At 32.4% G+C, this 72,089-nt stretch overlaps 2 protein-coding genes across 2 annotated transcripts; one reads left to right on the top strand and one right to left on the bottom strand.

Annotated features, from left to right (window-relative positions):
• The first annotated feature begins 20,254 nt into the window (after positions 1-20,254).
• On the top strand, positions 20,255-70,800 carry LOC143256296 (putative RNA-binding protein EEED8.10). Its single transcript, XM_076513353.1, has 16 exons — positions 20,255-20,295; positions 22,466-22,563; positions 23,298-23,338; positions 26,089-26,164; positions 27,887-27,943; positions 28,514-28,624; positions 31,285-31,333; positions 32,137-32,180; positions 36,731-36,810; positions 37,195-37,300; positions 39,351-39,438; positions 41,417-41,563; positions 61,816-61,923; positions 63,453-63,503; positions 66,839-67,006; positions 68,432-70,800. Exons 1-15 carry the CDS (start codon positions 20,256-20,258, stop codon positions 66,901-66,903), a joined length of 1,161 nt encoding a protein of 386 aa, XP_076369468.1. The 5' UTR covers position 20,255; the 3' UTR covers positions 66,904-67,006; positions 68,432-70,800.
• LOC143254904 (E3 SUMO-protein ligase ZBED1-like) lies at positions 42,815-44,911 on the bottom strand. Its single transcript, XM_076509815.1, has 2 exons — positions 43,165-44,911; positions 42,815-43,020 (listed from the first exon to the last, which is right to left on the bottom strand). Exons 1-2 carry the CDS (start codon positions 44,909-44,911, stop codon positions 42,815-42,817), a joined length of 1,953 nt encoding a protein of 650 aa, XP_076365930.1.
• Positions 70,801-72,089: the final 1,289 nt, after the last annotated feature.

Here is a 72,089-nt window from a genome sequence, read left to right as displayed (position 1 = left end):
ATTGTTAGCTGAGGTGATATACACAGTCCATTAACATCAGTAAGATTGTTAGCTGAGGTGATATACACAGTCCATTAACATCAGTAAGATTGTTAGCTGAGGTGATATACACAGTCCATTAACATCAGTAAGATTGTTAGCTGAGGTGATATACACAGTCCATTAACATCAGTAAGATTGTTAGCTGAGGTGATATACACAGTCCATTAACATCAGTAAGATTGTTAGCTGAGGTGATATACACAGTCCATTAACATCAGTAAGATTGTTAGCTGAGGTGATATACACAGTCCATTAACATCAGTTAAGATTGTTAGCTGAGGTGATATACACAGTCCATTAACATCAGTAAGATTGTTAGCTGAGGTGATATACACAGTCCATTAACATCAGTAAGATTGTTAGCTGAGGTGATATACACAGTCCATTAACATCAGTAAGATTGTTAGCTGAGGTGATATACACAGTCCATTAACATCAGTAAGATTGTTAGCTGAGGTGATATACACAGTCCATTAACATCAGTAAGATTGTTAGCTGAGGTGATATACACAGTCCATTAACATCAGTAAGATTGTTAGCTGAGGTGATATACACAGTCCATTAACATCAGTTATATTGTTAGCTGAGGTGATATACACAGTCCATTAACATCAGTAAGATTGTTAGCTGAGGTGATATACACAGTCCATTAACATCAGTAAGATTGTTAGCTGAGGTGATATACACAGTCCATTAACATCAGTAAGATTGTTAGCTGAGGTGATATACACAGTCCATTAACATCAGTAAGATTGTTAGCTGAGGTGATATACACAGTCCATTAACATCAGTAAGATTGTTAGCTGAGGTGATATACACAGTCCATTAACATCAGTAAGATTGTTAGCTGAGGTGATATACACAGTCCATTAACATCAGTAAGATTGTTAGCTGAGGTGATATACACAGTCCATTAACATCAGTAAGATTGTTAGCTGAGGTGATATACACAGTCCATTAACATCAGTAAGATTGTTAGCTGAGGTGATATACACAGTCCATTAACATCAGTAAGATTGTTAGCTGAGGTGATATACACAGTCCATTAACATCAGTAAGATTGTTAGCTGTGGTGATATACACAGTCCATTAACATCAGTAAGATTGTTAGCTGAGGTGATATACACAGTCCATTAACATCAGTAAGATTGTTAGCTGAGGTGATATACACAGTCCATTAACATCAGTAAGATTGTTAGCTGAGGTGATATACACAGTCCATTAACATCAGTAAGATTGTTAGCTGAGGTGATATACACAGTCCATTAACATCAGTAAGATTGTTAGCTGAGGTGATATACACAGTCCATTAACATCAGTAAGATTGTTAGCTGAGGTGATATACACAGTCCATTAACATCAGTAAGATTGTTAGCTGAGGTGATATACACAGTCCATTAACATCAGTAAGATTGTTAGCTGAGGTGATATACACAGTCCATTAACATCAGTAAGATTGTTAGCTGAGGTGATATACACAGTCCATTAACATCAGTAAGATTGTTAGCTGAGGTGATATACACAGTCCATTAACATCAGTAAGATTGTTAGCTGAGGTGATATACACAGTCCATTAACATCAGTAAGATTGTTAGCTGAGGTGATATACACAGTCCATTAACATCAGTAAGATTGTTAGCTGAGGTGATATACACAGTCCATTAACATCAGTAAGATTGTTAGCTGAGGTGATATACACAGTCCATTAACATCAGTAAGATTGTTAGCTGAGGTGATATACACAGTCCATTAACATCAGTAAGATTGTTAGCTGAGGTGATATACACAGTCCATTAACATCAGTAAGATTGTTAGCTGAGGTGATATACACAGTCCATTAACATCAGTAAGATTGTTAGCTGAGGTGATATACACAGTCCATTAACATCAGTAAGATTGTTAGCTGAGGTGATATACACAGTCCATTAACATCAGTAAGATTGTTAGCTGAGGTGATATACACAGTCCATTAACATCAGTAAGATTGTTAGCTGAGGTGATATACACAGTCCATTAACATCAGTAAGATTGTTAGCTGAGGTGATATACACAGTCCATTAACATCAGTAAGATTGTTAGCTGAGGTGATATACACAGTCCATTAACATCAGTAAGATTGTTAGCTGAGGTGATATACACAGTCCATTAACATCAGTAAGATTGTTAGCTGAGGTGATATACACAGTCCATTAACATCAGTAAGATTGTTAGCTGAGGTGATATACACAGTCCATTAACATCAGTAAGATTGTTAGCTGAGGTGATATACACAGTCCATTAACATCAGTAAGATTGTTAGCTGAGGTGATATACACAGTCCATTAACATCAGTAAGATTGTTAGCTGAGGTGATATACACAGTCCATTAACATCAGTAAGATTGTTAGCTGAGGTGATATACACAGTCCATTAACATCAGTAAGATTGTTAGCTGAGGTGATATACACAGTCCATTAACATCAGTAAGATTGTTAGCTGAGGTGATATACACAGTCCATTAACATCAGTAAGATTGTTAGCTGAGGTGATATACACAGTCCATTAACATCAGTAAGATTGTTAGCTGAGGTGATATACACAGTCCATTAACATCAGTAAGATTGTTAGCTGAGGTGATATACACAGTCCATTAACATCAGTAAGATTGTTAGCTGAGGTGATATACACAGTCCATTAACATCAGTAAGATTGTTAGCTGAGGTGATATACACAGTCCATTAACATCAGTAAGATTGTTAGCTGAGGTGATATACACAGTCCATTAACATCAGTAAGATTGTTAGCTGAGGTGATATACACAGTCCATTAACATCAGTAAGATTGTTAGCTGAGGTGATATACACAGTCCATTAACATCAGTAAGATTGTTAGCTGAGGTGATATACACAGTCCATTAACATCAGTAAGATTGTTAGCTGAGGTGATATACACAGTCCATTAACATCAGTAAGATTGTTAGCTGAGGTGATATACACAGTCCATTAACATCAGTAAGATTGTTAGCTGAGGTGATATACACAGTCCATTAACATCAGTAAGATTGTTAGCTGAGGTGATATACACAGTCCATTAACATCAGTAAGATTGTTAGCTGAGGTGATATACACAGTCCATTAACATCAGTAAGATTGTTAGCTGAGGTGATATACACAGTCCATTAACATCAGTAAGATTGTTAGCTGAGGTGATATACACAGTCCATTAACATCAGTAAGATTGTTAGCTGAGGTGATATACACAGTCCATTAACATCAGTAAGATTGTTAGCTGAGGTGATATACACAGTCCATTAACATCAGTAAGATTGTTAGCTGAGGTGATATACACAGTCCATTAACATCAGTAAGATTGTTAGCTGAGGTGATATACACAGTCCATTAACATCAGTAAGATTGTTAGCTGAGGTGATATACACAGTCCATTAACATCAGTAAGATTGTTAGCTGAGGTGATATACACAGTCCATTAACATCAGTAAGATTGTTAGCTGAGGTGATATACACAGTCCATTAACATCAGTAAGATTGTTAGCTGAGGTGATATACACAGTCCATTAACATCAGTAAGATTGTTAGCTGAGGTGATATACACAGTCCATTAACATCAGTAAGATTGTTAGCTGAGGTGATATACACAGTCCATTAACATCAGTAAGATTGTTAGCTGAGGTGATATACACAGTCCATTAACATCAGTAAGATTGTTAGCTGAGGTGATATACACAGTCCATTAACATCAGTAAGATTGTTAGCTGAGGTGATATACACAGTCCATTAACATCAGTAAGATTGTTAGCTGAGGTGATATACACAGTCCATTAACATCAGTAAGATTGTTAGCTGAGGTGATATACACAGTCCATTAACATCAGTAAGATTGTTAGCTGAGGTGATATACACAGTCCATTAACATCAGTAAGATTGTTAGCTGAGGTGATATACACAGTCCATTAACATCAGTAAGATTGTTAGCTGAGGTGATATACACAGTCCATTAACATCAGTAAGATTGTTAGCTGAGGTGATATACACAGTCCATTAACATCAGTAAGATTGTTAGCTGAGGTGATATACACAGTCCATTAACATCAGTAAGATTGTTAGCTGAGGTGATATACACAGTCCATTAACATCAGTAAGATTGTTAGCTGAGGTGATATACACAGTCCATTAACATCAGTAAGATTGTTAGCTGAGGTGATATACACAGTCCATTAACATCAGTAAGATTGTTAGCTGAGGTGATATACACAGTCCATTAACATCAGTAAGATTGTTAGCTGAGGTGATATACACAGTCCATTAACATCAGTAAGATTGTTAGCTGAGGTGATATACACAGTCCATTAACATCAGTAAGATTGTTAGCTGAGGTGATATACACAGTCCATTAACATCAGTAAGATTGTTAGCTGAGGTGATATACACAGTCCATTAACATCAGTAAGATTGTTAGCTGAGGTGATATACACAGTCCATTAACATCAGTAAGATTGTTAGCTGAGGTGATATACACAGTCCATTAACATCAGTAAGATTGTTAGCTGAGGTGATATACACAGTCCATTAACATCAGTAAGATTGTTAGCTGAGGTGATATACACAGTCCATTAACATCAGTAAGATTGTTAGCTGAGGTGATATACACAGTCCATTAACATCAGTAAGATTGTTAGCTGAGGTGATATACACAGTCCATTAACATCAGTAAGATTGTTAGCTGAGGTGATATACACAGTCCATTAACATCAGTAAGATTGTTAGCTGAGGTGATATACACAGTCCATTAACATCAGTAAGATTGTTAGCTGAGGTGATATACACAGTCCATTAACATCAGTAAGATTGTTAGCTGAGGTGATATACACAGTCCATTAACATCAGTAAGATTGTTAGCTGAGGTGATATACACAGTCCATTAACATCAGTAAGATTGTTAGCTGAGGTGATATACACAGTCCATTAACATCAGTAAGATTGTTAGCTGAGGTGATATACACAGTCCATTAACATCAGTAAGATTGTTAGCTGAGGTGATATACACAGTCCATTAACATCAGTAAGATTGTTAGCTGAGGTGATATACACAGTCCATTAACATCAGTAAGATTGTTAGCTGAGGTGATATACACAGTCCATTAACATCAGTAAGATTGTTAGCTGAGGTGATATACACAGTCCATTAACATCAGTAAGATTGTTAGCTGAGGTGATATACACAGTCCATTAACATCAGTAAGATTGTTAGCTGAGGTGATATACACAGTCCATTAACATCAGTAAGATTGTTAGCTGAGGTGATATACACAGTCCATTAACATCAGTAAGATTGTTAGCTGAGGTGATATACACAGTCCATTAACATCAGTAAGATTGTTAGCTGAGGTGATATACACAGTCCATTAACATCAGTAAGATTGTTAGCTGAGGTGATATACACAGTCCATTAACATCAGTAAGATTGTTAGCTGAGGTGATATACACAGTCCATTAACATCAGTAAGATTGTTAGCTGAGGTGATATACACAGTCCATTAACATCAGTAAGATTGTTAGCTGAGGTGATATACACAGTCCATTAACATCAGTAAGATTGTTAGCTGAGGTGATATACACAGTCCATTAACATCAGTAAGATTGTTAGCTGAGGTGATATACACAGTCCATTAACATCAGTAAGATTGTTAGCTGAGGTGATATACACAGTCCATTAACATCAGTAAGATTGTTAGCTGAGGTGATATACACAGTCCATTAACATCAGTAAGATTGTTAGCTGAGGTGATATACACAGTCCATTAACATCAGTAAGATTGTTAGCTGAGGTGATATACACAGTCCATTAACATCAGTAAGATTGTTAGCTGAGGTGATATACACAGTCCATTAACATCAGTAAGATTGTTAGCTGAGGTGATATACACAGTCCATTAACATCAGTAAGATTGTTAGCTGAGGTGATATACACAGTCCATTAACATCAGTAAGATTGTTAGCTGAGGTGATATACACAGTCCATTAACATCAGTAAGATTGTTAGCTGAGGTGATATACACAGTCCATTAACATCAGTAAGATTGTTAGCTGAGGTGATATACACAGTCCATTAACATCAGTAAGATTGTTAGCTGAGGTGATATACACAGTCCATTAACATCAGTAAGATTGTTAGCTGAGGTGATATACACAGTCCATTAACATCAGTAAGATTGTTAGCTGAGGTGATATACACAGTCCATTAACATCAGTAAGATTGTTAGCTGAAGCTGAGGTGATATACACAGTCCATTAACATCAGTAAGATTGTTAGCTGAGGTGATATACACAGTCCATTAACATCAGTAAGATTGTTAGCTGAGGTGATATACACAGTCCATTAACATCAGTAAGATTGTTAGCTGAGGTGATATACACAGTCCATTAACATCAGTAAGATTGTTAGCTGAGGTGATATACACAGTCCATTAACATCAGTAAGATTGTTAGCTGAGGTGATATACACAGTCCATTAACATCAGTAAGATTGTTAGCTGAGGTGATATACACAGTCCATTAACATCAGTAAGATTGTTAGCTGAGGTGATATACACAGTCCATTAACATCAGTAAGATTGTTAGCTGAGGTGATATACACAGTCCATTAACATCAGTAAGATTGTTAGCTGAGGTGATATACACAGTCCATTAACATCAGTAAGATTGTTAGCTGAGGTGATATACACAGTCCATTAACATCAGTAAGATTGTTAGCTGAGGTGATATACACAGTCCATTAACATCAGTAAGATTGTTAGCTGAGGTGATATACACAGTCCATTAACATCAGTAAGATTGTTAGCTGAGGTGATATACACAGTCCATTAACATCAGTAAGATTGTTAGCTGAGGTGATATACACAGTCCATTAACATCAGTAAGATTGTTAGCTGAGGTGATATACACAGTCCATTAACATCAGTAAGATTGTTAGCTGAGGTGATATACACAGTCCATTAACATCAGTAAGATTGTTAGCTGAGGTGATATACACAGTCCATTAACATCAGTAAGATTGTTAGCTGAGGTGATATACACAGTCCATTAACATCAGTAAGATTGTTAGCTGAGGTGATATACACAGTCCATTAACATCAGTAAGATTGTTAGCTGAGGTGATATACACAGTCCATTAACATCAGTAAGATTGTTAGCTGAGGTGATATACACAGTCCATTAACATCAGTAAGATTGTTAGCTGAGGTGATATACACAGTCCATTAACATCAGTAAGATTGTTAGCTGAGGTGATATACACAGTCCATTAACATCAGTAAGATTGTTAGCTGAGGTGATATACACAGTCCATTAACATCAGTAAGATTGTTAGCTGAGGTGATATACACAGTCCATTAACATCAGTAAGATTGTTAGCTGAGGTGATATACACAGTCCATTAACATCAGTAAGATTGTTAGCTGAGGTGATATACACAGTCCATTAACATCAGTAAGATTGTTAGCTGAGGTGATATACACAGTCCATTAACATCAGTAAGATTGTTAGCTGAGGTGATATACACAGTCCATTAACATCAGTAAGATTGTTAGCTGAGGTGATATACACAGTCCATTAACATCAGTAAGATTGTTAGCTGAGGTGATATACACAGTCCATTAACATCAGTAAGATTGTTAGCTGAGGTGATATACACAGTCCATTAACATCAGTAAGATTGTTAGCTGAGGTGATATACACAGTCCATTAACATCAGTAAGATTGTTAGCTGAGGTGATATACACAGTCCATTAACATCAGTAAGATTGTTAGCTGAGGTGATATACACAGTCCATTAACATCAGTAAGATTGTTAGCTGAGGTGATATACACAGTCCATTAACATCAGTAAGATTGTTAGCTGAGGTGATATACACAGTCCATTAACATCAGTAAGATTGTTAGCTGAGGTGATATACACAGTCCATTAACATCAGTAAGATTGTTAGCTGAGGTGATATACACAGTCCATTAACATCAGTAAGATTGTTAGCTGAGGTGATATACACAGTCCATTAACATCAGTAAGATTGTTAGCTGAGGTGATATACACAGTCCATTAACATCAGTAAGATTGTTAGCTGAGGTGATATACACAGTCCATTAACATCAGTAAGATTGTTAGCTGAGGTGATATACACAGTCCATTAACATCAGTAAGATTGTTAGCTGAGGTGATATACACAGTCCATTAACATCAGTAAGATTGTTAGCTGAGGTGATATACACAGTCCATTAACATCAGTAAGATTGTTAGCTGAGGTGATATACACAGTCCATTAACATCAGTAAGATTGTTAGCTGAGGTGATATACACAGTCCATTAACATCAGTAAGATTGTTAGCTGAGGTGATATACACAGTCCATTAACATCAGTAAGATTGTTAGCTGAGGTGATATACACAGTCCATTAACATCAGTAAGATTGTTAGCTGAGGTGATATACACAGTCCATTAACATCAGTAAGATTGTTAGCTGAGGTGATATACACAGTCCATTAACATCAGTAAGATTGTTAGCTGAGGTGATATACACAGTCCATTAACATCAGTAAGATTGTTAGCTGAGGTGATATACACAGTCCATTAACATCAGTAAGATTGTTAGCTGAGGTGATATACACAGTCCATTAACATCAGTAAGATTGTTAGCTGAGGTGATATACACAGTCCATTAACATCAGTAAGATTGTTAGCTGAGGTGATATACACAGTCCATTAACATCAGTAAGATTGTTAGCTGAGGTGATATACACAGTCCATTAACATCAGTAAGATTGTTAGCTGAGGTGATATACACAGTCCATTAACATCAGTAAGATTGTTAGCTGAGGTGATATACACAGTCCATTAACATCAGTAAGATTGTTAGCTGAGGTGATATACACAGTCCATTAACATCAGTAAGATTGTTAGCTGAGGTGATATACACAGTCCATTAACATCAGTAAGATTGTTAGCTGAGGTGATATACACAGTCCATTAACATCAGTAAGATTGTTAGCTGAGGTGATATACACAGTCCATTAACATCAGTAAGATTGTTAGCTGAGGTGATATACACAGTCCATTAACATCAGTAAGATTGTTAGCTGAGGTGATATACACAGTCCATTAACATCAGTAAGATTGTTAGCTGAGGTGATATACACAGTCCATTAACATCAGTAAGATTGTTAGCTGAGGTGATATACACAGTCCATTAACATCAGTAAGATTGTTAGCTGAGGTGATATACACAGTCCATTAACATCAGTAAGATTGTTAGCTGAGGTGATATACACAGTCCATTAACATCAGTAAGATTGTTAGCTGAGGTGATATACACAGTCCATTAACATCAGTAAGATTGTTAGCTGAGGTGATATACACAGTCCATTAACATCAGTAAGATTGTTAGCTGAGGTGATATACACAGTCCATTAACATCAGTAAGATTGTTAGCTGAGGTGATATACACAGTCCATTAACATCAGTAAGATTGTTAGCTGAGGTGATATACACAGTCCATTAACATCAGTAAGATTGTTAGCTGAGGTGATATACACAGTCCATTAACATCAGTAAGATTGTTAGCTGAGGTGATATACACAGTCCATTAACATCAGTAAGATTGTTAGCTGAGGTGATATACACAGTCCATTAACATCAGTAAGATTGTTAGCTGAGGTGATATACACAGTCCATTAACATCAGTAAGATTGTTAGCTGAGGTGATATACACAGTCCATTAACATCAGTAAGATTGTTAGCTGAGGTGATATACACAGTCCATTAACATCAGTAAGATTGTTAGCTGAGGTGATATACACAGTCCATTAACATCAGTAAGATTGTTAGCTGAGGTGATATACACAGTCCATTAACATCAGTAAGATTGTTAGCTGAGGTGATATACACAGTCCATTAACATCAGTAAGATTGTTAGCTGAGGTGATATACACAGTCCATTAACATCAGTAAGATTGTTAGCTGAGGTGATATACACAGTCCATTAACATCAGTAAGATTGTTAGCTGAGGTGATATACACAGTCCATTAACATCAGTAAGATTGTTAGCTGAGGTGATATACACAGTCCATTAACATCAGTAAGATTGTTAGCTGAGGTGATATACACAGTCCATTAACATCAGTAAGATTGTTAGCTGAGGTGATATACACAGTCCATTAACATCAGTAAGATTGTTAGCTGAGGTGATATACACAGTCCATTAACATCAGTAAGATTGTTAGCTGAGGTGATATACACAGTCCATTAACATCAGTAAGATTGTTAGCTGAGGTGATATACACAGTCCATTAACATCAGTAAGATTGTTAGCTGAGGTGATATACACAGTCCATTAACATCAGTAAGATTGTTAGCTGAGGTGATATACACAGTCCATTAACATCAGTAAGATTGTTAGCTGAGGTGATATACACAGTCCATTAACATCAGTAAGATTGTTAGCTGAGGTGATATACACAGTCCATTAACATCAGTAAGATTGTTAGCTGAGGTGATATACACAGTCCATTAACATCAGTAAGATTGTTAGCTGAGGTGATATACACAGTCCATTAACATCAGTAAGATTGTTAGCTGAGGTGATATACACAGTCCATTAACATCAGTAAGATTGTTAGCTGAGGTGATATACACAGTCCATTAACATCAGTAAGATTGTTAGCTGAGGTGATATACACAGTCCATTAACATCAGTAAGATTGTTAGCTGAGGTGATATACACAGTCCATTAACATCAGTAAGATTGTTAGCTGAGGTGATATACACAGTCCATTAACATCAGTAAGATTGTTAGCTGAGGTGATATACACAGTCCATTAACATCAGTAAGATTGTTAGCTGAGGTGATATACACAGTCCATTAACATCAGTAAGATTGTTAGCTGAGGTGATATACACAGTCCATTAACATCAGTAAGATTGTTAGCTGAGGTGATATACACAGTCCATTAACATCAGTAAGATTGTTAGCTGAGGTGATATACACAGTCCATTAACATCAGTAAGATTGTTAGCTGAGGTGATATACACAGTCCATTAACATCAGTAAGATTGTTAGCTGAGGTGATATACACAGTCCATTAACATCAGTAAGATTGTTAGCTGAGGTGATATACACAGTCCATTAACATCAGTAAGATTGTTAGCTGAGGTGATATACACAGTCCATTAACATCAGTAAGATTGTTAGCTGAGGTGATATACACAGTCCATTAACATCAGTTATATTGTTAGCTGAGGTGATATACACAGTCCATTAACATCAGTAAGATTGTTAGCTGAGGTGATATACACAGTCCATTAACATCAGTAAGATTGTTAGCTGAGGTGATATACACAGTCCATTAACATCAGTAAGATTGTTAGCTGAGGTGATATACACAGTCCATTAACATCAGTAAGATTGTTAGCTGAGGTGATATACACAGTCCATTAACATCAGTAAGATTGTTAGCTGAGGTGATATACACAGTCCATTAACATCAGTAAGATTGTTAGCTGAGGTGATATACACAGTCCATTAACATCAGTAAGATTGTTAGCTGAGGTGATATACACAGTCCATTAACATCAGTAAGATTGTTAGCTGAGGTGATATACACAGTCCATTAACATCAGTAAGATTGTTAGCTGAGGTGATATACACAGTCCATTAACATCAGTAAGATTGTTAGCTGAGGTGATATACACAGTCCATTAACATCAGTAAGATTGTTAGCTGAGGTGATATACACAGTCCATTAACATCAGTAAGATTGTTAGCTGAGGTGATATACACAGTCCATTAACATCAGTAAGATTGTTAGCTGAGGTGATATACACAGTCCATTAACATCAGTAAGATTGTTAGCTGAGGTGATATACACAGTCCATTAACATCAGTAAGATTGTTAGCTGAGGTGATATACACAGTCCATTAACATCAGTAAGATTGTTAGCTGAGGTGATATACACAGTCCATTAACATCAGTAAGATTGTTAGCTGAGGTGATATACACAGTCCATTAACATCAGTAAGATTGTTAGCTGAGGTGATATACACAGTCCATTAACATCAGTAAGATTGTTAGCTGAGGTGATATACACAGTCCATTAACATCAGTAAGATTGTTAGCTGAGGTGATATACACAGTCCATTAACATCAGTAAGATTGTTAGCTGAGGTGATATACACAGTCCATTAACATCAGTAAGATTGTTAGCTGAGGTGATATACACAGTCCATTAACATCAGTAAGATTGTTAGCTGAGGTGATATACACAGTCCATTAACATCAGTAAGATTGTTAGCTGAGGTGATATACACAGTCCATTAACATCAGTAAGATTGTTAGCTGAGGTGATATACACAGTCCATTAACATCAGTAAGATTGTTAGCTGAGGTGATATACACAGTCCATTAACATCAGTAAGATTGTTAGCTGAGGTGATATACACAGTCCATTAACATCAGTAAGATTGTTAGCTGAGGTGATATACACAGTCCATTAACATCAGTAAGATTGTTAGCTGAGGTGATATACACAGTCCATTAACATCAGTAAGATTGTTAGCTGAGGTGATATACACAGTCCATTAACATCAGTAAGATTGTTAGCTGAGGTGATATACACAGTCCATTAACATCAGTAAGATTGTTAGCTGAGGTGATATACACAGTCCATTAACATCAGTAAGATTGTTAGCTGAGGTGATATACACAGTCCATTAACATCAGTAAGATTGTTAGCTGAGGTGATATACACAGTCCATTAACATCAGTAAGATTGTTAGCTGAGGTGATATACACAGTCCATTAACATCAGTAAGATTGTTAGCTGAGGTGATATACACAGTCCATTAACATCAGTTATATTGTTAGCTGAGGTGATATACACAGTCCATTAACATCAGTAAGATTGTTAGCTGAGGTGATATACACAGTCCATTAACATCAGTAAGATTGTTAGCTGAGGTGATATACACAGTCCATTAACATCAGTAAGATTGTTAGCTGAGGTGATATACACAGTCCATTAACATCAGTAAGATTGTTAGCTGAGGTGATATACACAGTCCATTAACATCAGTAAGATTGTTAGCTGAGGTGATATACACAGTCCATTAACATCAGTAAGATTGTTAGCTGAGGTGATATACACAGTCCATTAACATCAGTAAGATTGTTAGCTGAGGTGATATACACAGTCCATTAACATCAGTAAGATTGTTAGCTGAGGTGATATACACAGTCCATTAACATCAGTAAGATTGTTAGCTGAGGTGATATACACAGTCCATTAACATCAGTAGCTGAGATTGTTAGCTGAGGTGATATACACAGTCCATTAACATCAGTAAGATTGTTAGCTGAGGTGATATACACAGTCCATTAACATCAGTAAGATTGTTAGCTGAGGTGATATACACAGTCCATTAACATCAGTAAGATTGTTAGCTGAGGTGATATACACAGTCCATTAACATCAGTAAGATTGTTAGCTGAGGTGATATACACAGTCCATTAACATCAGTAAGATTGTTAGCTGAGGTGATATACACAGTCCATTAACATCAGTAAGATTGTTAGCTGAGGTGATATACACAGTCCATTAACATCAGTAAGATTGTTAGCTGAGGTGATATACACAGTCCATTAACATCAGTAAGATTGTTAGCTGAGGTGATATACACAGTCCATTAACATCAGTAAGATTGTTAGCTGAGGTGATATACACAGTCCATTACACATCAGTCCATTAGATCAGTAAGATTGTAGCTGAGGTGATATACACAGTCCATTAACATCAGTAAGATTGTTAGCTGAGGTGATATACACAGTCCATTAACATCAGTAAGATTGTTAGCTGAGGTGATATACACAGTCCATTAACATCAGTAAGATTGTTAGCTGAGGTGATATACACAGTCCATTAACATCAGTAAGATTGTTAGCTGAGGTGATATACACAGTCCATTAACATCAGTAAGATTGTTAGCTGAGGTGATATACACAGTCCATTAACATCAGTAAGATTGTTAGCTGAGGTGATATACACAGTCCATTAACATCAGTAAGATTGTTAGCTGAGGTGATATACACAGTCCATTAACATCAGTAAGATTGTTAGCTGAGGTGATATACACAGTCCATTAACATCAGTAAGATTGTTAGCTGAGGTGATATACACAGTCCATTAACATCAGTAAGATTGTTAGCTGAGGTGATATACACAGTCCATTAACATCAGTAAGATTGTTAGCTGAGGTGATATACACAGTCCATTAACATCAGTAAGATTGTTAGCTGAGGTGATATACACAGTCCATTAACATCAGTAAGATTGTTAGCTGAGGTGATATACACAGTCCATTAACATCAGTTATATTGTTAGCTGAGGTGATATACACAGTCCATTAACATCAGTAAGATTGTTAGCTGAGGTGATATACACAGTCCATTAACATCAGTAAGATTGTTAGCTGAGGTGATATACACAGTCCATTAACATCAGTAAGATTGTTAGCTGAGGTGATATACACAGTCCATTAACATCAGTAAGATTGTTAGCTGAGGTGATATACACAGTCCATTAACATCAGTAAGATTGTTAGCTGAGGTGATATACACAGTCCATTAACATCAGTAAGATTGTTAGCTGAGGTGATATACACAGTCCATTAACATCAGTAAGATTGTTAGCTGAGGTGATATACACAGTCCATTAACATCAGTAAGATTGTTAGCTGAGGTGATATACACAGTCCATTAACATCAGTAAGATTGTTAGCTGAGGTGATATACACAGTCCATTAACATCAGTAAGATTGTTAGCTGAGGTGATATACACAGTCCATTAACATCAGTAAGATTGTTAGCTGAGGTGATATACACAGTCCATTAACATCAGTAAGATTGTTAGCTGAGGTGATATACACAGTCCATTAACATCAGTAAGATTGTTAGCTGAGGTGATATACACAGTCCATTAACATCAGTAAGATTGTTAGCTGAGGTGATATACACAGTCCATTAACATCAGTAAGATTGTTAGCTGAGGTGATATACACAGTCCATTAACATCAGTAAGATTGTTAGCTGAGGTGATATACACAGTCCATTAACATCAGTAAGATTGTTAGCTGAGGTGATATACACAGTCCATTAACATCAGTAAGATTGTTAGCTGAGGTGATATACACAGTCCATTAACATCAGTAAGATTGTTAGCTGAGGTGATATACACAGTCCATTAACATCAGTAAGATTGTTAGCTGAGGTGATATACACAGTCCATTAACATCAGTAAGATTGTTAGCTGAGGTGATATACACAGTCCATTAACATCAGTAAGATTGTTAGCTGAGGTGATATACACAGTCCATTAACATCAGTAAGATTGTTAGCTGAGGTGATATACACAGTCCATTAACATCAGTAAGATTGTTAGCTGAGGTGATATACACAGTCCATTAACATCAGTAAGATTGTTAGCTGAGGTGATATACACAGTCCATTAACATCAGTAAGATTGTTAGCTGAGGTGATATACACAGTCCATTAACATCAGTAAGATTGTTAGCTGAGGTGATATACACAGTCCATTAACATCAGTAAGATTGTTAGCTGAGGTGATATACACAGTCCATTAACATCAGTAAGATTGTTAGCTGAGGTGATATACACAGTCCATTAACATCAGTAAGATTGTTAGCTGAGGTGATATACACAGTCCATTAACATCAGTAAGATTGTTAGCTGAGGTGATATACACAGTCCATTAACATCAGTAAGATTGTTAGCTGAGGTGATATACACAGTCCATTAACATCAGTAAGATTGTTAGCTGAGGTGATATACACAGTCCATTAACATCAGTAAGATTGTTAGCTGAGGTGATATACACAGTCCATTAACATCAGTAAGATTGTTAGCTGAGGTGATATACACAGTCCATTAACATCAGTAAGATTGTTAGCTGAGGTGATATACACAGTCCATTAACATCAGTAAGATTGTTAGCTGAGGTGATATACACAGTCCATTAACATCAGTAAGATTGTTAGCTGAGGTGATATACACAGTCCATTAACATCAGTAAGATTGTTAGCTGAGGTGATATACACAGTCCATTAACATCAGTAAGATTGTTAGCTGAGGTGATATACACAGTCCATTAACATCAGTAAGATTGTTAGCTGAGGTGATATACACAGTCCATTAACATCAGTAAGATTGTTAGCTGAGGTGATATACACAGTCCATTAACATCAGTAAGATTGTTAGCTGAGGTGATATACACAGTCCATTAACATCAGTAAGATTGTTAGCTGAGGTGATATACACAGTCCATTAACATCAGTAAGATTGTTAGCTGAGGTGATATACACAGTCCATTAACATCAGTAAGATTGTTAGCTGAGGTGATATACACAGTCCATTAACATCAGTAAGATTGTTAGCTGAGGTGATATACACAGTCCATTAACATCAGTAAGATTGTTAGCTGAGGTGATATACACAGTCCATTAACATCAGTAAGATTGTTAGCTGAGGTGATATACACAGTCCATTAACATCAGTAAGATTGTTAGCTGAGGTGATATACACAGTCCATTAACATCAGTAAGATTGTTAGCTGAGGTGATATACACAGTCCATTAACATCAGTAAGATTGTTAGCTGAGGTGATATACACAGTCCATTAACATCAGTAAGATTGTTAGCTGAGGTGATATACACAGTCCATTAACATCAGTAAGATTGTTAGCTGAGGTGATATACACAGTCCATTAACATCAGTAAGATTGTTAGCTGAGGTGATATACACAGTCCATTAACATCAGTAAGATTGTTAGCTGAGGTGATATACACAGTCCATTAACATCAGTAAGATTGTTAGCTGAGGTGATATACACAGTCCATTAACATCAGTAAGATTGTTAGCTGAGGTGATATACACAGTCCATTAACATCAGTAAGATTGTTAGCTGAGGTGATATACACAGTCCATTAACATCAGTAAGATTGTTAGCTGAGGTGATATACACAGTCCATTAACATCAGTAAGATTGTTAGCTGAGGTGATATACACAGTCCATTAACATCAGTAAGATTGTTAGCTGAGGTGATATACACAGTCCATTAACATCAGTAAGATTGTTAGCTGAGGTGATATACACAGTCCATTAACATCAGTAAGATTGTTAGCTGAGGTGATATACACAGTCCATTAACATCAGTAAGATTGTTAGCTGAGGTGATATACACAGTCCATTAACATCAGTAAGATTGTTAGCTGAGGTGATATACACAGTCCATTAACATCAGTAAGATTGTTAGCTGAGGTGATATACACAGTCCATTAACATCAGTAAGATTGTTAGCTGAGGTGATATACACAGTCCATTAACATCAGTAAGATTGTTAGCTGAGGTGATATACACAGTCCATTAACATCAGTAAGATTGTTAGCTGAGGTGATATACACAGTCCATTAACATCAGTAAGATTGTTAGCTGAGGTGATATACACAGTCCATTAACATCAGTAAGATTGTTAGCTGAGGTGATATACACAGTCCATTAACATCAGTAAGATTGTTAGCTGAGGTGATATACACAGTCCATTAACATCAGTAAGATTGTTAGCTGAGGTGATATACACAGTCCATTAACATCAGTAAGATTGTTAGCTGAGGTGATATACACAGTCCATTAACATCAGTAAGATTGTTAGCTGAGGTGATATACACAGTCCATTAACATCAGTAAGATTGTTAGCTGAGGTGATATACACAGTCCATTAACATCAGTAAGATTGTTAGCTGAGGTGATATACACAGTCCATTAACATCAGTAAGATTGTTAGCTGAGGTGATATACACAGTCCATTAACATCAGTAAGATTGTTAGCTGAGGTGATATACACAGTCCATTAACATCAGTGAGATTGTTAGCTGAGGTGATATACACAGTCCATTAACATCAGTAAGATTGTTAGCTGAGGTGATATACACAGTCCATTAACATCAGTAAGATTGTTAGCTGAGGTGATATACACAGTCCATTAACATCAGTAAGATTGTTAGCTGAGGTGATATACACAGTCCATTAACATCAGTAAGATTGTTAGCTGAGGTGATATACACAGTCCATTAACATCAGTAAGATTGTTAGCTGAGGTGATATACACAGTCCATTAACATCAGTAAGATTGTTAGCTGAGGTGATATACACAGTCCATTAACATCAGTAAGATTGTTAGCTGAGGTGATATACACAGTCCATTAACATCAGTAAGATTGTTAGCTGAGGTGATATACACAGTCCATTAACATCAGTAAGATTGTTAGCTGAGGTGATATACACAGTCCATTAACATCAGTAAGATTGTTAGCTGAGGTGATATACACAGTCCATTAACATCAGTAAGATTGTTAGCTGAGGTGATATACACAGTCCATTAACATCAGTAAGATTGTTAGCTGAGGTGATATACACAGTCCATTAACATCAGTAAGATTGTTAGCTGAGGTGATATACACAGTCCATTAACATCAGTGAGATTGTTAGCTGAGGTGATATACACAGTCCATTAACATCAGTAAGATTGTTAGCTGAGGTGATATACACAGTCCATTAACATCAGTGAGATTGTTAGCTGAGGTGATATACACAGTCCATTAACATCAGTAAGATTGTTAGCTGAGGTGATATACACAGTCCATTAACATCAGTAAGATTGTTAGCTGAGGTGATATACACAGTCCATTAACATCAGTAAGATTGTTAGCTGAGGTGATATACACAGTCCATTAACATCAGTAAGATTGTTAGCTGAGGTGATATACACAGTCCATTAACATCAGTAAGATTGTTAGCTGAGGTGATATACACAGTCCATTAACATCAGTAAGATTGTTAGCTGAGGTGATATACACAGTCCATTAACATCAGTAAGATTGTTAGCTGAGGTGATATACACAGTCCATTAACATCAGTAAGATTGTTAGCTGAGGTGATATACACAGTCCATTAACATCAGTAAGATTGTTAGCTGAGGTGATATACACAGTCCATTAACATCAGTAAGATTGTTAGCTGAGGTGATATACACAGTCCATTAACATCAGTAAGATTGTTAGCTGAGGTGATATACACAGTCCATTAACATCAGTAAGATTGTTAGCTGAGGTGATATACACAGTCCATTAACATCAGTAAGATTGTTAGCTGAGGTGATATACACAGTCCATTAACATCAGTAAGATTGTTAGCTGAGGTGATATACACAGTCCATTAACATCAGTAAGATTGTTAGCTGAGGTGATATACACAGTCCATTAACATCAGTAAGATTGTTAGCTGAGGTGATATACACAGTCCATTAACATCAGTAAGATTGTTAGCTGAGGTGATATACACAGTCCATTAACATCAGTAAGATTGTTAGCTGAGGTGATATACACAGTCCATTAACATCAGTAAGATTGTTAGCTGAGGTGATATACACAGTCCATTAACATCAGTAAGATTGTTAGCTGAGGTGATATACACAGTCCATTAACATCAGTAAGATTGTTAGCTGAGGTGATATACACAGTCCATTAACATCAGTAAGATTGTTAGCTGAGGTGATATACACAGTCCATTAACATCAGTAAGATTGTTAGCTGAGGTGATATACACAGTCCATTAACATCAGTAAGATTGTTAGCTGAGGTGATATACACAGTCCATTAACATCAGTAAGATTGTTAGCTGAGGTGATATACACAGTCCATTAACATCAGTAAGATTGTTAGCTGAGGTGATATACACAGTCCATTAACATCAGTAAGATTGTTAGCTGAGGTGATATACACAGTCCATTAACATCAGTAAGATTGTTAGCTGAGGTGATATACACAGTCCATTAACATCAGTAAGATTGTTAGCTGAGGTGATATACACAGTCCATTAACATCAGTAAGATTGTTAGCTGAGGTGATATACACAGTCCATTAACATCAGTAAGATTGTTAGCTGAGGTGATATACACAGTCCATTAACATCAGTAAGATTGTTAGCTGAGGTGATATACACAGTCCATTAACATCAGTAAGATTGTTAGCTGAGGTGATATACACAGTCCATTAACATCAGTAAGATTGTTAGCTGAGGTGATATACACAGTCCATTAACATGTCCCATCAGCTAGACTTCCAGGCAACAGAAATTATTGGTAAGTTGTTATTAGTACTTATTTGTTTCTACAACTTAGAAAAAAGGAACTTAAATTTATGTATGGCAGAAATGTCTGTTAAATTTTTTACCAAACTTCGTTGTACATCTTAAAAAAGTTATTGACAGAGAAAATGGATGTTAAGAAAGGGCAAATAAGGAATTTTAAAATTGATTGAAGTCTTCATAATTAAATTGTCTTTTATTAATTCAACTAACTTTGCAGAGAAAAATCCAGTGTCTCTAGAAACTTTAAATGTAGAAGAAATGATTGAAGCACACTTGTGTAGGGCAGGATAAATTATGTTAAAATTACTTTGAATGTGCAAGTCAGGAAGTTGTATACTAAACCAGTATAAAGTCACAGTGGCAGAGAATTTATCATAACTATATTTTGACATTGTTTGGCATTTTGTATGTAATATATATATATGATTGTGCTGAAAATTGATTGCTGTTGGGAAGGTTGTATAACAGCCCTTTGTGACATAGATGTTTGTACGTTCCAATCACAAATAATGTGTTAAGATCTGCATTCAGTATTTCTAAGTTAGGAATATCTCTTCTATTTAATGGCATTGGAAAACAAAGGAATCTGGAATACCATATCGGGGTACCGGGAGCACCTGGGAAATGGAGTAATTTTATAAAGATTAAAGAATGTATGGTGCACCTATTTATTTCTTATATAAAAATCCAAGAAATTACTGAATTCATGAATATGAACACATTAGTCGTACAAGTGGGTTAAACAATTACAGTAAATTGTTACTGATGGTTTACACATGGTTTTTGTCAACTCAACAGTCTGTGTACTTATACACTTATTTACTACATTAGTGCTGGATTTAGTGTTGCTTGTAAATATTTATTACATTAATGTAAATCTGATTTAGTACCATTGTTATCCAGTGTGTCACTGTAGGTTAGTGTTAAGTTATAGGTATGCTGTTATAGTCAGTAAGTGAATTAGTGTTAGAAATATAATTTTATCATCATCCAATTGGTTAGTGTTAAGTTATGAGTATCTGTATTTTAAGACAGCCGGTATAGATTAAAACGTTTATTAAAATAAAGTACAGAACAATGTTTTGAGTTTGCAACTGACCATTGTAAGAAGGGAAATAAATAAAAAAATGCAAAATCAAAGAAGTCCTACTTCTAAAACAACTCCAATCGAAATTAAACCAATATAAAGGAATACCTTTTCATCTGTACTAATTAATAAGCTAACATATACTGCAATGCCCCCTACAGTCCTGTACCCATTTACGCTCATCTCTAAAACATATGCCTAGTAACGACCAGTTGCAAACTCTTTTTGTTAACCTGAAGATGACCTAAGAAAGTCGAATCATTGTTCTCTACTTTATTTTAATGAAAGTGTTAATACCCATACCAGCCATTCTGAGATACACTTTTACTTTAAGTGGGTTTCTCATCATCACAAATTATAAGTATTGTATTATAATTATTCAGTTTCAAAGTACAAATATAATTTTATTACCATCCAGAAGGTTAGTGTTAAGATATAATTAGTATATTATAATTATTCAGTGTAATGGTTTTAAAGTACAAATATAATTTTATTACCATCCAGAAGGTTAGTGTTAAGATATAATTAGTATATTATAATTTTTCAGTGTATTGGTTTTAAAGTACAAATATAATTTTATTACCATCCAGAAGGTTAGTGTTAAGATATAATTAGTATATTATAATTATTCAGTGTATTGGTTTTAAAGTACAAATATAATTTTATTACCATCCAGAAGGTTAGTGTTAAGATATAATTAGTATATTATAATTATTCAGTGTATTGGTTTTAAAGTACAAATATAATTTTATTACCATCCAGAAGGTTAGTGTTAAGATATAATTAGTATATTATAATTATTCAGTGTATTGGTTTTAAAGTACAAATATAATTTTATTACCATCCAGAAGGTTAGTGTTAAGATATAATTGGTATATTATTATTATTCAGTGTATTGGTTTTAAGGTACAAATATAATTTTATTACCATCCAGAAGGTTAGTGTTAAGATATAATTAGTATATTATAATTATTCAGTGTATTGGTTTTAAGGTACAAATGTGATTTTATAATTACCTGATAGATTTGTGTTAAGTTACAAGTATGTGTTATATATATATATTCATTTTACACAGCCCAGTTCTTTCCAAACTTAGAAGAAGTAGATCTGGCCAAGATTAATCTCACCAACATGTCCTTGAAGCAAATGTCCAAAAACTGTCGTAATCTCAAGGTAAGGTTGTGATGAGTTGGATAAAGTTTGGTAAATTTTTGCTGTTATGGTAATTTTACTTTTTGGCTGGAATATATTGAAGTCCAAAAATTTGACAATTTTTTCAGCAGGTATTTGAGTTCTGCATGAAGTAATAGATTAAAGTCAAGATGGTACTTTAATTGTTTTGAACACACACACAAAACTAAGTAAATCAAAATACCTTATCTGTTGCTTTGGTTTCTACAAAGTATAGTGTAACCATGAGTGATAGAGTACTAGGTGATAGTCTCAAGAGTAGCATCCAGAGGTTCTGACCCCTTGTATAGAGGTCAGCTGTCTTGTAAGAGGTAGAAGAAAGGTTCTTTAATGATGTTACAAGTGGTGCTCTAGTCTGATTTACACAGAGCATAATTTACCAAATGTTTATTCTACATGGATAAATCTCAAGTCTGATGGTAGTATCAGTGGAGGCTATAAGATAAGTAATGAAAATATTTTCTGTCTGTTACATTTAAAAGAGAAAGCATCCTTGGGATGTCCTATTTATATCTTAAAAATGCTGAGCTTCCTAATCTCTAAATTAAAATAATAAAAATTTGAGAAGCTGGAATGATTTTAAAATATTATAGGTTATTTGTCTACTATTATTCAAAGATTGTAATAAATCCTTTTTCAAAAGAACAGTTTACTTTTCTATAAATATTCTGTATTAAAATAAACCTGAGAATGAAATTAGCATTTTAATCTTATAGAAAGTGGAGTTACAAAGGTGCTTGACTCTTGGAGAGAAAGGGTGAGTATCATGTGTATGATTCATGATGTTAGAAAAACACATTGATTCAAAAAGCTGTGATAAATATGAAATAAAAACCCTATAACCTGTGCGCTTTCAAAAGATGGATCTTTCTGAAAGCACTTGGATTATAGGGTTTTTATTTCATTTTGTTTTGTGTATTAGTTATTGTAAAACACTTGATGAGGTTTATTTCAGTTAAAACATATTTGTATCAAACCTCTTTTTGTACTGTAGTTATTATATAAGATGCTTAGATCCGATTTTATATTCGGAACATCTTTTGGTCAATCATCATTAGAGTAGGCCTGGCATGGCCTGGTATTTAAGGCGCTCGACTCATAATTTGAGGGTCACATGTTCAAATTCCTGTTACACCAGCTATGCTCACCCTTTTAGCCATGGGGTGTTATAATGTGATGGACAATCCCACTATTTGTGAGGAAAAATAGTAGGCCAAAAGTTGGGGGTAGGTGGTGATGACTAGCTGCCTTTCCTCTAGTCTTACACTGCTAAATTAGGAACAGCTAGTGAATATAGCTCTTGTGTAGCTTTGTAAAAAATTCAAAAACAAACAAATTCAGCTTGGATATATCTTGTTTACATATGTCTTATTCTTACTTGGAAGAACTATATATAGGATGAAAGTGTTGTCTTTAAAACCAAATGTAATAGAGCAACAGTCATTAATATCTAAAGTAGCAAACTAGGTAGTTCAGAAACTTGAATATTCCTGTCAATAACAAGTTTGGAAAATACACAAAACATTTAAAGTTTAGCTGACTTGGTTTCAAGACTTTAAATTGTCAACCTGAAATGCATGGCTGGTAGTCATTATAATTACTCTGTAAAATTTCCATTATGGTTATAACTACCAAATTAAGTTGTGTTGAAGATCATATTGAAATGCTACATAATTTAATATGATTTATTGTATTGTGTCAGTATGTGTACAAGTTGTTGTTTGTAGTGATACCACTACTACCGACAAAAATATATATAAAAAAAATTAAATAAATTACTTTTAAAAGTTCTTAACCATTAAGTCAGAATTGTACTAAAATAAGTTGAGTTTGAATAGTAAATAAAAATTATTTTAGTGTCTAAACTCTGAATATGCACAAATGGATATATTCCAAATATGACGAGAAAGCATATGAGACGTGTTTACATAAACAATCCAAAATTGTTAGGTTTGGTTCTGGTTTTGTTGAATATTATTGCAGCACATTAATAGAAATATTCATTTTTGAAAATCTTTTTTCTCTTGATACCAAAAAATGTTTTGTGTCCTGGAGCAAATTGTGTCCTGACATTAATTATCTTTATGTCAGGCCAGAAAGTTAAAAGTTATAAATGTTTCAAGTGGAAGATGTAGGCAGACTGAAGTTAATGGCCAGTCAGAAAACCAAGATACCCACTGTTTTAGAGTGACAACACCTGCCATTTATTTGCTTGTTTACATCGTATAAGTTCTACAAAAAGATTGGCCCTTGGTTCACCTTAGATTAAAATATAGACAAAAGTTTAGGAAAACTAACACTCATTTCTCATTCTCTCCTGCACTTCTTCTGAAATACAAACGTAAAGAATTATGAATAAACAAGTGTATATATGCATGCATGTTATAGTACTGTAGTTTGTTGTGTATATTTGTTCAACTATATGTTTCCTATTGCCTACTCTAGTGCTTTAGAGAAGTGGAACCTATATTCATCAGGGATAAACTTTTTTGGACCTGCATGTTTTCTTAACATCATGAAAGGTTCTATTTGAGCCAAATATTACAGTAAATATCCACTTGTGATGGATAATATTAGAAGTAATTTGTTATGTCAGCTGAATTAATGAGTAATCATTAGCATATACACATTTGAGCTAAGCTTAACTATATATAAGTATAATAGTATTGTCTGTTGTATGTCCGTGTAACTACAGTATAGAGTGTGGAAGGATACTCATCAAAATTACTATGGAGGTTCATTAGGTCCATGTGGAGGTACTTAAGAATATTCATTTTTTATGGACATTTTTGCACATCTAACCACTACTCACAGATGAACCTTCACCCAACTAAATTTGAAGGCTCATTAGGTTCATGGGAAAGTACATCCAAATGTGTTTTGCAATTCTTATGGATGTTTTGTAGAATCACATACAAGAGAAGCAACTTTTCATGTCCTAAGATGATCATTCATTAATCATGAATTTACATAACTTACTCCAGCTAGTGAGAAACATCTTCATTCTGCATCTGTGTTTGAAGCATTTAAAAATCATCCAGTGAAAACAATGAAATTTGTTACCATTTTGTGTCACTTTGCTAAGTCTTTTTTTTCTGTCCATAAGGAAAATAAATTATTGAAAGAAGTAATGTTGTTTCAAGACATAAAATTATAAGTGATATGCAACTGTAAACTGATAGATAGTATTTGTTTACTTTTATTTCTTGAACACAACTGACCACATTAGGCCTACCTGTGAGAACTCATCAGTATGTTAACAAAACAAAAAGCTTTTCTGATGACAAATCATTTTCTTCAGAGAGTTTTTTTTTCCTGTAATTTTGTAACCATGCTATCTTCAAGTGTTGTTCAATAACAAAATTCTGCCAAGTTTACTTAATATAATGACAGGACAACTTTTGATCATGCAAGAAATTTCACTGTTTTGAACGTAACACATTTGCTGTAGTTTTAATTTTTTATCATTAGAATATGTGATAATATTAAGTCATCATCTTTTACCAGTGTTTGGTGGCTTTTCCATCACTGTAAAAATCTGGAATACGTGGATCTGTCCAGCAATGTGAAAATAACCGGTCAAGTAAGTGTCAGATACTTAATTTTGTGTTATTAGAGCAATACTTACGTATTACTGTGTGTTATGAAACTTGTATTATTACATACAAATGTGTTTATATGTATCTGTGGAAACTACTAAAAGTGTGAATATATTGTAAAAAGACTTTATGTCTGAAATCTAAAAATGTATATGCTGCAGAGTATAGAATACACTGAAGAATTATTTACATGGAAGTTCTGTACCCTGAAATCCACTGCAGAAATTATATAAGGAAAATTATCTTTTTTACATTTGAAGGTATTACAAATATGTATTTTGATATACAAGTGTAGCATTATATAATTATAATATACAAGTGATAATATTGTTAAATTATAACTGGTTAACTTTTTTCCACAGAAGTCCATATAATTGTCAAATATTTTTATAAAGTCATTGGGAAATGTGTTTTCAGATCTGTATATGCACAGTAATCTATATAAAATATATATATATATATATAAATAGCATGATTTTAAATGAATTTCAAATGTTTAAATTTAAGAGAATACTAGCTTAGTAATTATTATTTTAAAATTGTAAAATATATGGTTGTGTCCAACTATAAATATACAGTAGACAGTAAATGAATAAAACACAAACCTTGATTTAACATATTTTTTAAAAAAATATATAGTGATATTTTAAAAACTATGTTCTGACCATTAAAGTTTCTTACCCATAAATACTTAATTACAAAAGGTAACAAATAGTCTTAATGGAATTGCCATAAATATAACCTTAATAACTTGGTGGACTCAGCAGATAGCCCAGTGTGGCTCTGGTAGGAGAACACACGCACACTTTTCCATAAATACAAATACTAGTTTATCTGACTACCCTACGTAATTAAAAGAACAATAAGCATGTCTTTATGTGATGAATCACCATGTTATTGGGACATTTCACAACTAAGCTGAAGCCATAAAATAAAGTAGGCAGTTTTTTTCAGGTATAAACTTAAATTATTTTAGTAGTAGTGTCATGTATTGATCAAGTTTATGTATGTCTTTTACCCATAAACAGCATACTGATAGTTGATTACTTTTCCAAGTGGACTTGTACAAGCACTCGTGTTAAAAATAGGATTTTGATACCTGCATTGGATACAGCACAGATAGCTCGTTGTGTGGTTTAAAAGCTCTTATGAACAAACAACCAAACAATATATTTTGCTGCAGTAACATATATTTACTTAGCAATTGTATATTATGAAAAGTTTTGAAAGTAAATATTCTTTCTCTGTGACATAAATAAAACTTGAAAAATGCTCAAGATATGTTCCTATTCAATATTTATATTGAATTGTTGTTTCATAAGTTTTGTAAACAGTTGCTAGTTTAATAGAAATATTCATACAAGGAAGAAGTAGGTAAAATCAGAGAATTCAATCAGAATGGAGAAAAAGAACTATTGTAAATACTTAAGTACTGACCAGCTTGCTTCTACTTTAATTTTGTTTCTCTGATACAGTCATGTGATAAAGTTAGGACACCCTATGAAAGCCTGTGTATTTTTGTAACATTTTTGGATATATAGATATTTAATCTCAATTTCAACAATACTGAGAGATTTTTGGAATATAACTAAACAATTAAAACTGAAGATAAGACTTTTCAAGATCTTCTGTCAATGTAATTTTACAAAAATGTATATTCTAACTGAGGAAAAAGTGAATTAGTGTTGTTTCACTGCATATTTCAGTGCTTTCACATAGCTGGATCGTGCCTGACCACAGTTGTACTAAATGGTTGTTCAAAGGTGAGGATTTTCTGTTCTCTTGAACTTTTATATAAGTATTTTGGAAGCCCTTAGGCTGTTAAAAGTGTTACAAATAGAATTTTTTTTTCATTAAAGCTGTTGTAAGTTTTAAAGTGATTTACTTTATTTTTCCCTCATGTAGATTTGAAGGAGATTCTCACCAAATATTTTTCACAGTGCATTTAGAAATAACACTTCAAAATGCATTTATTTTCTCTCTCCTTTTTTGAGAAAAACCCGTACGGGCCAATAATATGACCATCTAATTCAGATTAGATGATATTATAGAAGTTAATAGGTTGAAAACATTTGTTGCAAAACTTTTGTGTGTATATGTATGTATAAACATATATATATATAACATTATATAATTGTTAAGCCCCAAGAAACTAGAAACGTTTTTCATTGTGATATTTCAGAATAGACAGTTTATTTATAGTTATTACATGTTTGTGTTTCTTTCCTCTGATCCCTGGTGAAATAGAAGAGGTCTTGTTAAGTTGAATATTTTGTAGAGTTGCTTATGTGGTGGTAGTAATACATATGTATATGTAACTGTTTTTCCCTCAGCTAAGCCTTGGGGGATTTCAGAAGATTGCTACCAAATGTAGTAAGCTGAAAGCTCTGTACCTCAATGATTGTGTTGGAATTAATGACCAGGCACTTGAAACATTGTGTGAGGTATGTTTAGCATTGGTATTTTACTATTGTTTGCCATCAGGATGTTAAAACATTTTCTTTCATAGTTTTAATTAAAAAAGGAATTCTATTGGCCATATTAATGTTAGGCTTGAAAGATAAATTTTGAGTTTGATAAAGAACTGATGGAAGTTTAGATGTGTGATATGAACAGTATATTATTTTAAACTGTACTTATAGCTCATGTTAGTAAACATGTATACATAGATTAAAAGTGACGAGCAAATCTGGATTTGTTGTTGAATCAATAATCATAAATTTCCAGTCGTATTAGCAAGATGAAAATCTAAAGTAGAATTCATTAATTGAAACTAAGCATTGATTTCTGTTTCTCAATAACCTAACATGGTTCTAAATTAAACTAACTTGCAGAAATATACCCCCTCTGTTGGTGCTTGTTTCAGAAGAATGCTATTGGACGTTTCTGATAGTTCGACAACGATGTACTTATACCTTACATTCAGTAATGTTCACCATCCATGATAAAAAGGATTTCATTGAAACTTTTGTTTAAAAGTGTGCTATCATTACAACATTACATCACAGAGTAGTTGTTATTAAAGTATTTCTTTTTAGATTCAATTAACAATGAAAGAGCCTTATGTTTTTGTTGCAATACTTGTGACATTTTAACTAAACAATTTTTTTTAAAGTTTGTTCTTGAAACTTTCTCCTTTTTGTTTGTAATTTTTATTGGTTAAAACTGAAACAAATCATTTTTGTGGAAATTTTAATAATAATTTTTGTTATTGCTCAACTACAAAAATACTGCCTAGTTATAAAAATATTACCCAGTTACAATTGGTAGTTTGTGAGATCCAAGTCTTGGACATGTATACTGCAAGATTGCAAGCTCCATTATAATAAGATCATATATATATATGGATATGATATTAAACAAAACCTTGCAGAGAAACTATATAAATTGACTAATATAAATGTATTCTTATGTTGTCAAAGATTTTTGTAGATTTGATTTCTAAGAAAGACACTGAAGCATAATATTTGGAGCAACTTTCTTAAGTATAGAACTGTAATTTTGAATTACGTCTTGTTGCACTAATAGTGCATAATTACAATCAAGAATATAACATTGAACCTCCTAACTTGAATCGCTGAAATATTTGTGAACTTATTCAATCTGGTAGAGTAGCCCCTCATATTTTTTCATGCATTTAAAGCCAGTTATCTTGGTGACTTCTGCTTGTTAAACAATAAGAAGTATGAGGAAGTTTTCTTGGTAATGTGAACATTTTCTGTGTTAACTATCATGTTCAGTACTTTGTATGTAACTTGTTAAAAAAGTGTTTAGCTATATTCTAGTAGTAACAAAATTGCTCAACATCTTTTTTATGAATAAATAAGAACATAACAGTGATATGGTATTGTGTATCCTATAACATTGATTTTTATTGGAGCATTACCACTGGCAGTTAGTATTACTAAAGTAAAATTATTGTGATAATAGTGTAACATTATAGTACTGTATGAATAAAATTGTAATGGGTTGAGGAATAATTCATGAGTGTTTTCTCAAGTTAACAAAATATATTCATAAATGAAACGCTTTCGCAAAATATTTCATATCATTTGGTAGATAATTTTTTGCTCTAATAGATGGTGTGTTTGATTTTCATATGTCTTTAATTTTTGCTTTCATTTTCAGCTCGTTAAATGGAATGTCAAGTGGACAAAATCGAGCATTTTCGACACCATCTGCTTTTGGCATTTAATTTCTTGCAATTTCGTTTACAACAATGCATACTATAAACCTAGGTATTACATGAAATAAAGTATCATAATAAATGTTTTGGGTGTAATGTGTTCATGCATTGAAGTATTGTATAGTCTTGCATGTAATGCTTGAATGAAATTATTTAAAAACACTCACGAATTATTCCTCAACCTAATAGTAATAACCAAGTAAGATTATTCTTTAATTAAGAAAGCTAAATAAGAATTGTAGTAATAACCAAGTAAGATTATTCTTTAATTAAGAAAGCTAAATAAGAATTGTAGTCATAACCAAGTAAGATTATTCTTTAATTAAGAAAGCTAACTAAGAATTGTAGTTATAACCAAGTAAGATTATTCTTTAATCAAGAAAGCTAAATAAGAATTGTAGTAATAACCAAGTAAGATTATTCTTTAATCAAGAAAGCTAAATAAGAATTGTAACAATAACCAAGTAAGATTATTCTAAGAAAGCTAAATAAGAATTGTAGTAATTAATTAAGAAAGCTAAATAAGAATTGTAGTAATAACCAAGTAAGATTATTCTTTAATTAAGAAAGCTAAATAAGAATTGTAGTAATAACCAAGTAAGATTATTCTTTAATTAAGAAAGCTAAATAAGAATTGTAGTAATAACCAAGTAAGATTATTCTTTAATTAAGAAAGCTAAATAAGAATTGTAGTAATAACCAAGTAAGATTATTCTTTAATTAAGAAAGCTAAATAAGAATTGTAGTTATAACCAAGTAAGATTATTCTTTAATTAAGAAAGCTAAATAAGAATTGCTTAATTTAAAATTAGTTTTGGCATTTTGTTAGTGAAGAAATCCTTTGATTCTATGAGGTATAGAATTTTACCAATGTAATGATGTAAAGCAGAAATAAACTTACCTTGTTTGTTTGTTTAGAATCTACAAGAGTTAAAGATATTTCATGTAGGTGGAGCACTTACCCAATGTAAGTGAATTGAATTTTGACCACTTAAAAAAACTGTAAAGAAATGCAAATCATATTTAAGGTTAATAGTCTGAGATCCAATAAGAGTGAATTGTGAAATGGAGAACCTTTGTCACAACGTGTTTAACGTTTTTCGTGTTGTGACATATCTTTTGTTGGCCTGTTTGTGTAAAACATAATTTCAAACCAGCACATTATTATATATAGATTTCCCCATGAAAAGTAGGAAAGATGGATTAGTTGTAAAATTGTCACTTCTAGAATTTCATTTATTTTGACAAAATATAACCAAAACAGTAACAATATCACATAAAATTAATAAAAAGAAAACTGATTTATTTTTTTTAAGGAAGCTTGTGAAATTATTATTGGTAATTAAACTTATGTAAGCTAAAAGGCTCTATATTCATTTACTTGCAAGATTACAAATTTGAAATTTCTTCCTACAATGGAAATTCGTCCAGTAAAGTCTGTAGATTTTTCGAATAAACCAATGGTTGAAAGCTTTCTCATTTCTCTGTCTAATAATCTCTCATTGATGTGGTATGACCAAAAACAAAAATGTAAATGTTTGGTGTAAGGGTAGTAATAAAGGCCTTTTTTTTAAGTGTGATAAAAACACTTTTTATATTTGAAACACAGCCATGAATTTTTTATATCCGTATTTAGAACTAGTGGTCTAAGTTTATATCTCCCTAAGATTTACTTATATATTATTTTGTTATCATGTTTTCAAACTGGTTTAACATAGATGTTTTTGAAGCTTTACTTTTGTTCATTTTTCAATATTGTTATATCTATAGTGTCAGCTGCTGGCCTAGGTCATATTGGAAAGCTTGGGAACCTGGTAAGTTTTTTTCTGTTAATGTTTCATATATTTTTCAAGTAGGATTGGCAAGATCCAAGTCATTGTCAGAGTTAAAATAGTATGTTGAAATACACATCAGTTTTGTTCAATGGGTCAATAGAATAAAGGGTGGTCATTTATATTTTGTCCAGAGAGGTAATTTTACATTAATTAAAAATGTTATTTTGCACATAAATAAAATTATGATGATGATGTGACTTTAACATGTTTGACCATCAAATATATTCAAACATCAAAGCACATCCTCCACATTTCTACACTTAGTTACATAACCCCCTTCAAACATGTGGTCAGCTATTGGTCAGTTATCTCTTTCTTTCTTTGTGAACCTGATGAAGACCGAAGAAGGTCGAAACGTTGTTTGCTCCTCTACATAAAAAATTTTCTCAACCCTAATGAGTCGTTTTTACATATATATGCTTGACCATGTTTAACTACAAGAGAATTTAATATATATTATGATTCTTTTGAATGGTATAACATTTTTACAGTGTTACTTCCAAAACAAATAAGTTTGATTCTTCACTGAAGAAACAGAATTTCTTCAGTGTTTATTGTAATCTAGAATTCACAGTTTTGAGTATGTCAAAATATCTCGGCAATATAAACTCTTTGAAATATTTGGGTCACAGGCCAAGAACCCCACGTAAGGATATTGTGAGACAAAACGGTACAGAATCGTGAATATAAGACATGAATTTTCACAGATGATAAGTATTTTATATGTGTGTGTGTCCATATATATGACTTTGTTTTATTTTTGTTACATGTTCTATAATGCAAGGTATGAATTCCATTTCTTCTGAAGTCATAAAAGTCATTGTGAAAGTTTATGATTACCCTTGTCTTCATCTTTCTTTTGTTAATGATATTTTAAATGTTTCTTTAAAGCACTTATAGTCATGTGTGTTTTTTCCATGAATATTTCATTCCTAAGAGAATTTTTTACTGCTTTTCACCATTTCATTTAACAAAATGCAACTTTGGTCTAACAGATTGAAGAAAGTAAATCACAGTTATAGTGTGCACAGGTGTGAACAAATCTCTTTCTATGTGTATGTCACTGCTCATGTTTCTTGTTTATTTTTTTCTGTTAGTATAGTTAATTTACTGTCGTTGTGTACAGGTGTGAACAAATCTCAATGTGAATGTCACTGCTCATGTTTCTTGTTTATTTCCTTCTGTTAGTATAGTTAATTTACTGTCGTTGTGTACAGGTGTGAACAAATCTCTTTCTATATGTATGTCACTGCTCATGTTTCTTGTTTACTTCATTCTGTTAGTATAGTTAATTTACTGTCGTTGTGTACAGGTGTGAACAAATCTCAATGTGAATGTCACTGCTCATGTTTCTTGTTTATTTCCTTCTGTTAGTTTTGTTAATTTACTGTCGTTGTGTACAGGTGTGAACAAATCTCAATGTGAATGTCACTGCTCATGTTTCTTGTTTATTTCCTTCTGTTAGTATAGTTAATTTACTGTCGTTGTGTACAGGTGTGAACAAATCTCAATGTGAATGTCACTGCTCATGTTTCTTGTTTATTTCCTTCTGTTAGTATAGTTAATTTACTGTCGTTGTGTACAGGTGTGAACAAATCTCAATGTGAATGTCACTGCTCATGTTTCTTGTTTATTTCCTTCTGTTAGTATAGTTAATTTACTGTCGTTGTGTACAGGTGTGAACAAATCTCTTTCTATATGTATGTCACTGCTCATGTTTCTTGTTTACTTCATTCTGTTAGTATAGTTAATTTACTGTCGTTGTGTACAGGTGTGAACAAATCTCAATGTGAATGTCACTACTCATGTTTCTTGTTTATTTCCTTCTGTTAGTATAGTTAATTTACTGTCATTGTGTACAGGTGTGAACAAATCTCAATGTGAATGTCACTACTCATGTTTCTTGTTTATTTCCTTCTGTTAGTTTTGTTAATTTACTGTCGTTGTGTACAGGTGTGAACAAATCTCAATGTGAATGTCACTACTCATGTTTCTTGTTTATTTCCTTCTGTTAGTATAGTTAATTTACTGTCATTGTGTACAGTTGTGAACAAATCTCTTTCTATATGTATGTCACTGCTCATGTTTCTTGTTTATTTTTTTCTGTTAGTATAGTTAATTTACTGTTGTTGTGTACAGGTGTGAACAAATCTCTATGTGAATGTCACTACTCATGTTTCTTGTTTATTTCCTTCTGTTAGTATAGTTAATTTACTGTTGTTGTGTACAGGTGAGAACAAATCTCTTTCTATGTGAATGTCACTACTCATGTTTCTTGTTTATTTCCTTCTGTTAGTATAGTTAATTTACTGTCGTTGTGTACAGGTGAGAACAAATCTCTTTCTATGTGTATGTCACTACTCATGTTTCTTGTTTATTTCCTTCTGTTAGTTTTGTTAATTATGTCTTCACACATTTTTTTTGTCCTGATAAAGTCGGGTGTTCATTTGCTTGATCAGAAATTTCTATGCTTGAACTGAACTGTTTTTTGTAAAGAAACTTTATTATGAGAGCAAATAAATATGATTATCCATCCAGTTCATGATACAGTTAACATAACTATTGTTTACAGACAGTACCCTTCCATCATCAAAGGGTCAGTTGTTTCTTCTCTTGGTTCAGGCATAAATTGTTGAAGTAAACACCACCGTGTTTGGCATATTGCATTTTTTTTCTCACTTTTGTTTTGCTTCTTTTGGTTGTTATTATTTGGGCTTGCTGTGTTTTCACTGTCAACTTTTTTTTATCTTGGATACCACTGTTATTTCTCGCTGCTATCGATGGTCTTCATTGAATATTTTTAAATCAAATTATATTTGATGTTTCATCTAAGTGGGGTATACAGCACTGGTCTCCAGGCATTTTACACTGATGAAACCTTACCCTGTCTACTTTAATTTGTGTAACATCTCTGCTTTCACCTGCAGTAAACCTTATTTGAAGCTGACATACAGTGTCATACTAACACAATCAAGTTTGAGTAACAGTTATTAGCTAAAAATCAATAAAATCTACATTTTCATCAATGCTATTGTTTTGTTCAAAAGTATCTGACTTTCCTTCCTGGGGTTTTACAACTGCTTTATTGTGCTCAGAAAAAATCAGGATTTTTTCAAACACTAATGATTTCATTTTGAGCATGTTTAAATTAACTCAAAGTCAAAATGTATAATTAAAAAAAATTCTCTTTGAAGTTAAATTAAAAATACTTTAATAAATTTTGACTATAAAGTTTTCTTAATGAGTGGAAAAATGAATAAAAATTTGTTCCTAATTAAGATGATTTAGTTACCAAATTTTACACATCACATCTGATCCTTCCCAACAGTTGATTCAGTATTCTGTATTTTTCTCATTTAAATCTAGATTTTTCAGATCAACTTACTACTTTGAAAAACCATATTATGACTACTTTATAGCCTGCAATGATCTAATCTGACTTCTACATCTAGCCTATATTCTGGCTACCTTATAGCTTTCAGTGATCTGATATCACTTCTACATCTAGCCCATATTCTGGCTACTTTATAGCCTGCAGTGATCTGATATCACTTCATCTAGCCCATATTCTGGCTACTTTATAGCCTGCAGTGATCTGATATCACTTCTACATCTAGCCCATATTCTGGCTACCTTATAGCCTGCAGTGATCTGATCTCACTTCTACATCTAGCCCGTGTTTTGGATGATTTATAGCCTGCAATGATCTGATCTCACTTCTACATCTAGCCCATATTCTAGCTACTTTATAGCTTGCTAATACCACACCTTTTACATTTGTTATCCAGTTTTATTTTTTCAACTGGGAAATTCGTCAGTTTCATTTATTAATTTATTCTCAGACTTGTAAGCCATAGATGGGCAGGACCCTCTATATCTCTTTTTTTTCTAACTGTTCAAGTGTATTTTACCTCCTGTTCACTTAGAGATGCCTTATTTTTATAATCAAAATGTGCAGTTGTTACTACTGGTCTGCTTGTAGATGGATTTTAAAACTGAAGTTTTAAGAATTAACATTATGTTCACCTTTGACTGATGTTCCTCCTTATTAATAAAAATGTCTCGAACACTAAACTGTATTCTTGTTGATAGGGAAGATTATTCTTGATACCATAATTAAAATATTTTATAACGAGAGAGAGAGAGATATTAAATAAATTTAATATAATTAGTTTTTTGTCCAATCAGAAGTAAGTGATAAATTATGCTGTAATGTTTTAAACATATAGATCTGAGTGACAGTCTTGGTAAGGTACTTGGAATTTTTTCATACTGACCAGGTCAAAGGTGAAAGAATGTAGTTTTAAGATTTTGTGTGTATTTAAAAGAAACAAGAAAAAGCACTGTTTATTGCAGTGTTGAAGACTGCACCACACGTCCACATATATCATATATTTGTAGTTTAAAAATAACAAACTGTAACGCAGATTAAAGAAGAAATAATACATCAATCTTTGCACTGTTACTGCTTTTTTCTTATTGTTTTTGAACCGATTTCTAATATTCTTATTTGCTCTTTCCATATGCAGGAGCAGCTATCGTTATCCCATAATGCAGCAGTAGATGACGTAGTTATTGGTGCTGTAACTCAAGGTTGTCAGCATCTCAGGTGGGGTTCAAGGGAGGACACTTCTAAGAATTCCACACAGTCAAATTTGACTTAAAGTGAAGGCTTCAAGATGGTAGAATGAAAACTGTAATTTGTTGTAGGATCTTATTTTTCAAACATCGCAATAATATGTAAAACTTAAACTGCCTCTCAGAGTTTCTATGAGATCTTTCCAAATAGCAAGGAGATAACATAAGTTACACTTTATAATTTGAATGGGTCAGCTAACAGTTTCATAACCGTTACCATATGTTCTTCAATGTTTAGTCGTAGTGAAACCCGTTGTATGCATGTTTTTATTAACTGATCATGAGCTTTTTAAGTGTGGTCTTTTCTTTCAGGATTGTGTGAGTAATACATGTATATATTATTATTTTTATAAAGGTGTCTGGATATTTCTGGCTGCAATGAAGGAGTAACAGACCTATCTTTGAACTTCCTTTCAAAAAGTTCACAACTTAAATCCTTGTATATTAACTACTGTGGAAAGGTATAGTGTGTTTCACAAATTTTGAGAATTGGAATGGCTGACTTTTATTACTACTTGCAGTTTTTTAGCATCTATAATTTTAAATGTAAATGTATTTCTTAAGCATCGTGAAACACGTAATGGTTTTAATCATAATTTGCATAAATAAAAGGGATTATATTTAGGTGTGAACCATTTATGATCAGTTGTTAGAATGTACATAAGATCTTATATCCATTTATGATCAGTTGTTAGAATGTACATAAGATCTTATATCCATTTATGATTAGTTGTTAGTGTACATAAGATCTTATATCCATTTATGATCAGTTGTTAGAATGTACATAAGATCTTATATCCATTTATGATCAGTTGTTAGAATGTACATAAGATCTTATATCCATTTATGATCAGTTGTTAGAATGTACATAAGATCTTATATCCATTTATGATCAGTTGTTAGTGTACATAAGATCTTATATCCATTTATGATCAGTTGTTAGAATGTACATAAGATCTTATATCCATTTATGATCAGTTGTTAGAATGTACATAAGATCTTATATCCATTTATGATCAGTTGTTAGAATGTACATAAGAACTTCTATCCATTTATGATCAGTTGTTAGAATGTACATAAGATCTTGTATCCATTTATGATCACTTGTTAGAATGTACATGAGATCTTGTATCCATTTATGATCAGTTGTTAGTGCACATAAGATCTTATATCCATTTATGATCACTTGTTAGAATGTACATAAATCTTGTATCCATTTATGATCAGTTGCTAGTGTACATAAGATCTTATATCTATTTATGATCAGTTGTTAGAATGTACATAAGATCTTATATCCATTTATGATCAGTTGTTAGAATGTACATAAGATCTTATATCCATTTATGATCAGTTGTTAGAATGTACATAAGATCTTATATCCATTTATGATCAGTTGTTGGAATGTACATAAGATGTTATATCCATTTATGATCAGTTGTTAGAATGTACATAAGATGTTATATCCATTTATGATCAGTTGTTAGAATGTACATAAGATTTTGTATCCATTTACGATCAGTTGTTAGAATGTACATAAGATCTTATGTCCATTTACGATCAGTTGCTAGAATGTACATAAGATCTTGTATCCATTTATGATCAGTTGTTAGAATGTACATAAGATCTTGTATCCATTTATGATCAGTTGTTAGAATGTAATAAGATCTTATATCCATTTATGATCAGTTGTTAGAGTGTACATAAGATCTTATATCCATTTATGATCAGTTGTTAGAATGTACATAAGATCTTATATCCATTTATGATCAGTTGTTAGAATGTACATAAGAACTTCTATCCATTTATGATCAGTTGTTAGAATGTACATAAGATCTTGTATCCATTTATGATCACTTGTTAGAATGTACATGAGATCTTGTATCCATTTATGATCACTTGTTAGAATGTACATAAATCTTGTATCCATTTATGATCAGTTGCTAGTGTACATAAGATCTTATATCTATTTATGATCAGTTGTTAGAATGTACATAAGATCTTATATCCATTTATGATCAGTTGTTAGAATGTACATAAGATCTTATATCCATTTATGATCAGTTGTTAGAATGTACATAAGATCTTATATCCATTTATGATCAGTTGTTAGAATGTACATAAGATGTTATATCCATTTATGATCAGTTGTTAGAATGTACATAAGATGTTATATCCATTTATGATCAGTTGTTAGAATGTACATAAGATTTTGTATCCATTTACGATCAGTTGTTAGAATGTACATAAGATCTTATGTCCATTTACGATCAGTTGCTAGAATGTACATAAGATCTTATGTCCATTTATGATCAGTTGTTAGAATGTACATAAGATCTTATATCCATTTATGATCAGTTGTTAGAATGTACATAAGATCTTGTATAAAGAAAAAACATTTATTCAATCAGTTCAACATTACTTATTTCTATTGTATCCAGTTTTGGAATGCTAAACCTCAAACTTAGGGTTATTATACTTGGGACTAACGTATTTTGATATTTTACTCCCAAGATTACAGATATTGGATTAACTGCCTTGGCTACTCAAGAAAACCTTGAAGTGCTCCAAGTCCGAGGATGTCCTCAGCTTGGTGATACAGGTTTGTGGTTTATACTTACTCCTTGTATTTATTTCGTGTGTTCACTTTTATACATATCTTATCAGTATTTCAAATTTAACATTTGCTAGTGGTATAGTATGCTGTACAAATTGTTGTTATGAAATAAACAGTATTTGTAGGAATTGTTAAGTGAATCTACTAGATTATTGGCATTCTATATGTGCAGACATGTTATTGATTAGTTTACTCTTTAGTAACTGCTTTTACTGCAAAAAATTAGTGTTGTGGTTCACCTTTCCCAGTAGAAAGAAATTGTATATTATCTTTGAAATCACTGACTTGTTTTTAGCAGTGAGTCGTATGTTGTATCATAGTATTTAAGTTTTATTTTTTAACTGTCACAACACAACTGTTCATACAAAGTGGGTGAAGCTATTCACTTTATTTAAAATATAAATAAAACATGAGTAAACGTTAATTAACTTTACTTTGATGGCACTTTTATGTATATTATTATTAGTCATCCTGAAAACCAGCAAAATGATGGATAAATAAACACAATAAAAACATGATAATAAGTCATCAGGGACTCCTGACTCTGTTAGGACTTGTAGGACTAACAAAGGAATAAACACACATGAAATTAAACTGTATCATGGCTAAGAATTATTATCCATTCTATTAGTCAGCTAGTGTTATTGTGGTGAAGAATTAATTTTCTACCATAATTCAGTTTCTTTTAGTTAGCTTATGATAATGGGATTTAGAATTAGTTTTTCTAGTTTTATTAGGTCAACAAACAGCATGGCTTAAGGAATTAGTTTTTACGGGTATCTAGTTTCATTAGGTCAACAAACAGCATGGCTTAAGGAATTAGTTTTTGTATGTTATTGTTCTGTATTGAGATTTCACATGGAAATACTCAAGGACTATCAACACTCCCACTGGTATGAAGGATAGCCGTTAAATGATGCTTGAGGAACAATATATATATCATCGATATTGCACTTTGACCTTTGAGTAAATGCTTTAAAGGTAGCTTACAATTATCAAAGTAAGTCACTGTAACCCTCCAAAGGAACATTTAGCCTTTTAAGTTGTGTAACTTCATAAAGGTGAAAAACCTATGCATGTCATCTAAAAGTTAAACTTTAGCTTAAAAATGTATCTCAAGACAGCTGATATAGGTATTAAAACTTTTATTAAAATAAAGTGGAGAACAACATTTCAACCCTCTTAGGTCATCAAAGAGAGAGATACACTGAGATAATTAATTCATCAACTTCTAATTAAATACACAGTTAAACTTTCTATTGTCCTTCCTTTTGTCTCATTATTCTGTATTTAATTAGCATGTTATTTAAACATTTCTAAGTAAGCTAGCAGTGTTTTTGCTTTCAAGAAACTATCATAATTTGATATTTCAATCAGATACATTTTACCATATCTATTGTTATGTAATTAGAAATAATAGTAACATAATTGTATTTAAATTATGGAGCAAACAATTTACCAACTAATAATGACATGTTCATAATTATGTAGAAATGTGTAGATTATTATTTGTAACAGTGTTTTAAGTTATGGTTTGTAGAAGTGTATAATTAATTTTTTGTAAAGGTGTATTGGTTATGATTTGTGGAGATGTTCAGATTATTGTATGTATAGATTATGATATATTGTGGTACTTGTATATCTCAGGACAACTAGTATGGGTATTGACATTTTTGCTAATAAAGCAGAGAAAAATGTTTCAACCTCAAGTCAGTCCCAAACTCTCTCTTTGTTAACCTGAAAATTATCTAAGAAGGTCAACATTGTCTACTGCTTTATCAATAAAAGTGTTAACACCCATACTAGCCATCCTGAGATATATTTTTATTTCAAGTGGGTTTCTTGTCATCACTAATTGTGGTATTCAGGTCATGATATGTAGAGATGGACAGATTATGATATATATAGAGATATACAAATTCTAATTTCTAGAGATATTAAGCATATGAATTTGTTTTCGCAGGTCTTACAAGTGTTATCCTTTTATGTCATGGACTGACATCACTTGATATCAGCGGATGTTTTTATGTTACAAATGCTGTTGTCCAAGCTTGTTTGGATGCTGTTAGGGATCGAACTTCTGATGTCAAATTAGTTGTCACTGTTGGGGGTAAGTTTGATTACATACTTGCTTGTGTGTGTTTATACATGTATTTTCCCAGTGAGATAACACAAAGTTGTGATATTCATGCACTGTTGGCTGTATCTGTATTATCTCTTCTCTTGTGCCATATTTATAAATATGTTTCTTTATTCCAGCAGAAATATGTTCCTCATGATACATTGCATATACTTATACTTGACTAACTAATAACACTATGAAACACAAATTTTGTTCCTGGATAGTATGTGTTATCTCTTAATTGCTTATGTTGTAAAAGTACAGAAAATGGTGATAATTTCCCTTCAAACTTTAGTTTTGTGACCTGGATAATGAAATTTAGAAATTAATTTAGAAATTAACCGATTTACTATGTAAAAATGGGCAAATTTGTACATTTTCATTTACATAAGGTCTGAATAAAACAACATCTGAATCGAGATTTACGTGTATTTATACTAGAAGTGAGTAGTTTTTCAAGATTTGCGACTGTAATGTAAATCACTTTCATGTATCAGCCTCCAAATATAGTCTCCCATCATGTTTTTGTTATATGTTCCTTGGTAATGGTGTTCAAAGTCCAGTATATCTAGGTGGAAGCACTTGCTCCTCTGAGTATGCTCCCATGTTCTCCTTGAATTTATTAAGATGAGTGTCAAGGATATGGACATCCTGCAGCCCATTTTGTTGTAGTTCTTCACCAGAGCCTTAACCAGTTCCACATAATTTTTGCCCTTGTGATTACTAAGGCTTCTACGTTTACTAATTTCTGTAAACGTTTACACGTCACTCAATACACTAAACTATCCGTGTACACGGAATTGATGTTGGTGTTGTGTTCAGTGAATATATTGGCCACATTTGAAATATGAATAAAATGAAAATTAATTGCAGGTGTGTCACGTGTTTGGTTTTAACATTTTACCTCACTCTGTTACTGCCAATCTTATCACGTCATTATATTATCTTAGTTACGTTGCACCATACAAATGATAAAATATTATCGCTCTGAACTGTGTACTGAAAATGGGAAAAACCCAAGTACCAGGAGTGCGCATGCTCAGACACATACAGACAACGACAAAAACATGATGTCGGAAAATTGTTCTTATTTCCACACAAGTTTACAAAAACATCAATGCATTAATTGAAGTAAATATGAAAGGTACAACGTGCAGTAGAAAACATATATATGTTGGACTTTGGGCCCACTCCTACTCCAAGTCAGTGACTCCTCCAAGAGTAGAGAGAGCCGGAACATCACTGGAGTGTGCAACACTGACATCCATTGGCTCTTGCTTGATGCGGACAGGGAGATTGGTAGCTGTATCGGGAGCTGAAGCCTCGATTTATGGAGACATGATCCACACTCTTGGCATTGTTTTTGGTTTTTAATCGTTTGTTTAAAAAAATCAACGTGTCCACTGTGTTGGGATCAAGAGACGATCTCAATTTTGTAACAGTTCCTGGCATAAACATATAATAGAAACATTTAAGTATTTACAATAGAACATATTCTGATATGTTGGATAACGGTATATATCTATAATCATGATGAACCACATGTGTGATATAGTGTGAATGTTTTATAAAAGAAATAAAGAACTCACCACCAGCACAGGAAAATACCCGCTCGGACGGTACAGAGGTGCCTGGAATGGAGAGCAGCGTTCGGGCCAGTTTAGACATCATTGGATACAATGATTGTTCATTTCGCCACCAGGCAAACGGAGATTCTTTGCATGGGATTGGCTTTTGCTCCAGGTAGAGTTCTAATTCAGTCTTGGGGGATTCAGGAACAACAACAGAACAGTCTTGTTCATAAAAATCGCCCAACAAATAAGCCATGTCGTCTTGTGATAGTTTGCTGCCTGGTTTGGTACTTGAATTCACCTCGGCTGACTGATGTTGAGGAACAAACCTGTCAGCTGCTACTCCAGTGACTTGTGATTCAGACTGTGCCAGTTTTTGACAGTAACAAATGATTTCTCGGTGAACTACATCTCGCTGAGCTGGTGTCAAAAATGGCAATCCTTTGTATCGGGGATCCATGAAAGAACACATCATTCTAATGTTTTTGCACACGTCTTCAGTTTCTGTCTTGAAACGCCTTTTCAGATCTTGTGAGATTTCATCTTTGAAGTTTTTAACCACATTGGAATCTGAGTCTTTGGTCTTTAAATGGATCTCCAACAGACTGTACACGATCGGCATCACCCCAGAGAGGGTTGGATATTGTTCTGAGCAAAGAACCCTTGTGGCTATGTATGAAGGCTGAAGAACTGGAACAATATCTTGAATGACCTCCCAGTCTTTATCAGTAGTGTCAAGAACCTTTGCTTGAGAGTCATTCACAACATTACTGTGCAAGACTGCATATACAGCAAGTCTCTGTTCTATAAGTCTGTCAAACATCTCGTACATGCTATTCCACCGTGTTGCACAGTCTATGATCAAACGATGGTGCAGTAATCCCATCTGCTTTTGACGTTGGGTGAGCTCATTGGAAGCTAACACGGATTTTCGAAAAAAAGTTACTAGTTTTTTGGCGCTGCCAATAGCGTGGTTAATTGATCTGACTTTATCAAATGCAGATCTGATGCAGATCTGTAGCGTGTGTGCGAAACATTTCACACTCAGCCAGCCAAGATTGTCGCAGCACAATGTCATGTTGCTGGCATTGTCTGTTATGAGTGTCGTAATTTTGTTCAGTGGTATGTGAAATTCTGACGTGATTGACCTCAGTTCATTAGCCAGATTTTCTCCAGTATGTCTGTCTGTGACTTCTCTTGTGGTTAAAACAACATTGTGCAGTGTCCAGTTTGAATCAAGATAGTGCCCCTTAACTGTTATGTACGCTTCAGTTGCCTGACTTGTCCATAGATCAGACGTCATGCCAATACCCGTGCAGTGATTCAGGATATCATTGATGAGTAACTCTTTCTCAGTAGCAAATATTTTCTTCAAATGATTTGTGACCATTTGTTTTGATGGTACAGTGTAACTGGGATTTAGTTCTCCACAAAACGCCTGGAAACCGGGTCCTTCACAGATTGATAATGGACGCAGGTCCACGGCACACAATAAAGCTAACTTTTGTGTGCAGCTATTCCACCTATCCTTTGATAATACAGGTGCTTTATATGCGTTGATTTTAGTTTGAACTTTTGTTTCTTCACAGTGGATTGACTTATGTTTATGCTTAAGGTGGTTTAGCATTGTTCCTGTTGAACCTCCAGAAAATGAAAGGTGAGTGAAACATAACTTACACTTCACTTTGTTGTTATTTTCACGTTCAAAATGGTCCCATACTTTTGAACGCTTGGCGGTAGCAGGCCTAGAACTAGCAGAATCCATTTTGTACCACTTCCGTTGGCTGGTTTGGGTGTGTGCGCGTGGCAATTTTCACATTCATACCAGACAACAATTACAAGATCGTTTGCACGTGATTTGACCATGTTTACGGCTGCACGCGCGAGCTGTCAGGGATCTTTACTGAAGTGTGTTTTGAGTGATGTTCGGGTAGAAGACAACAACACTTTGCATTTGCCATTTAGAAAACGATTTATGGCATAATTCTTTTTGCAGAAATATTTTGTACAATCTTATTCACCACTCGGTGCAGGTTATCCGAGGAGCCAATATGGCAAATGTGAGTAAATCGTAAAAAACAGCGAAAACTGTCCGGGACTGTAGGGAAAATATTTTGTCACAAATGACAGCTACCGTATGTTTATTAATTAATGACGTTACCAACTGGCTCACACTTCGTGCACGACCTGAGCGATTAAACGTTTTGTAATATCCTAAACGGATACACCACAAACAGTAACCTTCATCGTGTACACCTGGAAACGTAGAAGCCTTAGTGATTACCCAAGAAGCCCTGAACCACTGAGACAAAGCTGCCCCAATTTTTTTTTTCCTTCATACTGAGCTTCTTGGGGAATTCTGTGCACTTCAGGATCTTCTTTATTTGTGGTCCAATGAAGACACCAGCTTTAACTTTTGCCTGAGACAGCTTAGGGAAAAAGCCTCAAAGGTACTTGAAGGCTGCACACTCCTTATCAAGAGCTGTGACAAATTATTTCATAAGATACAATTTTATGTGCAAGGATGGGAACAACACCTTCTGGAGGTCCACTAGTGTCTCACACTTGACATCGTTCCTCCCCACAGAGATGCTGTCACAGAGTACTTTTTCACTTTTGTCTTGATAAATTGGCCACATACATTGCAGAATGCATCTGGAGAATGCTTGCAGCTCCTTGATGCCATCTCTGATAAAATCAGATAAGTCTGTATGTTCACTTAGGCAGCTAGAACTAAACTTAAGTGGTGAGCCTCTGTATATATATTACTATGGAAAGATCTAGGTGGTGAGCCCCTGTATATATATTACAATGGAAAGATCTAGAAAATTCTGAAAGGTTCTTGAAAACTGTCATAAGTTCTACAACATTCTAGAAGGTTCTTGAAAGTTTGAGAAAATTCTCTATCAGCTACTCGGCACTGAATCTACCTAGAATGTTCTGGAAAATAGATAAATTTGAAAATTTCATTACCCAAGTCACAAAAGCAAAGTTTGAAGAGAAAAATAGGTCTTTTCCATTTACTTAGGCACAAGCAATTGGGAAATAACACTTTCTGCCAAGGAACAAGAAAACATTTTGTTGCCTAGTGTAGTCATTGATGTTTTTATTGGAAATCAGGTGACAAAGTGACAAAGTCTATAAAATTCACAAGAATGAGAAAATTTTTAAACAAAACTTTTCTGCATAAAAGCAATTATTTAATAATCTTATATCTGTAGTTACAACACTTAATAATAAAATCATTTTAAATGTACTAAAACTGTTTCTTCCTCTTGAACTGTCTATGCTGTTTCTCTTTGTTTCACAACTGCTAGTTTTATCACAGACAGACTTACAGAAGTATAACTATATACTTATTGTCACACTTCAATCTACTAATCATTTTTCACATTCACTTCAATTTGTTTTATTTCTTTACAATTTGAAGTTAATGTTACAAGTGAGTTTTCAGTTTTAGTTTTTAGTATTAGGTGCTTGATCCAGAGTATTCAGTTTTAATAACCCAAAATTGGTGGACTCAAAAGAACTGTTGATGACTCGAATCTCTGGACTCCCATTACACACTCTATCTCTTAAGACTAGTGGTTTCTATAGTGAGCCATCAGGGATCTATGTTAAATAGTAGTTCAGCTGGATAGTCAAACCATTACATAATCCTGCTGTCCTTTTTTTGTGATAAATATGTAAAGGTACACTCATCATGAAACCTTCGTACCTCTGAAAGTTCAAACATTGGCATGTCAACATGTTAGCTTTAGTCAAGAAGAATAATTAGTTGATTTTAAAAAAAATAGATTATTGTGACAGGAAGATTGGTCAGTCATTTCAAACTTATAAGTATGGAGACTGGTCATAAGTTGGTCATTTGGCTAATGAAGTTAAAGTAGTAGATTACTGTACCAGATTCCAATAAAACTGAAATCTTGGTCAATGAGTACAATTTAGTTATATCACAGTCTGCTGAAACCACTGGATTACCATGATTTAATGTTACTCAGCTAATATAATCTAGTTAACATGTTCAGTTAGTAAAATCTAGTTATATCATAGTCTGCTGAAAGCACTGGATTACCATGATTTAATGTTACTCAGTTAATATAATCTAGTTAACATGTTCAGTTAGTACAATCTAGTTATATCACAGTCTGCTGAAAGCACTGGATTACCATGATTTAATGTTACTCAGCTAATATAATCTAGTTAACATGTTCAGTTAGTACAATCTAGTTATATCACAGTCTGCTGAAAGCACTGGATTACCATGATTTAATGTTACTCAGTTAATATAATCTAGTTAACATGTTCAGTTAGTACGATCTAGTTATATCACAGTCTGCTGAAAGCACTGGATTACCATGATTTAATGTTACTCAGTTAATATAATCTAGTTAACATGTTCAGTTAGTACGATATAGTTATATCACAGTCTGCTGAAAGCACTGGATTACCATGATTTAATGTTACTCAGTTAATATAATCTAGTTAACATGTTCAGTTAGTACAATCTAGTTATATCACAGTCTGCTGAAAGCACTGGATTACCATGATTTAATGTTACTCAGTTAATATAATCTAGTTAACATGTTCAGTTAGTACAATCTAGTTATATCACAGTCTGCTGAAAGCACTGGATTACCATGATTTAATGTTACTCAGTTAATATAATCTAGTTAACATGTTCAGTTAGTACAATCTAGTTATATCACAGTCTGCTGAAAGCACTGGATTACCATGATTTAATGTTACTCAGTTAATATAATCTAGTTAACATCTTCAGTTAGTACAATCTAGTTATATCACAGTCTGCTGAAAGCACTGGATTACCATGATTTAATGTTACTCAGTTAATATAATCTAGTTAACATGTTCAGTTAGTACAATCTAGTTATATCACAGTGTGCTGAAAGCACTGGATTACTATGATTTAATGTTACTCAGCTAATATAATCTAGTTAACATGTTCAGTTAGTACAATCTAGTTATATCACAGTCTGCTGAAAGCACTGGATTACCATGATTTAATGTTACTCAGTTAATATAATCTAGTTAACATGTTCAGTTAGTACAATCTAGTTATATCACAGTCTGCTGAAAGCACTGGATTACCATGATTTAATGTTACTCAGTTAATATAATCTAGTTAACATGTTCAGTTAGTACAATCTAGTTATATCACAGTCTGCTGAAAGCACTGGATTACCATGATTTAATGTTACTCTGTTAATATAATCTAGTTAACATGTTCAGTTAGTACAATCTAGTTATATCACAGTCTGCTGAAAGCACTGGATTACCATGATTTAATGTTACTCTGTTAATATAATCTAGTTAACATGTTCAGTTAGTACAATCTAGTTATATCACAGTCTGCTGAAAGCACTGGATTACCATGATTTAATGTTACTCAGCTAATATAATCTAGTTAACATGTTCAGTTAGTACAATCTAGTTATATCACAGTCTGCTGAAAGCACTGGATTACCATGATTTAATGTTACTCTGTTAATATAATCTAGTTAACATGTTCAGTTAGTACAATCTAGTTATATCACAGTCTGCTGAAAGCACTGGATTACCATGATTTAATGTTACTCTGTTAATATAATCTAGTTAACATGTTCAGTTAGTACAATCTAGTTATATCACAGTCTGCTGAAAGCACTGGATTACCATGATTTAATGTTACTCAGTTAATATAATCTAGTTAACATGTTCAGTTAGTACAATCTAGTTATATCACAGTCTGCTGAAAGCACTGGATTACCATGATTTAATGTTACTCTGTTAATATAATCTAGTTAACATGTTCAGTTAGTACAATCTAGTTATATCACAGTCTGCTGAAAGCACTGGATTACCATGATTTAATGTTACTCTGTTAATATAATCTAGTTAACATGTTCAGTTAGTACAATCTAGTTATATCACAGTCTGCTGAAAGCACTGGATTACCATGATTTAATGTTACTCAGTTAATATAATCTAGTTAACATGTTCAGTTAGTACAATCTAGTTATATCACAGTCTGCTGAAAGCACTGGATTACCATGATTTAATGTTACTCAGTTAATATAATCTAGTTAACATGTTCAGTTAGTACAATCTAGTTATATCACAGTCTGCTGAAAGCACTGGATTACCATGATTTAATGTTACTCAGCTAATATAATCTAGTTAACATGTTCAGTTAGTACAATCTAGTTATATCACAGTCTGCTGAAAGCACTGGATTACCATGATTTAATGTTACTCAGTTAATATAATCTAGTTAACATGTTCAGTTAGTACAATCTAGTTATATCACAGTCTGCTGAAAGCACTGGATTACCATGATTTAATGTTACTCAGTTAATATAATCTAGTTAACATGTTCAGTTAGTACAATCTAGTTATATCACAGTCTGCTGAAAGCACTGGATTACCATGATTTAATGTTACTCAGTTAATATAATCTAGTTAACATGTTCAGTTAGTACAATCTAGTTATATCACAGTCTGCTGAAAGCACTGGATTACCATGATTTAATGTTACTCAGTTAATATAATCTAGTTAACATGTTCAGTTAGTACAATCTAGTTATATCACAGTCTGCTGAAAGCACTGGATTACCATGATTTAATGTTACTCAGTTAATATAATCTAGTTAACATGTTCAGTTAGTACAATCTAGTTATATCACAGTCTGCTGAAAGCACTGGATTACCATGATTTAATGTTACTCAGTTAATATAATCTAGTTAACATGTTCAGTTAGTACAATCTAGTTATATCACAGTCTGGTGAAAGCACTGGATTACCATGATTTAATGTTACTCAGCTAATATAATCTAGTTAACATGTTCAGTTAGTACAATCTAGTTATATCACAGTCTGCTGAAAGCACTGGATTACCATGATTTAATGTTACTCAGTTAATATAATCTAGTTAACATGTTCAGTTAGTACAATCTAGTTATATCACAGTCTGCTGAAAGCACTGGATTACCATGATTTAATGTTACTCAGTTAATATAATCTAGTTAACATGTTCAGTTAGTACAATCTAGTTATATCACAGTCTGCTGAAAGCACTGGATTACCATGATTTAATGTTACTCAGTTAATATAATCTAGTTAACATGTTCAGTTAGTACAATCTAGTTATATCACAGTCTGCTGAAAGCACTGGATTACCATGATTTAATGTTACTCAGTTAATATAATCTAGTTAACATGTTCAGTTAGTACAATCTAGTTATATCACAGTCTGCTGAAAGCACTGGATTACCATGATTTAATGTTACTCAGTTAATATAATCTAGTTAACATGTTCAGTTAGTACAATCTAGTTATATCACAGTCTGCTGAAAGCACTGGATTACCATGATTTAATGTTACTCAGTTAATATAATCTAGTTAACATGTTCAGTTAGTACAATCTAGTTATATCACAGTCTGCTGAAAGCACTGGATTACCATGATTTAATGTTACTCAGTTAATATAATCTAGTTAACATGTTCAGTTAGTACAATCTAGTTATATCACAGTCTGCTGAAAGCACTGGATTACCATGATTTAATGTTACTCAGTTAATATAATCTAGTTAACATGTTCAGTTAGTACAATCTAGTTATATCACAGTCTGCTGAAAGCACTGGATTACCATGATTTAATGTTACTCAGTTAATATAATCTAGTTAACATGTTCAGTTAGTACAATCTAGTTATATCACAGTCTGCTGAAAGCACTGGATTACCATGATTTAATGTTACTCTGTTAATATAATCTAGTTAACATGTTCAGTTAGTACAATCTAGTTATATCACAGTCTGCTGAAAGCACTGGATTACCATGATTTAATGTTACTCTGTTAATATAATCTAGTTAACATGTTCAGTTAGTACAATCTAGTTATATCACAGTCTGCTGAAAGCACTGGATTACCATGATTTAATGTTACTCTGTTAATATAATCTAGTTAACATGTTCAGTTAGTACAATCTAGTTATATCACAGTCTGCTGAAAGCACTGGATTACCATGATTTAATGTTACTCAGTTAATATAATCTAGTTAACATGTTCAGTTAGTACAATCTAGTTATATCACAGTCTGCTGAAAGCACTGGATTACCATGATTTAATGTTACTCAGTTAATATAATCTAGTTAACATGTTCAGTTAGTACAATCTAGTTATATCACAGTCTGCTGAAAGCACTGGATTACCATGATTTAATGTTACTCAGCTAATATAATCTAGTTAACATGTTCAGTTAGTACAATCTAGTTATATCACAGTCTGCTGAAAGCACTGGATTACCATGATTTAATGTTACTCTGTTAATATAATCTAGTTAACATGTTCAGTTAGTACAATCTAGTTATATCACAGTCTGGTGAAAGCACTGGATTACCATGATTTAATGTTACTCTGTTAATATAATCTAGTTAACATGTTCAGTTAGTACAATCTAGTTATATCACAGTCTGGTGAAAGCACTGGATTACCATGATTTAATGTTACTCTGTTAATATAATCTAGTTAACATGTTCAGTTAGTACAATCTAGTTATATCACAGTCTGCTGAAAGCACTGGATTACCATGATTTAATGTTACTCAGCTAATATAATCTAGTTAACATGTTCAGTTAGTACAATCTAGTTATATCACAGTCTGCTGAAACCACTGGATTACCATGATTTAATGTTACTCTGTTAATATAATCTAGTTAACATGTTCAGTTAGTACAATCTAGTTATATCACAGTCTGCTGAAAGCACTGGATTACCATGATTTAATGTTACTCAGTTAATATAATCTAGTTAACATGTTCAGTTAGTACAATCTAGTTATATCACAGTCTGCTGAAAGCACTGGATTACCATGATTTAATGTTACTCAGTTAATATAATCTAGTTAACATGTTCAGTTAGTACAATCTAGTTATATCACAGTCTGCTGAAACCACTGGATTACCATGATTTAATGTTACTCTGTTAATATAATCTAGTTAACATGTTCAGTTAGTACAATCTAGTTATATCACAGTCTGCTGAAAGCACTGGATTACCATGATTTAATGTTACTCTGTTAATATAATCTAGTTAACATGTTCAGTTAGTACAATCTAGTTATATCACAGTCTGCTGAAAGCACTGGATTACCATGATTTAATGTTACTCAGTTAATATAATCTAGTTAACATGTTCAGTTAGTACAATCTAGTTATATCACAGTCTGCTGAAAGCACTGGATTACCATGATTTAATGTTACTCAGCTAATATAATCTAGTTAACATGTTCAGTTAGTACAATCTAGTTATATCACAGTCTGCTGAAAGCACTGGATTACCATGATTTAATGTTACTCAGTTAATATAATCTAGTTAACATGTTCAGTTAGTACAATCTAGTTATATCACAGTCTGCTGAAAGCACTGGATTACCATGATTTAATGTTACTCTGTTAATATAATCTAGTTAACATGTTCAGTTAGTACAATCTAGTTATATCACAGTCTGCTGAAAGCACTGGATTACCATGATTTAATGTTACTCAGTTAATATAATCTAGTTAACATGTTCAGTTAGTACAATCTAGTTATATCACAGTCTGCTGAAAGCACTGGATTACCATGATTTAATGTTACTCAGTTAATATAATCTAGTTAACATGTTCAGTTAGTACAATCTAGTTATATCACAGTCTGCTGAAAGCACTGGATTACCATGATTTAATGTTACTCTGTTAATATAATCTAGTTAACATGTTCAGTTAGTACAATCTAGTTTATCACAGTCTGCTGAAAGCACTGGATTACCATGATTTAATGTTACTCAGTTAATATAATCTAGTTAACATGTTCAGTTAGTACAATCTAGTTATATCACAGTCTGCTGAAAGCACTGGATTACCATGATTTAATGTTACTCTGTTAATATAATCTAGTTAACATGTTCAGTTAGTACAATCTAGTTATATCACAGTCTGCTGAAAGCACTGGATTACCATGATTTAATGTTACTCAGTTAATATAATCTAGTTAACATGTTCAGTTAGTACAATCTAGTTATATCACAGTCTGCTGAAAGCACTGGATTACTATGATTTAATGTTACTCAGTTAATATAATCTAGTTAACATGTTCAGTTAGTACAATCTAGTTATATCACAGTCTGCTGAAAGCACTGGATTACTATGATTTAATGTTACTCAGTTAATATAATCTAGTTAACATGTTCAGTTAGTACAATCTAGTTATATCACAGTCTGCTGAAAGCACTGGATTACTATGATTTAATGTTACTCAGTTAATATAATCTAGTTAACATGTTCAGTTAGTACAATCTAGTTATATCACAGTCTGCTGAAAGCACTGGATTACCATGATTTAATGTTACTCAGTTAATATAATCTAGTTAACATGTTCAGTTAGTACAATCTAGTTATATCACAGTCTGCTGAAAGCACTGGATTACTATGATTTAATGTTACTCAGTTAATATAATCTAGTTAACATGTTCAGTTAGTACAATCTAGTTATATCACAGTCTGCTGAAAGCACTGGATTACTATGATTTAATGTTACTCAGTTAATATAATCTAGTTAACATGTTCAGTTAGTACAATCTAGTTATATCACAGTCTGCTGAAAGCACTGGATTACCATGATTTAATGTTACTCTCAGTTAATATAATCTAGTTAACATGTTCAGTTAGTACAATCTAGTTATATCACAGTCTGCTGAAAGCACTGGATTACCATGATTTAATGTTACTCTGTTAATATAATCTAGTTAACATGTTCAGTTAGTACAATCTAGTTATATCACAGTCTGCTGAAAGCACTGGATTACTATGATTTAATGTTACTCAGTTAATATAATCTAGTTAACATGTTCAGTTAGTACAATCTAGTTATATCACAGTCTGCTGAAAGCACTGGATTACCATGATTTAATGTTACTCAGCTAATATAATCTAGTTAACATGTTCAGTTAGTACAATCTAGTTATATCACAGTCTGCTGAAACCACTGGATTACCATGATTTAATGTTACTCTGTTAATATAATCTAGTTAACATGTTCAGTTAGTACAATCTAGTTTATCACAGTCTGCTGAAACCACTTGATTACTATGATTTAATGTTACTCAGTTAATATAATCTAGTTAACATGTTCAGTTAGTACAATCTAGTTATATCACAGTCTGCTGAAAGCACTGGATTACTATGATTTAATGTTACTCAGCTAATATAATCTAGTTAACATGTTCAGTTAGTACAATCTAGTTATATCACAGTCTGCTGAAAGCACTGGATTACCATGATTTAATGTTACTCAGTTAATATAATCTAGTTAACATGTTCAGTTAGTACAATCTAGTTTATCACAGTCTGCTGAAAGCACTGGATTACCATGATTTAATGTTACTCAGTTAATATAATCTAGTTAACATGTTCAGTTAGTACAATCTAGTTATATCACAGTCTGCTGAAAGCACTGGATTACCATGATTTAATGTTACTCAGCTAATATAATATAATCTAGTTAACATGTTCAGTTAGTACAATCTAGTTAATATCACAGTCTGCTGAAAGCACTGGATTACCATGATTTAATGTTACTCTGTTAATATAATCTAGTTAACATGTTCAGTTAGTACAATCTAGTTATATCACAGTCTGGTGAAAGCACTGGATTACCATGATTTAATGTTACTCTGTTAATATAATCTAGTTAACATGTTCAGTTAGTACAATCTAGTTATATCACAGTCTGCTGAAAGCACTGGATTACCATGATTTAATGTTACTCTGTTAATATAATCTAGTTAACATGTTCAGTTAGTACAATCTAGTTATATCACAGTCTGCTGAAAGCACTGGATTACTATGATTTAATGTTACTCAGTTAATATAATCTAGTTAACATGTTCAGTTAGTACAATCTAGTTATATCACAGTCTGCTGAAAGCACTGGATTACTATGATTTAATGTTACTCAGTTAATATAATCTAGTTAACATGTTCAGTTAGTACAATCTAGTTATATCACAGTCTGCTGAAAGCACTGGATTACTATGATTTAATGTTACTCAGTTAATATAATCTAGTTAACATGTTCAGTTAGTACAATCTAGTTATATCACAGTCTGCTGAAAGCACTGGATTACTATGATTTAATGTTACTCAGTTAATATAATCTAGTTAACATGTTCAGTTAGTACAATCTAGTTATATCACAGTCTGCTGAAAGCACTGGATTACTATGATTTAATGTTACTCAGCTAATATAATCTAGTTAACATGTTCAGTTAGTACAATCTAGTTTATCACAGTCTGCTGAAACCACTTGATTACTATGATTTAATGTTACTCAGTTAATATAATCTAGTTAAGATGTTCAGTTAGTACAATCTAGTTATATCACAGTCTGCTGAAAGCACTGGATTACTATGATTTAATGTTACTCAGCTAATATAATCTAGTTAACATGTTCAGTTAGTACAATCTAGTTATATCACAGTCTGCTGAAAGCACTGGATTACCATGATTTAATGTTACTCAGTTAATATAATCTAGTTAACATGTTCAGTTAGTACAATCTAGTTATATCACAGTCTGCTGAAAGCACTGGATTACCATGATTTAATGTTACTCTGTTAATATAATCTAGTTAACATGTTCAGTTAGTACAATCTAGTTATATCACAGTCTGCTGAAAGCACTGGATTACCATGATTTAATGTTACTCTGTTAATATAATCTAGTTAACATGTTCAGTTAGTACAATCTAGTTATATCACAGTCTGCTGAAAGCACTGGATTACTATGATTTAATGTTACTCAGCTAATATAATCTAGTTAACATGTTCAGTTAGTACAATCTAGTTATATCACAGTCTGCTGAAAGCACTGGATTACTATGATTTAATGTTACTCAGTTAATATAATCTAGTTAACATGTTCAGTTAGTACAATCTAGTTATATCACAGTCTGCTGAAAGCACTGGATTACTATGATTTAATGTTACTCTGTTAATATAATCTAGTTAACATGTTCAGTTAGTACAATCTAGTTATATCACAGTCTGCTGAAACCACTGGATTACTATGATTTAATGTTACTCTGTTAATATAATCTAGTTAACATGTTCAGTTAGTACAATCTAGTTATATCACAGTCTGCTGAAAGCACTGGATTACCATGATTTAATGTTACTCAGTTAATATAATCTAGTTAACATGTTCAGTTAGTACAATCTAGTTATATCACAGTCTGCTGAAAGCACTGGATTACCATGATTTAATGTTACTCTGTTAATATAATCTAGTTAACATGTTCAGTTAGTACAATCTAGTTATATCACAGTCTGCTGAAAGCACTGGATTACTATGATTTAATGTTACTCAGCTAATATAATCTAGTTAACATGTTCAGTTAGTACAATCTAGTTATATCACAGTCTGCTGAAAGCACTGGATTACCATGATTTAATGTTACTCTGTTAATATAATCTAGTTAACATGTTCAGTTAGTACAATCTAGTTATATCACAGTCTGCTGAAAGCACTGGATTACCATGATTTAATGTTACTCTGTTAATATAATCTAGTTAACATGTTCAGTTAGTACAATCTAGTTATATCACAGTCTGCTGAAAGCACTGGGTTACTATGATTTAATGTTACTCAGTTAATATAATCTAGTTAACATGTTCAGTTAGTACAATCTAGTTATATCACAGTCTGCTGAAAGCACTGGATTACTATGATTTAATGTTACTCAGTTAATATAATCTAGTTAACATGTTCAGTTAGTACAATCTAGTTATATCACAGTCTGCTGAAAGCACTGGATTACTATGATTTAATGTTACTCAGCTAATATAATCTAGTTAACATGTTCAGTTAGTACAATCTAGTTATATCACAGTCTGCTGAAAGCACTGGATTACCATGATTTAATGTTACTCAGCTAATATAATCTAGTTAACATGTTCAGTTAGTACAATCTAGTTATATCACAGTCTGCTGAAAGCACTGGATTACCATGATTTAATGTTACTCTGTTAATATAATCTAGTTAACATGTTCAGTTAGTACAATCTAGTTATATCACAGTCTGCTGAAAGCACTGGATTACTATGATTTAATGTTACTCAGCTAATATAATCTAGTTAACATGTTCAGTTAGTACAATCTAGTTATATCACAGTCTGCTGAAAGCACTGGATTACCATGATTTAATGTTACTCAGCTAATATAATCTAGTTAACATGTTCAGTTAGTACAATCTAGTTATATCACAGTCTGCTGAAAGCACTGGGTTACTATGATTTAATGTTACTCAGTTAATATAAACTAGTTAACATGTTCAAGTTAGTACAATCTAGTTATATCACAGTCTGCTGAAACCACTGGATTACTATGATTTAATGTTACTCAGTTAATATAATCTAGTTAACATGTTCAGTTAGTACAATCTAGTTATATCACAGTCTGCTGAAAGCACTGGGTTACTATGATTTAATGTTACTCAGCTAATATAATCTAGTTAACATGTTCAGTTAGTACAATCTAGTTATATCACAGTCTGCTGAAACCACTGGATTACTATGATTTAATGTTACTCAGTTAATATAATCTAGTTAACATGTTCAGTTAGTACAATCTAGTTATATCACAGTCTGCTGAAACCACTTGATTACTATGATTTAATGTTACTCAGTTAATATAATCTAGTTAACATGTTCAGTTAGTACAATCTAGTTATATCACAGTCTGCTGAAAGCACTGGATTATTATGATTTAATGTTACTCAGTTAATATAATCTAGTTAACATGTTCAGTTAGTACAATCTAGTTTATCACAGTCTGCTGAAACCACTTGATTACTATGATTTAATGTTACTCAGTTAATATAATCTAGTTAACATGTTCAGTTAGTACAATCTAGTTTATCACAGTCTGCTGAAAGCACTGGATTACCATGATTTAATGTTACTCTGTTAATATAATCTAGTTAACATGTTCAGTTAGTACAATCTAGTTATATCACAGTCTGCTGAAAGCACTGGATTACCATGATTTAATGTTACTCTGTTAATATAATCTAGTTAACATGTTCAGTTAGTACAATCTAGTTATATCACAGTCTGCTGAAAGCACTGGATTACCATGATTTGATGTTACTCTGTTAATATAATCTAGTTAATATGTTCAATTAGTACAATCTAGTTATATCACAGTCTGCTGAAAGCACTGGATTACTATGATTTAATGTTACTCAGCTAATATAATCTAGTTAACATGTTCAGTTAGTACAATCTAGTTATATCACAGTCTGCTGAAAGCACTGGGTTACTATGATTTAATGTTACTCAGTTAATATAAACTAGTTAACATGTTCAGTTAGTACAATCTAGTTATATCACAGTCTGCTGAAAGCACTGGATTACTATGATTTAATGTTACTCAGCTAATATAATCTAGTTAACATGTTCAGTTAGTACAATCTAGTTATATCACAGTCTGCTGAAACCACTTGATTACTATGATTTAATGTTACTCAGTTAATATAATATAGTTAACATGTTCAGTTAGTATAATCTAGTTATATCACAGTCTGCTGAAAGCACTGGATTACCATGATTTAATGTTACTCTGTTAATATAATCTAGTTAACATGTTCAGTTAGTACAATCTAGTTTATCACAGTCTGCTGAAACCACTGGATTACTATGATTTAATGTTACTCAGTTAATATAATCTAGTTAAGATGTTCAGTTAGTACAATCTAGTTATATCACAGTCTGCTGAAAGCACTGGATTATTATGATTTAATGTTACTCAGCTAATATAATCTAGTTAACATGTTCAGTTAGTACAATCTAGTTTATCACAGTCTGCTGAAACCACTTGATTACTATGATTTAATGTTACTCAGTTAATATAATCTAGTTAACATGTTCAGTTAGTACAATCTAGTTATATCACAGTCTGCTGAAAGCACTGGATTACCATGATTTAATGTTACTCAGCTAATATAATCTAGTTAACATGTTCAGTTAGTACAATCTAGTTATATCACAGTCTGCTGAAAGCACTGGATTACCATGATTTAATGTTACTCTGTTAATATAATCTAGTTAACATGTTCAGTTAGTACAATCTAGTTATATCACAGTCTGCTGAAAGCACTGGATTACCATGATTTAATGTTACTCTGTTAATATAATCTAGTTAATATGTTCAATTAGTACAATCTAGTTATATCTCACTCTGCTGAAAGCACTGGATTACTATGATTTAATGTTACTCTGTTAATATAATCTAGTTAACATGTTCAGTTAGTATAATATAGTTATATCACAGTCTGCTGAAAGCACTGGATTACTATGATTTAATGTTACTCAGCTAATATAATCTAGTTAAAATGTTCAGTTAGTACAATCTAGTTATATCACAGTCTGCTTAAAGCACTGGATTACTATGATTTAATGTTTCTCAGTTAATATAATCTAGTTAACATGTTCAGTTAGTACAATCTAGTTATATCACAGTCTGCTGAAAGTACTGGATTACTATGATTTAATGTTACTCTGTTAATATAATCTAGTTAATATGTTCAGTTAGTACAATCTAGTTATATCACAGTCTGGTGAAAGCACTGGATTACAATGATTTAATGTTACTCAGTTTATATAATCTAGTTAACATGTTCAGTTAGTACAATCTAATTATATCACAGTCTGCTGAAACCACTGGATTACCATGATTTAATGTTACTCTGTTAATATAATCTAGTTAACATGTTCAGTTAGTACAATCTAGTTATATCACAGTCTGCTGAAAGCACTGGATTACCATAATTTAATGTTACTCTGTTAATATAATCTAGTTAACATGTTCAGTTAGTATAATCTAGTTCTATCACAGTCTGCTGAAAGTACTGGATTACCATGATTTAATGTTACTCTGTTAATGTAACCTAGTTAACATGTTCAGTTAGTGTAATCTAGTTATATCACAGTCTGCTGAAAGCACTGGATTACCATGATTTAATCTTTAGTAAAATCCAGTTAGTATGGTGTAATCAAAGTACTGGTCTCGGTCAATCAGTGTGATTAAGTTAGCATGGTCTGAAAGACTAGTGTCACTGTTATTTTGGTGAGTCAGTGTGAACTTATTATAGTAATTCATTAACAAACGAAGAGTATTTACTTTTCAGGACTGTAATTAAAAGTGCAGGGTTATCTGTAAAAGTTGTACAGCAACATTACGGTATGACAAGAGACTTAGAAGATTATATAATATAAAAAAAAATATGAGAAAAAATTTGCTGAAAATGTAAAAATTAACGGATTTCTTTAAGTACATTAAGGGTAAACAAGATGTTAAGATTGAAGTAAGTCTCTTGAGGGATGATAAGGGAAGATTAGTATCTGATAATTATGAGATGTCTGTGTTATTAAATTTTGGTTTTTGCTGATGAAGATTTAACCAGTATTCCACATCTTGAACAGTTGATAGATGGAAACTAGATGACTGCATTAATTCTGAGCTGGTTAAGGAAAAATTGGAAGGTTTAAAAACTATCATGTCTCCTGGGTCAAATAACATTTTCCCAAGGGTTTTGAATGAAGTTAAAGATCGGATACATGAGCCACTTGTACTGTTTTGTTTTTGTCAGTACTAAGATAGTGGGCAGGTAGCAGAGGTTTGACAGTTAGCTATTCTTTGATGACAAGAAACCCACTTGAAATAAAAATGTATCTCAGAATGGCTCGTATGAGTATTAACACTTTTATCGATAAGCAAAGAACAACGAATTAACCTTTCCTAGGTCATCTTCAGGGTAACAAAGATGACCTGGGAAGGTCAAATCATTTTTATCTGCTAATCACTAAAACTGTTAATACCAATACCAGCTGTTCTGAGATATATGGCAGTTAGCTAATAAACTCCTCTTTTCAAGAGAGGTAACAAACACTGTCCCAGTAATTATAGACCCATTAGTCTTACATCAGTTGTGGGAAAAGTTTTGAAACGTCTGTTAAAAGATGCTGTAGAAAGTAGTTTATTAAAGTTTAGAATTTTATTGGATAGTCAACATGATTTTATCAAAGGAAAATCTTGCCTTAGAAATCTTTTGAGATTCTTTGAAAAGGTTCCTTATGAAGATGACGGTAAGAGTGCAGGTTTGGTGTGTCTGGATTTTCATGTCTGGTTTTAAAGTTGTTTTTTAAGTTAAAGTGTGAAACAGCCCAGATTGTACAGTAGGTCCCGTGTCATCTGAAAATGTTATGTTATCTCTAAAAGTTTTGTTGTAATGTTATTTGTCAATCAATGTGTATCCATCATCAGTGTGGTCATATGTGTACCAGACTGTGAAGCAGTTAGTTTGTTTGTAAAAGCTATGTAAGATCCAAAATACTGTGGTGTAGCTACTGATTATGCAGTTTTAGTTAAAAAAAAGTCTTTTCATATATGTTTACTGATTTACATACTTGCATATTTAACAAAGTGTATGATATGCAATCAATTTAGAGCCAGTAAACTGGTCTGGGCCTTCGATGGAGTTTCAGTAAATTGGATATTTAATAAATACTAACAGAATATTTACTGCAAGTTTCAGTACAGTAATCTCAGTGGTTTATCTTCTTCCTCTGCAAGGTACAAGTGTTGTTCCAGAAACCCTATGCTTGGACAGTCCACTGCTAGAAGTTTCTCAGTTTAATTTATGTGCTGACCACTTAAGACCAGACCGTGCTGATTGGATTGGTAAGAGAAAATTATATCTTATGGATTTTGGAAGGGTCTGACATTATTTATAGTAAATCATATAATTAGAAGTGTGTACAGACATTTCCAAAAAGTACTTGTTAAACTATCAAGTTCACATATGACATCTTTACTTTTGAATGTTTGAGCTGTTTCTTTTAGCATAGCAAATAAAACTAAATATTTTATTACATTTTACACTTTCTTATGCCACATTCTATTACTTCATTCACACGTAAGTTTTGAATTGTATCATCTGGTATCTTCATTGATTTTGACAAAGTCTGTTTTAGTACACTAGTTTTCATGTTTAATTTTTGGAGAATGTCTTTTCTCTGGGCATGTGGTACTTTTGTTGTAAAATTTATAAAAATGATTCATTCTCTGTGTTGTGCAGTCAGTACCAGTGAATCCATATCACTGTTGGTCCAGTGTGCCTTTGCTATAATTTCAAGTTGGTTCATTTGTTGGAATTTTTCAATGTGGTAACTGGGTATTATTGTTATTATTGTAACTGAGTATTATTGTTATTATTGCTTTCGTGCTTTCTAAGCACGCCCTCTACATTCTGACACTCAGTTACACAACCCCTTTCAAACATGTGGTCAGCTTCCGGTCAGTTACCTCTTTCTTTCTTTGTAAACCTGACGATGACTGTAGAAGGTCAAAACGTTGTTCGCTGCTCTACATAAAATATTTTCTCAACCCAAATGGGCTGTTTTTACATATGTATCTTTATATATATTTACATATATATATTTTTCTCTACAAGTGGGTTTTCTCGACATCACTGATTTATATTACATGGTTTTGTATGTTTACCTTTAAGACTTACAAATTTCTACTTCCTTTGTTTCCATTTCTACCTTTAAAATCACCTTAGAGACAAGATACTGTGTTCAAAATGAACATTTGAAGACAAGAATAAACTAGAAATATACTATATAAAGTTGTTTTATGACACTGTGGAAGTTAAGTACAGGTAATAGAACTTAACATTCAGTGCCTGGACTTTACATTGTAGTGTCTTTGATATTCATGAATGCTCTTTATTGTACTTGTTTATTATATTTTTAAAGAACTACTTTACTGATTAATTTAAAGTACTGTTTTTGTATATTTTTTCAGAGACATGATTTTAAGTAGTTTATTCAAGAAGAAATGTTTATTTTGGTTCTAGAAATAAACGACTTTATGATAGTCAATGACTTCCTGTTTGTGTTTTAGTGAACAATCCTGAAGAAACTGTAAAGTGAAACATTGAGTGTCTAATTAAAAACAACATTTTGGTGTTATGAGGTCATTTATTTATTGTGTTAATATGTATTCTTATACTCCAATATGTAAAACAAAAATTAAATAATTGTTTTGATTTGTTAAAAATTTTTATATTGTACACTGAAACCACTTAATAAAGTTTTATTATTTTGAAGTAAAGGAAACAAAGAGTTCTAAGAGGGGAGTTGAAACTTGAATGATAACTATTCAATGTAGGTTTCAAAACATGTGAATTTTATCAACATTTTTAGGTCAGTGTCATTCTGATTATGAAGAAGAGCTACAAGATAAGCATGAAGAAGGTGAGATTTTATTCTTTGTGACATAATAATTTATATAGAAGAGCACTGTGAGAAAGTAAGATAATGTGACATAATAATTTATATAGAAGAGCACTGTGAGAAAGTAAGATAATGTGACATAATAATTTATATAGAAGAGCACTGTGAGAAAGTAAGATAATGTGACATAATTTATATAGAAGAGCACTGTGAGAAAGTAAGATAATGTGACATAATAATTTATATAGAAGAGCACTGTGAGAAAGTAAGATAATGTGACATAATAATTTATATAGAAGAGCACTGTGAGAAAGTAAGATAATGTGACATAATAACTTATAGAAGAGCACTGTGAGAAAGTAAGATAATGTGACATAATAATTTATATAGAAGAGCACTGTGAGAAAGTAAGATAATGTGACATAATAATTTATATAGAAGAGCACTGTGAGAAAGTAAGATAATGTGACATAATAATTTATATAGAAGAGCACTGTGAGAAAGTAAGATAATGTGACATAATAATTTATATAGAAGAGCACTGTGAGAAAGTAAGATAATGTGACATAATAACTTATAGAAGAGCACTGTGAGAAAGTAAGATAATGTGACATAATAATTTATATAGAAGAGCACTGTGAGAAAGTAAGATAATGTGACATAATAATTTATATAGAAGAGCACTGTGAGAAAGTAAGATAATGTGACATAATAATTTATATAGAAGAGCACTGTGAGAAAGTAAGATAATGTGACATAATAATTTATATAGAAGAGCACTGTGAGAAAGTAAGATAATGTGACATAATAATTTATATAGAAGAGCACTGTGAGAAAGTAAGATAATGTGACATAATAACTTATAGAAGAGCACTGTGAGAAAGTAAGATAATGTGACATAATAATTTATATAGAAGAGCACTGTGAGAAAGTAAGATAATGTGACATAATAATTTATATAGAAGAGCACTGTGAGAAAGTAAGATAATGTGACATAATACTTTATATAGAAGAGCACTGTGAGAAAGTAAGATAATGTGACATAATAATTTATATAGAAGAGCACTGTGAGAAAGTAAGATAATGTGACATAATAATTTATATAGAAGAGCACTGTGAGAAAGTAAGATAATGTGACATAATACTTTATATAGAAGAGCACTGTGAGAAAGTAAGATAATGTGACATAATAACTTATAGAAGAGCACTGTGAGAAAGTAAGATAATGTGACATAATAACTTATAGAAGAGCACTGTGAGAAAGTAAGATAATGTGACATAATAACTTATAGAAGAACACTGTGAGAAAGTAAGATAATGTGACATAATAACTTATAGAAGAGCACTGTGAGAAAGTAAGATAATGTGACATAATAACTTATAGAAGAGCACTGTGAGAAAGTAAGATAATGTGACATAATAAGTTATAGAAGAGCACTGTGAGAAAGTAAGATAATGTGACATAATAATTTATATAGAAGAGCACTGTGAGAAAGTAAGATAATGTGACATAATAACTTATAAAAGAGCACTGTGAGAAAGTAAGATAATGTGACATAATAACTTATAGAAGAACACTGTGAGAAAGTAAGATAATGTGACATAATAACTTATAAAAGAGCACTGTGAGAAAGTAAGATAATGTGACATAATAACTTATAGAAGAACACTGTGAGAAAGTAAGATAATGTGACATAATAACTTATAGAAGAGCACTGTGAGAAAGTAAGATAATGTGACATAATAATTTATATAGAAGAGCACTGTGAGAAAGTAAGATAATGTGACATAATAATTTATATAGAAGAGCACTGTGAGAAAGTAAGATAATGTGACATAATAACTAATAGAAGAGCACTGTGAGAAAGTAAGATAATGTGACATAATAACTTATAGAAGAGCACTGTGAGAAAGTAAGATAATGTGACGTAATAACTTATAGAAGAGCACTGTGAGAAAGTAAGATAATGTGACGTAATAACTTATAGAAGAGCACTGTGAGAAAGTAAGATAATGTGACGTAATAACTTATAGAAGAACACTGTGAGAAAGTAAGATAATGTGACATAATAACTTATAGAAGAGCACTGTGAGAAAGTAAGATAATGTGACATAATAACTTATAGAAGAGCACTTTGAGAAAGTAAGATAATGTGACATAATAATTTATATAGAAGAGCACTGTGAGAAAGTAAGATAATGTGACATAATAACTTATAAAAGAGCACTGTGAGAAAGTAAGATAATGTGACATAACTTATAGAAGAACACTGTGAGAAAGTAAGATAATGTGACATAATAACTTATAAAAGAGCACTGTGAGAAAGTAAGATAATGTGACATAATAACTTATACAAGAACACTGTGAGAAAGTAAGATAATGTGACATAATAACTTATAGAAGAGCACTGTGAGAAAGTAAGATAATGTGACATAATAATTTATATAGAAGAGCACTGTGAGAAAGTAAGATAATGTGACATAATTATTTATATAGAAGAGCACTGTGAGAAAGTAAGATAATGTGACATAATAACTAATAGAAGAGCACTGTGAGAAAGTAAGATAATGTGACGTAATAACTTATAGAAGAGCACTGTGAGAAAGTAAGATAATGTGACGTAATAACTTATAGAAGAGCACTGTGAGAAAGTAAGATAATGTGACGTAATAACTTATAGAAGAGCACTGTGAGAAAGTAAGATAATGTGACGTAATAACTTATAGAAGAACACTGTGAGAAAGTAAGATAATGTGACATAATAACTTATAGAAGAGCACTGTGAGAAAGTAAGATAATGTGACATAATAACTTATAGAAGAGCACTTTGAGAAAGTAAGATAATGTGACATAATAATTTATATAGAAGAGCACTGTGAGAAAGTAAGATAATGTGACATAATAACTTATAGAAGAGCACTGTGAGAAAGTAAGATAAAGATATACTTAAAATATTTAATTTTTTTTCATTTTTTGTTGACTTTCATAACGAGAAATGTATTAGGATAAAATCTGTTGTTAAAATAATTATTTGTGTTTTGCTTATATGTTAACAGGTATACATATTCACTCCCATAACTTTTGTTCAGTTTATGTGTTAACAGGTGTGTCTACATACATTGCAGTCTCATAACTTGTGTCCAGTTTGTGTTAAATGTTGTGTGTACATACATTGCATTCCCATCCTTTGTTCAGTTTGTGTTAACAGGTATACATATATTCACACCCATAACTTGTGTTTATGTGTTAAAAGGTATATATCTACATACATTCCACTCCTATAGCTTACATCACTTACATTTTCACACTTGTGCGTACAGTAAATTGAGATTAATAAACTAGACATTATTTTCAGGTGCTGATGGTTATCAAGTAATGGATGAATTTATGGACAGATCAGTTTACAGTGATGATCTGTGAGATAACAACAAAGTGATTTGTCAATTTGATGTAAACATATCGAAGCATCTCTGCATTAGACATTTGTAGTGGCATAGCTGGAGTAACTTATCGTGCTTACATGGTTGGTAATAGCTTTGTAGTGTAACGATAAAACTTGATTGATGTGTTGCTAAAAATTGATGAAGGAAAAATGTATTTGTTGAATGAAGTGTACACTCAATAGTAACATCATGTACATATTGTGTATGTAATGTTGAGAAAGTACTAATTATTCTTGATTTCTATTTATTTATATAAAAATTAAATATATGAAAGGTTTTTCCTTATTACTAATAATTTTTCTATTATATCTGTTATATTAGAAACACACAAACCTAATTTAATAATTTTACTACAAATAGGAGCACTGTGGTGAAATGTAATTTACATTTAATGAAACATTCGTTACAGATAAAGTTGTTATAATTGTTATTGTAAAACCTACACAGCAAATATCAGTTACACTTTGATGTCAAGCTTGGATTACTTGAGTAAGTCAGTCATGAAACTGAAACTGTGATAAAAAGTTTGACCATCATTAGCTTTTGAGGAAGGTCTGTTTGTGAGAAAGCTTGTTAAGTAGTGAAACTCAGTTTATTGGCAACTATCCATAATATGTTTTACTTTTTTCTAAATTAAGTTACTTGTGATGAAAGCTTTACCCAAGGAACATTTTGTGGGAACTGAAATGATTGATGTGATTTACTTTCTGTAGATTTGAACTTTTCTCATTGTACTTAAAATCAAGTCCATTTTGTACAGTATTTGGATTCTGTTTCACTAATGCATGTGTCTGAATAAAATATATTGTAAAAATGTTTTGTTTTTTTTCACTTCAGAGCTTATATTAATTGTTTAACACTTATTTTCTATACAGTGGAAAGTCTTATAAATATGCGAGTTACGATATCTTTAATAGAACACAATATTGTGTTCAGCAGTTAGTGAAAACTCACAGTGAACAGGATAAACTATTAGAAGTTTCTGACACTTTGTACTGTGGCATTTCACTCACAATATTTGTTATTTACTAGAATTTTATATTCCTTTACCATGCAGTAGCTGACTTGGTTCTTCTGTTTGTTAACTGGGTTGGTACCAGAACCATAATAATGAATCTTTCATTTGTACAACATTTATCAAAGTATTTGAAACTGTTTTTTTAAAAGACACAGTTGTACTTCTATTAAAACATATCTTTTTTGTATAATTTACATTTTATTTTTTATTCTTGAACCTTAAGATTTTTTTTCCTTAGGTGCTTCTTAAATGTTTGTTTGTTTGTTTTTTAGATGTAAGTAATTTGAGCTATCTGATGACTCTTAGTAAATTTTCCAAGCTATCAGACTTGATAATAGGTGGTACTAGTAATGTTTGGTAGTGGTATCAACTAGTGATATTGTTCTTATTTTTACAAGAAATAATTAAGTTTTTTAGGAAATCTGCTCTTGATGAGTAATTATTTATTCTTCAGTTTTCACAGAAACAAATGTCTTATCATGTTTAGGTTCATGAATTATAGGGGACACAGCTATGCCTCCCATCATTATCTGACTCAAGATCAAATAAGATCACTGTTATAGAAAATAATCCAAGACTGCTGATAATGTGAAACACGATACACCAGATGGTGAAGTAAGATAACTGATGTTTGTTACAATCCAATTTAGGTTAAATACGAAACAGAATATGATAGTTGAAGTCTTCTAGTAAACTGTGGCCTCCATATGCTCTTAATGATGTCCCGTTTCTTGCTGTTGTAATAGAATGGCTTCCTTTTTGTTGTGCTGTTGTAACTCAATTTAAATTTACCAAATACTCCTCAATCTGTAAAAACATTTACCTGAAGTTTATGTACAAATATCTTTTATGTTATGACATATACAAAAGTTTACTTTGTGGGGGGTAGAATTAAAAAGTTAGTTTTCAACAAAATAAAAATACATAATGAACTTTAGTTGAATGGATAGCAGTTCCCTCTTGTATAATCACAAGTGTAGATGATGATTGAATGGATAGCAGTTCCCTCTTGTATAATCACAAGTGTAGATGATGATTTAATGGATAGCAGTTCCCTCTTGTATAATCACAAGTGTAGACGATGATTGAATGGATAGCAGTTCCCTCTTGTATAACCACAAGTGTAGACGATGATTGAATGGATAGCAGTTCCCTCTTGTATAATCACAAGTGTAGACGATGATTGAATGGATAGCAGTTCCCTCTTGTATAATCACAAGTGTAGACGATGATTGAATGGATAGCAGTTCCCTCTTGTATAATCACAAGTGTAGACGATGATTGAATGGATAGCAGTTCCCTCTTGTATAATCACAAGTGTAGACGATGATTGAATGGATAGCAGTTCCCTCTTGTATAATCACAAGTGCAGACAATGATACATCAAAATGTTGTCCACTATACATGTGTTTCTACAACAAGCAGTTACTGTACATTTTTTTTTATATTTCTTTGAACAATCCATCAAAGAATATGAAATGTATTTTTTCTGCTAACTGTTATAGCAGATCTTTTATCTGTAATCAGTAGTTTAAATATAAAATGCACATGGAACTTAAGGTATATAAAGGGTGAATAATTTCTACTTAGTATAAGCTAAATATTCAAATGTTATTTCTTCTAATTTTAGTATATTTATGTAGAATGTGTTCACATTATAGAATCTTTTCAATAAAACTAGCAACAGCAAGTGATTTTTCAACTGAACTTGAGTTGCACATTACATACTGGTTTTAATATTGTTTTTCAATTAATTATGAGATGTATGTTCATGAAGGAAAAATGAAAACAAAAATTGGATTTCTCAAAAAAAAAAATTGTTGTAGAAAGGTTTATGTGTCAAAGTAGAGAAAATACGTTCCCACTGATTCAAAATAATGTCAGTTTGATAATACAACTGAATATAAGTTAAACTTGAAAAAGTATATATAATCAGTTCTTTTAAATATGTAAGTTTAAAAGTTTTATTTTGAAGTCCTTTTATTAGACAGTCATGTGTTACACAAAATACATTCCTTGTCTTAAGTTTTATTAGTTTTATAGTTGAAAAAGAAGTTAATTTTAATTTTCAAAACTGGTATTGTGAAATATTGTAGTTTCTTGATGATATAGTTGCTTGAAATGTATACTTGTATGTATTTCCTACAATTACATGGCCATATAACTAGGGTTACCAGACATCTCTCCCTCACAAAGTGAGATTACCTTAAACATATTTCTTTGTTCTTGGCAAAAAAACTAAAACTGTTAGATTATTCTAGCTTTTTTGCACTTCAGCATTGTTTTGAAAGCTGTAGATTACTGTAGCACATGTGAAACACATCTTTAAATCTTGTATCTTTTGAAAAAAACACTGATAATGTGTTCATCTCTCTCCTCTTATGTAAAACTTGCTTTTACAAACCAATCATAGTATCTCAAAATAATTGGTAAAATAGCAAATCTGAGACTTGAAACCTGCTATGAACTGGAAGACGTTTTTTCTCTACCTTCTGAATTACACTAATGTAAATTGTAAAACATAATCACAACGTGTTCATAGTTTTATTACACCAACAAATTAATTTATATAAAGAAATATCCCACCTCATTCGCCTTGAGTATCTGGTAACCCTAAATTCAACATTCTGAATCCGTCTCATTTAAACAATGGTAATAGATGGGTTACTTTTTAGAATTTGTATAGATTTTAAAATTAAGGTTTTCTAGTTGTTTTTTTTTTGTATACATAAAAGTATATAATATTTAAGAATACATTATTAGTATTATTGAATTACACATCAAAAGTATGTAGTAGAGGGACCATGCAGATAATGTATTATTTGAATAGTCTTCAAATAAATGTATACAATGCTATTTGTGTTAATGTTTTACTTTTTGTTCATGTTAACTGCATATATTCCTTGTGAACATTTAAAAAAATATATTTCATATTAATATTTTTTTCATGTCACTATTGTTAGATTCATTTTTTAAAGTTTTAGTTTGACATGATATGGTTAAGGCACACACGGTTTATAATCTGAGGGTTGTAGGTTCAAATCTCATCTCTCCTTTAACCATGGGGGCATTATAATATGATGATCAACCCTACTGTTTCTTGGTAAAAAGTAGCCCAAGAGTTGGTAATGGGTAGTATAGAGTAACTGATTTCCCTCTAGTCTATCACTTCGAAATTAAGAATGGCCAGTGTAAAGTTCTTATCATATTATGTACACCAAGCATTTACATGGATATTTGTCTAGAAATTAAAATACTTAGACTTAAAACAAATGTTCCACTCTTGTATTCACAGGAAAGAAGAATCTAGAACTTTATCTTCACAATTTAAATAATACGTACGATATTATTATCAATGATCGTGTTTATTTACTGTCTGTGGCGTAGTCAGATTATGATGACCTTCAGTTCTTCATCCTACAGTTAAGGTGGAACATACAGGTATTTTTAATAATTAAAATAAAGTGTTTTAATAATTAATAATATTTGTACTTTTAATGTCAAATTATAGTTCCTAAACCCCATAAAACAGTCTAGACGTCTTAATTATTACCATGTCACTTTTAGAAGTTGATATATTACCATTTTTAACTTTGGCTGCCAGTTTGAATATCCCCAAACCTTCAGGGTTGTCGAGATTGCGTCGTCCTGCTTTGAGTCATGTAACAACCGTTGTAAAACATTACAAATAAGTCAAAACAAAAGGAGTTTCAGATCAAAATTTGGATTTGGCAATTGAAATAAGCACACAAATTTATAAACATGACAGATAGATACATTGAGTTAATTAACATTTGTTTTAGTTTCACACCGATATATAATATTTTGATAATATAAATAAACATATATATGACATAAAATGGTACTTGTTAACACACACATACTGCGCAATTATTTTAATGTTATATTCCTTTTACTTTTATATTTGAAGTTTTTCTTTTGTTATATTTTAAGATAAGAACTTTTACATTAAGGCATCGACTCGTAATCTGAGGGTCGCGGCTTCGAATCCACATCACACCAAACATGCTCGCCCTTTCAGCCGTGAGGACGTTATAATGTAGCGGTTAATCCCATTATTAGTTCTTAAAAGAGTTAGCGGTGGGTGGTGATAACTAGCTGCCTTCCCTCTAGTATTACACTGC

Source organism: Tachypleus tridentatus, chromosome 7 (assembly GCF_004210375.1).
Source record: "Tachypleus tridentatus isolate NWPU-2018 chromosome 7, ASM421037v1, whole genome shotgun sequence".
NCBI lineage: Eukaryota > Metazoa > Arthropoda > Merostomata > Xiphosura > Limulidae > Tachypleus > Tachypleus tridentatus.
This window is presented reverse-complemented; position numbering and strand designations above follow the sequence as displayed.

Excerpts from the sequence above, each read along its gene's own strand:
- LOC143256296 (XM_076513353.1), top strand. The coding sequence starts at position 20,256 with ATGTCCCATCAGCTAGACTTCCAGGCAACAGAAATTATTG. Across the intron at positions 23,339-26,088 it reads TTGACTCTTGGAGAGAAAGG|TGTTTGGTGGCTTTTCCATC; the intron begins GTGAGTATCATG and ends ATCTTTTACCAG. Across the intron at positions 28,625-31,284 it reads CACTTGAAACATTGTGTGAG|AATCTACAAGAGTTAAAGAT; the intron begins GTATGTTTAGCA and ends TTGTTTGTTTAG.
- LOC143254904 (XM_076509815.1), bottom strand. The coding sequence starts at position 44,911 with ATGGATTCTGCTAGTTCTAGGCCTGCTACCGCCAAGCGTTCAAAAGTA. Across the intron at positions 43,021-43,164 it reads GGTATTTTCCTGTGCTGGTG|GAACTGTTACAAAATTGAGA; the intron begins GTGAGTTCTTTA and ends TGTTTATGCCAG.